This window comes from Monodelphis domestica, chromosome 6 (assembly GCF_027887165.1).
Source record: "Monodelphis domestica isolate mMonDom1 chromosome 6, mMonDom1.pri, whole genome shotgun sequence".
In the NCBI taxonomy this organism is placed as follows: domain Eukaryota; kingdom Metazoa; phylum Chordata; class Mammalia; order Didelphimorphia; family Didelphidae; genus Monodelphis; species Monodelphis domestica.
Genome location: NC_077232.1, coordinates 126,348,156 through 126,420,244, shown reverse-complemented (window position 1 = coordinate 126,420,244; position 72,089 = coordinate 126,348,156). Strand labels below are relative to the sequence as shown.

At 39.7% G+C, this 72,089-nt stretch overlaps 1 protein-coding gene across 5 annotated transcripts; it reads right to left on the bottom strand.

Moving 5' to 3' along the window:
* Positions 1-26,960: 26,960 nt before the first annotated feature.
* KLF3 (KLF transcription factor 3) lies at positions 26,961-67,918 on the bottom strand. 5 transcript variants are annotated; one of them, XM_056802532.1, is made up of 7 exons: positions 67,534-67,918; positions 67,308-67,399; positions 51,873-51,971; positions 38,824-39,316; positions 38,267-38,420; positions 32,717-32,877; positions 26,961-30,970 (listed from the first exon to the last, which is right to left on the bottom strand). In XM_056802532.1, the coding sequence occupies exons 3-7, from the start codon at positions 51,927-51,929 to the stop codon at positions 30,789-30,791; spliced, it is 1,047 nt and encodes a 348-aa protein (XP_056658510.1). In that variant the 5' UTR covers positions 51,930-51,971; positions 67,308-67,399; positions 67,534-67,918; the 3' UTR covers positions 26,961-30,788. The 5 variants fall into 5 exon arrangements, with proteins under 5 accessions (XP_056658510.1, XP_056658509.1, XP_007496631.1 ...); XM_056802531.1 differs by having other exon boundaries at positions 67,308-67,396; XM_007496569.2 differs by lacking the exon at positions 67,534-67,918 and having other exon boundaries at positions 67,308-67,475.
* Positions 67,919-72,089: the final 4,171 nt, after the last annotated feature.

Below are 72,089 nucleotides of genomic sequence, written 5' to 3'. Positions count from 1 at the left end.
TGTTCTGGCCAGTTCCAGACCCAACACTCTCTCCATTTTGTCAAACAGAATAAGATAGAGCATCCCCCAAATCATAGTGCATGTCAGAACTCTTATAACCTGTTGTTCAGTCACCTCCGACTCTATGTGACCCTAGGGACAGTCCCTGGGGTTTTCTCTGCTAAGACACTGAAGTAATTTGCCATTTCCTTCTCCAGTGTGTCCCCATTTTACAGGGGAGGAACTGAGGCATCCAGTTGACTTACCCAGGCTCACGGAGCTGAGGGCAGACTTGAACTTGGATCTTCCTGACTCCAGGCTCCGTTTGCTCTATCCACTGCACCACCCAGCTGCCCATTATAGCCTCCTGCATATCAATTAGGCAAATAGGTTAAGTGCAGTACTAGAATGTGGCAAATACTTCTGCTCAGGCAGGGAAGCGACAGAGACCATGAAAAAGAGCGTTTTCTGAGGACAGGGGCTGAAGAATGCTCCCATTGCTTGGAGCTTTCCTGAGGAGCAAAGCATTTTGTGCACTGCAAATCTATCCAGGCAAGCCAGGACCTCCTCGGAGAGAAGTCCACTGACAAGAAGTGCAGAATAAAGAGACGGGCCTCGTTCCAAGCACAAGAATGGTGTCAAATACCAGGCCTTAGCCTTTCCCCCAGACTCAAGATGGATCAAAGGACTATTTTGTCCCCATCTCTCACTGACCCAGGTAGTGGGGGGGGGGGGGAGGGGGCATCGCCTGGGGTGAAGGGGAGCAGCGATCACATGAGCCTGTGCACTAAAATGCCTTGTTCTGGAGCCAGAATATACTTGGCTTGAGTAACACCCACATTATTTTTCTGCTGCTTTAAAAGAATAGCTAGAAAATACAGTGAAAGTGAGAGGGCTGAGGGACAAGGAATCCTTCTTGGTGCCTAGTGAATGAGGCTAATAAAGAGAGAAATAGAACCATTTTTGGTGTGCTGTGTTGGGGGGGGGGGGGGGAAGCAAGCCCAACGTTTAAAAGCAAGTTAAACCAACAAATCATTCAGTGTGACTTCCAGTCTCCTTGTTCACTCCCCCTCCCCCTCTCTCTTCAACATCCAATCCCTTACCCACTTCCATTTTTTCTGAGCTCTAGTAGCAGGAAGCCAACCAGGAGGGAGCCTTGGGACATATTGTGGTACAATGGAAAGAATATTTGATTTTAGAGGTAGAAGGCTTGGGTTCAAATCCCAATGCTTTGTCCTTACTACCTGTCTGATCTTGGTCAAATCACTTAGCCTCAGTTTCTTCATCTCTAAAATAGATAATGATAGTGTCAACCTCTTAAAGTTGTTGAAAGAATAAGATGAAATAATAGTTATAAAGAGCTTTGCAAACCTTAAAATGTTATGTAAATACTATCTATAATTCTTACACTCTCTGGGTCTGTTTCCCCATCTATAAAATCTCTCCCAGCTCTAAATCTGTAATTGTATTATGCTTTTATGTTATAGAAGGATCAGGGTATGTAGAAGAAGGGGATATTTGTGTAAAAAAAAAAATAGCTTCCTTCTTTGGGTATATAATTGTTCACTTTTTAAGCCCAGGGTTAAAATTGGGTTTTATGTTCCATAAGATCCTAAAGTTCCACACAAGGTAAATAGGAGTTACATTAGAATCTTATGAATATAATAATATTTTCCCCTCTAGAATATCAAATTTGAAACTATGTAGGTATCAAAAAGTGCTGCTTTCAACAAATAGAAATTTTGTTTTCTATTCTATCCTAAAAAAAAGTAAAAATAGAACTAATTCCTCTGTTTTGCTGTGAATGTGGATGTGGATGTTCCTCAAGGCTCTGTTCTAAGCTCTTTCCTCTTCTCCTTATCAGATGTTCTTAACTTGGGTTCCACAGACCCTTTCAAGGTCTGTGGATAGATTTCATCAAGTTCATAAACTCAAACAGGAAAAATAAAATACTGATATATTTTCACTTAACTTTGGTTTCCTTTGAATTTTGTTTTCCTATGTATTTTGTTTTTTGCATTTAAAAAACATTCTGAAAAGGGATCTATGGACTTTACTAGAGCACCAAAGTTATCCATGATATAAAGGAAGGTTAAGAACCCCTGCTTTGTGTATTATCAGATATCTCAACTGCTCCCAGAAGTTCTTATCATCTCTGTGCAGTCCTATATTATAAGCCATCTGCTACTTATATACCCGAATATCCCATCAATATCTCAGACTCAATATGATAGAAATAGAATTCATTATCTCCTTTCTGAAAGGTGCTCATCATCTGTACATTCTTGTTTCTGTCAGACTATATGATTAAAAATCTGTTACCCTAAAAAAAACAAAACTACATTTCCCGGGAGCCCACTGACTTCCTATCATTATGTACTTCCTGTAGACAGAGTATATAACGTGAGGACAGGGAGAATCCCACCTCTTCTTGGGCTTGCAGCCAGCAGTTTCCACCTCTGCTGCTATTATTCCGTCCCTGCTGCTATTAGCTGTAACATATATTTCAACATATACACTATGTAGACAGACATATTTATGTTCATATATATATGTATATATAATTTTTTGTCATTCACTCATTTCAGTGGTTTCTGCCTCTTTGTGACCCTATTGGTGCTTTTCTTGGCACAGATGCTGGAGTGGTTTGGCATGTCCTTCAGCTCATTTTGCAGATGAGTAACTGAGGCAAACAGGGTTAAGTGAATTGCCCAAGAACATACAGTTAGTAAGTGTCTGAGCCTAGACTTGAATGGAGGAAGATGACTTCCTGATGTCAGACCTGCGTACTACCTATTAAGGCTCACACAATAAAGGGACTGTTCACACATGGGCAGGCTGAATCTGTTCAAGAAAAGAAAAAAGAACCTGGAGTTTAAGCAAAAGTAAATTGAAAAACAGTTTCTATTGAGTTGAAAAATAAAATTAACAAACATTTCCATTTTTTAGAATTAATGACAACTTAAAAATTAACTGGTTTTGAACCTAATAAAGATAGATTTTATTTAACTATTGGATCAGCAAAGAAGAAATTGGATTATGCCCATTTTGATTATGCTCATTATGACTATTATCAACTTGGGTTCTTTTTTTATTTTAATCATTCTCATCAAGGGCTCCCAGAATATTCAGCAATTATTTAAAAACAAGCTGTATTAGCCTTGTAAGCCAAAAAGCATAAATTATCATTTGTTGGGGTCAGCAACTATTTTCAATTACTAACAGCTCCAAATGAAGCCAACAACTATTAATTTAGTTAGCAAACAAGTAGCTTAAGAATAAATCATTGTACATTATCCAGCTGATGGACATTAACTGTAATTCAAATCAGGTGTGACTAGAAAGTAGCATGGCTGGTTTTTAAACAAACATACTAGAGTTTAGGCATCAAAACCAAATGTTGAACCCCTTCAAATGATTGTAGTCACCCCTTATTCAAACAAGACTGCTGTCCTCACAATAAAGGGGTGAAATGACTTCCCCGGTTTCATAGAGCTAATGAGAGACTCTTAATTTCCAATCAGGAACTTTGTCATTTCAGTCTCAGTACCTACCACTTTATTTTATTTTATTTTTTAATCCCTTACCTTCTGCCTTGGAACTATGTATTGGTTCCAAGGAAGAAGAGCAGAAAGGGCTAGGCAAAGGGGATCAAGTGACGTGCCCAGGGTCAGACAGCTAGGAAGTGTCTGAGGCTACATTTGAACCAGGGACCTCTTATCTCTAGATATGGCTCTCAATCCACTGAGCCATCCCACTGCCACCACCACCACTTTAGAACTTTTAAATGTCCTCGAGGGTGACAGATTTTCATCTTTCTAGATAAAATTGTTAGTCCTTCTGGAAGAGGCTATGGACATTTTTACCATGTCTTGAAGAGACATTTTGACAGGAAGGCGTTATCACTATCTTTGTGGAGGGTTAATAATAATGGTTGAAAAGAGATTATGTGAAGCCCTGAGAAAAAGTACTCAGAGAACTTCTTTCCTGATAAATCTAGATGAGTTAACTATCAAAGAAAAAAACTGAAGATGCTTGAGAGAGTTGATTCTTTTGATTTTGATTTTGCAGAGAAAGAATATCAACAATAATTTTTGAGACTTTGACTATTATTCTGAGACTGCTGAATAACGGGACTATGTTTCCAGAGTTTAAGAGAAGTTCGTAGGCATAGTTACTAGTTAGAGGTATTTATTATGTTATGTTATATTGTATCATATCATATCATATCATATTATATTATATTATTGTGTTATATTGTTATGTTATATTGAATTGTGTTATATTTATTATATTATGTCATATTATATTGAATTGAATTATATTATATTGAATTGTATTATATTTATTATATTATGTTATATTATATTGAATTGAATTATATTGTATTATATTATGTTATGTTATATTGTGTTATATTATATTGTGTTATTTTGTTATGTTATATTGTATTATATTGAATTGTATTATATTACATTATATTATGTTTGTTATGTTGTTATATTGAATTGTATTATATTGTATTTATTATATTATATTGTGTTGTGTTATATTATATTGTGTCATATTATATTGTGTTGTGTTATATTATATTTAATGGTATTATATTATATTGTATTTGTTATGTTATATTATATTGTTAAGAAACTATTTTACCAGTAACAATGATGTTTATTTGAACCTAGGGGTTCTAAGAAGAAGTTATGGGAAAGATTGAACAGGTAGCAGAGTCAAAAGAATTTTATTTGTTTGTTTGTTTTTAGGATAAGGGAGATCTGAATGAAAGCAAAGAGATAGGAGATGGAATGCTCAGTCTAGGTATCAGCTGATAGGCAGGTTTGGTTAGAATGTAAATGTGTGAAAGGGAGTGTTATTAAATGAGTCTGGAAATGTAGGTTAGAACCAGATTGTAGAGGCCTTTAAGTGTAAACAGAGAAGTTTATATTTTATTCTAGAGAGAACAGAGAACCAATGAAAAAAAAAATTAACAGATTAACGATCCATTCAGACCTATATCTTGGGAAGAATATTTTGGCAACTATATGGAGGGTGGGTTAGAGAAGAAAGAGACTGGATGTAGAGAAACCAGTTAGTAGGCTCTCAAAATGGTCCAGGTCTTGAGATGCTTATAGAGTTTATAATATAGTCTAGAAGTGATAAGTACCTCAATTAAGGTAGGATCATAGGATCACAGGCTTAGAGCTAGAGTAAACTTTAGAGGTCAGTCATTACCCTCCCCTCACTTTAAAGATGAGGAAATTAAAACCCAGGAGGGCTCAGTGGTTTTCTAAAGGTAGGAGAGCCAGAATATGAATCAAGTTTCTCTAATTCTGAATCCAGGGCTCTTTTCCTGGATGAGGCCACATCACATAAGTGAAGAAAAGGAGTCAAGAGGTATTGTAGGGATAAAAGTGGCAAGACTTGGCAACTGATTGGACACGATGAGGATAGATGTTGGGGGGTGGAACATGAGGGAGACTCGGGGATGAAGTTGCAAATCAAAGTTACTAGATGGGTGGTGGTGTTTTAAAAGCAGGAAAATTTGGAAGAGGATAAAGTTTAGAAACAATTACAATTTTTATGTATGTTTCCCTGGCCAAACGTATTATTTGTGTATGCCTTCACCACTTGTGATATGGTAACTTGTGCAGGTGTATTCCCTAAGTGTATTTGGGGGATGGCGGGTCTGGGAAGTTTGTTGAATAGAATATGTGTATTACCCTGTCTCTTTCAACATACCTATCTTTTTTAAAGTGTACATCTATCTGTCTTTCTTTTTAGACATACTCTGAATATGCATCTATTGTGTGTATTTTCTCCCTTCACCTCTCCCCACATCACCCCCTTCCTCCTCAACTCCACTAATTTCCAATAACTGGTATTAGAGAAATTGTTTTTAGCTTTTAAAATGAGTGGTTTTTTAAAAAATTAAGTTACTTTTTTTTTTTTACTTATGGGAATCTTGAATGATTTTTCTCTTCTGTGGATTAGTGACGGTTGATAGAAAAAAAATTCTACTGTTGAAATAAATGCACATGAACTGAAGAACTTATGTGGATAAAAGTCAAACTTGTCTTGGGGCCACATGATGATCAGTCTGGTGTTCAAAGTCAGCACTTTCCTAAGAATTGAGATTTAGTGTTTGAATAATAAATTATTAGCCTAGCTTCCTTATGTGGGGTAATACTTGGACACCACCCAATTCCACTGGGTCCAGTGCCAAATAAATGCACTAGCCACCAAAAGACTTATGAAGTCCTTCCTGGTCAGGAAACCAGTTTTTTGAAACCTTGAAGGAGAATCAATTCCAGAAAACATTATATCTTTTGCAAATAATGTCCCAAACTCTATATTCAATCTCTTTTTCCTAACTTTTTTTTTTAGCAGGGATACGGTATTAATCAAGGATCCTAGCAAGTCATTCATTTGTGGCTTATAAAAGCAATAAGAGACACACCCATTTCTCTGTGGGGACAATGCTTGGCATAGATTCTCATATATCCAATGAGTGGCAAACCTAGTCAGTGGGATTCAGACTTGCCTAAGCATGCAGTGGCTCTAGCCTATCCAGAAAGGGGACAACCACAGGGTTTTGCCTTGCTGTGTTTCAGTATCCCCTCCAGAATACATCAAAAAAGAAAGGGCTTTCTGACTCTCCATCTATTTTTAATCTTAGGGCAGGTCATATATTATTTCTGTTATCATTTTTAGAACTAGGATGCTTCTCTTTCTGAAAAATATCATTTTCAGGAAATCAATTTTGAGGAGCAACTCAGACAGGCCAAATCCTGAATTTTGCTAAGAAATAAGCAAGTAAGCCTATGGAGGCAATGGAATTCGATGACTATAACTTAGTTCCAAAGGATTTTCACTTTTAAGAAGGAGCACAGAAGACAGAGCAGTGGTTTCTTTATTCCAATTCTACCATTCCTCTGCGAATGACTTTCCATCATACTTTTATGATATTCAGAAAGTCCTGAATTACCCACGTCCATATTATGAGAATTGAATGAGCTCCTTTCGTCCTTCCCAGTCATTCTGAGCAACCCCATCCACCCCTTCTTACTCTTTCCTTGGTTCTATATGCCTCCTCTATTTCTGCTGAATACTCTGGCATGAGGAATACTGGAAACCCAATGGGAGAGATGGAAGGAGCCTGAAGGGTCACTTATTCCAACCTTCTGTCTCCAAATGAGGAAACTAAGGCTTTCAGGGAGGAAGTGATTTGTCTGAAGTTTCAAAAGTAGTTCATAAAACTTGGAGAACCTATGAGAAAAACCACTATCCACATTCAGAGGAAAAACTGTGGGAGTAGAAACACAGAAGAAAAACGACTGCTTGACTACATGGGTCGAGGGGATATGGTTGGGGATGGAGACTCTAAATGAACATCCTAGTGCAAACACCAACAACATGGAAATAGGTTCTGATCAAGGTCTCATGTAATACCCAATGAAATTGTGCATCAGCTATGGGAAGAGTGGGGGGAGTGGAGGGAGGGAAATAATGTGATTCTTGTAACCAAGGAATAATGTTCTAAAATGACTAAATAAATTATTTTTTTTTTAAAAGTAGTTCATAACCAAACATCTAGGTGAGATAGTAGATAAGGCAGCCCCAGAGTCGGCAAGACTCATCTTCCCATGTTCAAATCTGGTCTTAGAGTCTTAATAATGATATGACTGTGGAAAAGTCACTTAACCCCATTTGCTTCAGCTTTCTCATTGGGGAAAATAAAAGCTGCAGAAGGAAATGGCAAACTATACTAATATCTTTGCCAAGAAAACCTCAAATGGGGTCATGAAGAGTCTGACATGTCTGAAATAACTCAATAACAACAAAGGTAGTCTGTGTCAGAGCTCAACTTCCATTTCAGCTTTCTTTCTAGCACAACTGGATGAGGAGAGAGCAATAGAAAACCACACTAATGTCCAGGGCCATAGGAAGAATGGCTTAATTTCTGAGTTATCCTGAGAATGGATAGCATGATGCAGAAAAAGTATTATGGAATTCAACAAGCATTTAAGTGACCCTCCTTATGGGGCAGACGCTATGCTGGGTATTTGGGGATAATTAAATCTGGGGATTAAATATACTTAAAATAAAAAAAATCCTTATATTCTATTTTAGGATAGATTCTAAGACAGAAGAGCATTAAAGGCTAGGCAATGGGGCTTAAGTGACTTGCCCAGAGTTATACCACCAAGAAGTGTCAGAACCCAGATTTGAAGCCAAGATGTCCCATCTCTGGACCTGGCTCTCTGTCCCCTGAGCCACCTCGCTGCCCCCACAAATGTCCCTTTAATCCTTAACAATCTGCCTCTACATTTCTAGTCTTGATGGATATTATTAACCTTTACGAACTCAACATTCTTGTCAAACTGGCCCTATGTGCTCCCCCTCCTCCACAACACTCCATCTCTCATCTTCATGCCTTTGCAGAGTCTGCACCCCATGCCTGGAATGCACTCCCTTTTTACCTCCATCTTGTCCAATTTCTGCCTCAAAAAAACTGGAAAGACTTCTCTGAAGCAATGCAAAGTGAAGTGAGCAGAACCAGGAGGACACTGCATGCATTAACAATAATAAAGTAGGATGATCAACTGTAAATGACTTAGCTAGTCTCAACAAGGCAAGGAGCCAAGAGGAAAAAGAAGGAACAGATGGAGGCTGAATGCCCATGGAAGCTTCCCATTCTTCACTGCATTTTCTTCAGGAGTTTTTTTCCTATATAAGTGACAAACATCTTCTTTCACAGGATGAACACAGAAATATATATTATATGAGAGCATCTCTTTAATCTCTGTCATATACCTGATGTCTTGGGAAGGGGGAGATCATGGATCACAAAATGTCAGAAAACGATTGTTAAAAATTGTATCTACAATGACACATTTGACATGTGCTTTACCCAGTGGAATTTGTGTTAGCTATGGGAAGGGAGTGGGAAGAGGGGAAGGAAAGAACATGAATCATGGAACCATGGAAAAATATTCTAAATTAACTAATTAAATAAAATTTTCAAAAAAAAAAAGTATCTACATGTAATCTGGACAAGAAAAATAGAAGTAAAAGATTTTTTTTTAAGGAAAAAAAATCCCTAGCTCCTTTCAAAGTTTCTTTCTACTCGAAGTCCTGTCCTGCTCTCCCCCAGTTGTCAATGGCCTCCCTCCCTCCAAATAATTTTGCATTTATTTATCTCTTAACCTATTATTTCCTCCCAGTTGAATGTGAGCTCTGAAATCTGGGGCTGCTTTGTTTCTCTCTGTATCCCTGGCACCTAGTTCAGGGCCTGCCATGTAGCTGATGCTTGCCAAATGAATGTTAAATGAATATAGGACCCCTCAAAATCCTCGTGGAGACTAAATTCAGCTAGTCAGTAAGTCTAGCTAGTCAGTAACTGGCAACGTTTGCACTTCACTCTCAGTCTTCTGAGTCACCTGTAACAAGGGGCATCTTCACATCTCACCGTAGAACAGTGTGAGGATAAAAGGGCAATTCAGAGAAAAAGAAAATCGCCTTTTTTTTACATTTATTTTTACTTTTTTGAATGTAATATTTATTTGGTGAATTTACATGTGAGCTCATTTACAAAAGAAAAATTACAGATAAATGAAGCTTTCAGCGCCGTTTCAAATATTTTAAGAACAAGCCACAGTCCGTGAGGATTTGCAAATCGCCTTTTTTTAAACAGTTGTATCTGGTTGAAACACAGATATTCGGTGTGCCTCTCCCTTTCTTTTCTTTGGTATTTAATTCTGTGATTCACTGGTGGGGAAGGCGAGGTCAGCTGAAGTTCAGAAGTTCCTTCATTCTTCCTTCCCCACCACTTTTATTGTTTATTGATTTGTGGGCTCTTCCCCCCCCGGATGTGCTCCTCTCCGAGGTCTCTCAGGATATGTACACAATGGGGCAACAATGGGGCCCTTCTCTGTCTTGCTTACCTTTCCTGTAAAGCCAGGGTGTGGCAAGAATGCCTCCATGCGCAGAGACATTAGACGGGCACAGACGTGCGCAGGGACCAGGCGGCCGACGTTTCTCCTCATTCTGGCTGCTGAACCCCCAAACAGCCCAGTGCCCAAGGCAGAAAGGCCCTGGCCAGGAGAAGTGAAGGAGGCAGAGCTGCAAGAGACAAGTATGGACTTGGAATTAGCACCCCCAGCCAGCCCTGGCTTTGAATCCCAGGCTCTGCCACTCACTAGTACGGGGACCCTAGACAAGCCTGTAAAGGGCTTTTCTTCACCATCCAGGAAACAGAGGAAGAAATAGTCACGGAGGGAGCAGCTGGCTGGCTCAGCGGGCCGAGAGCCAGACTTGGAGATGGGAGGTCCTGGGTTCAAATTTTTTTAAGCCGGTATCTTCTGTCTTAGAATCAACATTCTTTTTTTTTTTAAATCAAAATTTCTCTATATTTCCAAGAAAGTCCAGCAGCAAAAGATGGAAAGAAAAATTCCATTTAAAAAGCTTTAGACAATATTAAATACCTGGGAGTTCACATTCCAAGAGAAACAAAGAATAGAATCAATATTCTATTGGCTCCAAGGCAGACGAGTGGTAAGGGCTAGACAATGGGGGTTAAGTGACTTGCCTAGGGTCACATAAGTAATTTCTGGGATAGGTTTTTAACTTAAGACTTCCTAATTAGTGCTTATCACTTTTATCCCTCTGGTTTTCAGCTTCTTTTTTTTCCTTTTCTTTTTTTTAACCCCAATCTTCTGTCTTAGAACCAATACTGTGTATTGTTTCCAAGGCAGAAGAGTGGTAAGGGCTAGGCAATGGGAGTTAAGTGACTTGCCCAGGGTTACACTGTTAGGAAGTGTCTGAGACCCAGGACCTCCCATCTCTATATCTGGCTCTCCATCCACTGAGCCAACCAGCTTGCACCTCTCCCTCCACCCCAGGGTTCAAATCTGGTCTCAGACACTTCTTAGCTATGTGATCCTGGGCAAGTCACTTAATCCTAATTGCCTAGCTACCCTGGAACCAATACACAGCGCTGATTCTAAGACAGTGGTAAAGGTTTTAAAAAAAAGTCACAGAATGCCTGTGCATAGTCTGAATTGAGGATAATAACATTATACTAACTATAATATTAAAATGTAACATTAGTGTTATGTTGTCAATCTGCAAAATGAGAATAATAATATTTCTATCACAAAGGGATCATGAGGATCAATGAGATAAAATTCATAAAATGAGTAAAGCATTATGTAGGCCTTGAGGGCAAAATACAAACACCATCTGGAAACGCCATAAATTAGCTTGAATTCTTTTAGCACGTAGAGTAAGACCTTGAGGACACAGATCAGTTTTTGTTGGAGGAGCGTGGAAGGAGGAAAGGAAAAAGGCAAAGATCCCAGGAGAGTGTAAGCTCCTCAGGAGCAGAAACTGGGCTTTAGCCATCTCTGTGCCTCCTTCTGTACCCCATCCCCTAGGACTTGTCAGAGTCCATCACAGGGAATAGGCATTTGAGAAATGTTTGTTTGATTAATGAATGATGAATGAATGAAGCCCACGTCCTGCTTAGGAGTAGGAACATCAATAATAACAATAATAATAATAATGTGTTTTTATATCCCTTTCACATTTGCAATGTGGTGTGTCATCTCCTATGACCCTTACTCTCATATGACCTTGGGAAGCAGATGTTATCCCCCATTTTATAGATGGGGAAACTGAGTCTGAGAGATGCTAAATGACTTGCCCATGGTCATACAGCTAGTAAGGTAGCACTGTGGAAGAGATGGAGGGATCCAAAAAAATTAAAATGCGCAGAGTAGGAAGGGGAATATGAAGCCAAGTTTTTCTTCCTTCTCAGTTCCTCCTAGGTTTATCAATGATTTCAAATTTGTCAAATGTGTGTCATCTCCTCTGTAAAATCTTGAAATTTCTCAGACTTGTGAATGTTAAAAATTTCCACATTGAGGAATACTCCATTGGAACAAATTCCCTACTGGGAAACATTCCCCATTTTGATGTGAGAACTCGCAAGGATCAGAAATGGGAGGACCTCTACTCCACCCGTACTTAAGACTGCTTTAAGGGAGAAAAATCCTTGCTATGGGAGGACCTCTACTCCACCCGTACTTAAGACTACTTTAGGGGAGAAAACTCCTTGCTAAACAATGAAAGTACTTGGACCCTTGCTTATAATAAGGCAAGGAGTTCTTTGAGCCATGCCTGTTTTTTAGAATTGATACAATGAGATGCTAGGTACCTAAAAGGGTCGGGCAAGTTTTCTCTTAATGAGATTAGTTGACTCAGCTGTGTTTTCATTGGTTCAGATTTACTGAGGAGATTGGTCAATTTAGCAGGAATTCAGATGGGCAGTCCTTTGGAAAGCGTCTGCAGTGATTGGTAGATGTAAGGACTTAGGGGAGGTGACATAGGAGAAAAACCCCTATATAAGAAAAAGCAGAATCTCTTGAGAAAAAAAAAAATCCTTTTGAAGGATCTCTGATGAGGATCGCTTGGGAAGAATCTCTTGAGAGAGGCTCTGGACAAGGGAAGCTCTTGGAGGACAATCTCTAAGGAGGTCTCGCTGGAGCTCCTCTGAGGGGACTCTGTCCCTCTGGAGGCTCTGGAGAGAGGCCCTTTGGAACAGTCTCTGGCTGGAAGGCTCTTTAAGGAGGATTCTGGCTGGAACTCTCTCTGGTGAAGTCAGCTGAGATGGAGCTGGCCTGGTGTCACTAGAATCCTTGCTTAGACAGACCTTGTGGTGAGTGTTAAAAGTCTGACTGACTGATCTCTCTCTCTTAAGACTCAGGTCTAGGTCATGTTGGCTTAAGGCCCTTTGTACTTATTTCATTTTTCTCTCTTTCTCTCTTTTCTTTAATTCCACATTTGTATTAATTAAAATCTCTATAAAACCCAGTTGACTTGGGTATTTGAATAATTGGGAATATTTCCCTGGCGACCACCTTATATTTGATTTAAAAACCAAGACACTGTAGTGAAACATATTTTCTGCGGTCAAATTTACTCACCCTCTCTTATATCTATCACAATTTATATCTTCCACCATTTTAACTCACTACAGTTTACAACATCACTCTTTTAACTGTTACAGTTTAAGGCCTTCAACCATTTTAAATCTAACACCTCCATTAGATTGTGAGTTCTTTGAGAGCAAGGACCAGCATTTACCTTTCTTTGAATCTCTGTGCTTAGCCCAGTGCCTGGAACAATGGTAGGAGTTCAGTATTTACTGACTGACTGGCTACCCTTCCTGCAGGATGGTTCCAAGGACAAAATGAGTATGAAAACACTTTGAAAAAGTTCAAAGAAAAACATAAACACAGGATATCATTATTCTCCCCATTCTGTTAGACTTTATAATAGGTTAAATGAGATAATATTTGCAAAGCACATTAGCACAGTGCCTGGCACATAGTAGGTGCTTAATAGATATTTATTATTTTCTCCTCCCTTCTTTTGTCAAAAAATTCCCCCTGGGATATCGGGTATTCTTTGCATGACTTCTCCTCATATTTGTCTTCCCCAAATGCCCATCTGAAAATATTCCTCCCTTTGATTCCACACTGAATTGATCCCCACTTCCTAGACTCTGGTGAATTCTAGAACCGAGGAGGGACTTTAGAGGTCATCTAGTACAACTCTCCTATTTTATGGATAGAGAAACTGAGACCCCAAGAGGAAAAGTGGCTTAGCTATCTTCAATTCCTTTAGGGATGAGCAAATGAGAATCCAGGTGTCCTGACTCCCAGCTTAGCACCCTTTCATCTGGGCAATGGATGCCTCAGAACTGTTTGGTCCTCTCCCACCCTGGACATAAAAGCCAGAAATCCCAGCTCCAGAGGGGAAGCCAACATGAAGGGGTGGGTGGATGTTCCTTTCTTCAAACAAAAGAATCTTTATAGGTTTTTGTGGGCACATTTGCAAAGATATACACAGACTAGGAGTTAATTTATCATGTATAATTATAACCAAAATACATAATAAAACATTTAAAGTTTGCAAATTGTTTTCCTTACATGAGGACAGTAGTGCAAGTATTATGATTTCCATTTTACAGATGAGGAATTGATACATAAGAGACACTACATGTGTCTTGTTCAAGGATACATAAGTATAAATCATTTAAAAAAAAGATATATAGGTATTTTAAAGAAGGATACATAATTAAGTGTCAGAGATGGGACTGGAAACCAGGTTCCTGTCTTTAACATCAGTGCTATAACCATTGCACCACACACATTGTTAGTCTGTTCTATAAATCTGATTGTTTTATAGTTTCTAGTTTAGATCATAAGATAACATATCCTACCAATTATCTACTTTTTTTGTTTGTTTATTTTTAAGGAAGCAGAATTAAGACATGGCATCTGTACAGGACCTGGGAGATAAGAGCTCCACCATATTTGGCCATGGGGAAGCCACATGTGGCGATTGTGTTCAGTTATGGGTAGCATATTCTAGGAAGAGCATCAATAAGCTGGAGAGAGTTTAGAAGATGGCCAACAAGGTGCTGAAGAGCACTGCACAGGCATGATTGAAAAAAATGAGAGAAGACCTAAGGGAAGGCAATATTGCTTCAAGTCTTGGAAGAGACATCAAATGGAAGAGAGATTAGACTCGTTCTACTTTGCCCTCCATATTGCTGAGTTAGCAGCAATGAGCAGAAGTTGGGAGGGTTCAGATTGAGGTCCAAAATCAGGGAAAACTTCCTAAAACTTGAGCCTTAGGAAGCAGTAGGCATTCCTTCCCTTGAGGTCTTCCATTGAAGGTTAGGTGACCATTTGTCAGTTATATTGTAGAGGAATTCCAATTCAGTCCTCTCATTCTAGCACATTGAACTAGATGATTTCTGAGAGCATGAGAGAAGAGACCTTTGAGCTCCCCTAATCCAATTCCTTCATTTTTCAGATGAGTAAACAAAGGTCCATGGGAGTTAGATGACTTGCCCAAGATCGTAGAGGTGATAAGAACCAGAGGTCATATTTGAACTGAGGTCTTTTGATTCTATACCCATGATCTTTCCATTGCACCAGGTTCTTCCATTTTTTTTTGAGACAGTGATTTTAGATATGTAATAAACGTCCATTGATAGATTCATTGATTTGGCAATAATGGGCCTGTTTCAGAGACCTGATTTTTCCTAAGCAGTTCCATGAAGGGTCCTGTGAATTGTATTTAATCTTTATTTTTGAAAATTCTTCCTCATCTCCCATGTTTTGGAATCTAAATGGCAAAGTTGACCTACCTTCTAGGGAAGAGGTAAATTCCTCGTGTGTCTGACCTTTGGTCACATTAGTAGCATTAGCCCAGAAAGCTGGCATAAAAATTAATAAATAAAATAACTCAGTTTCAAAAATAATTCCTACTTTGTTTGGATAAATTGGCTTTCCTTTCTTCTGCATGACTTCTAAAAATGGTAGGATGTATAGTGGCTGGGTTGAACAGAGAAGAGACAGGTGTTATGTTAAGGATTAGGGGTAAGGATCAGACTTCCAATTTCATTGATTTGGGGGTGATGTCAGGGCTTAAACCCTTACCTTCCATCTTAGAAACAATACTGTATATTGATTCCAAGGCAGAAGAGCGGCAAGGGCTAGGCAATGGGGGTTAAGTGACTTGCCCAGGATTACACAGTTAGGAAATGTCTGAGGCCAATTTTGAACCCAGGACCTTTCATTTCTAAGCTTGGATCTCCATTTACTGAGTCCCCTGACTGCCCCATAAGGCATTTTTTTTTAAAGAAAAGAATCCATCCTATTTAGAGAGCTTCTGAGATGCTCAAAGTGAGGTTCATTTAATCAATTATTTGTACCAAACTCTTGATGAGGAAGGTAAAGAATGATAAGGAACCAATTCACACATCTTATAGCCTTGAGAGATCACCCAAGGTTTTGTAACTAGTCAATGGCCAAGGGGACAAATCCTTTGGAGCTTCTAGCACCTTCCTCAGTGTTTGTTTTTCCCCATCATTATGAACAGACATGGGAATGAGGCCAACTCTCTTTGCCTTGAGGGCAGCTTTTTCAGGTGAAAGAGGCAGGGGAGCACTCTTTAACTTACTATACCAGGGCTATCCTTCCTGGGAGCCATGAAATGATAGAAGGATGGGGTAGGTGGTGCACTAGATAGTCAGGAATATCTGAATTTAAATACTGTCTCTGGCATTGTGTGACTGGTCACTTAATCTGTATGCCTTAGTATCCTCTTCTGTAAAAATAGAGTTAATCTATCTGTGCTCTTCCTTACAAACTTTCCCCCTTCCCACCCCAAGTCTTTCCAGATAATTAAAGCATTCCTTCTTTCCGCTTGATTATACTGTTTTTTTTTTTCTGAGACAATCTGTGACATTGTCTCCCCTCCTTCTTTCCTCTCTCCCTCCTTTCTCTTTCTACCATATGAAGTGCCTTCAAATATTTAGAAGATTGCACTATGTATTCTACAGACTTAAAATATCCCTTCCACTCTGGCTTGTATCACCATTGATTCCCTACTAGAAACCTGGACTCTACCTCCCTTCCCTGCCCCCACTAATGCCCTACTCATATTGACTCCCTGCTCTTGTTTATGTATTACCTTCTCCAGCTGGAATGTAAGCTCCTTGAAAGCAGGAACAATCTTGCTTATATTTGATTTCCCAGGAGTTGGAACATCATTTCAGCTGTCCAAAAAATCCATGAGATAGCTCACATTTCCTCCCATTAAATCACTGTCCATCATTTCTTGGTGAGCTCTACCATTGATCTCTAATTTATAGAATATACCCACACTTCTGACTCTGTTACAACTAACACTTAATAACAGGGTGTGAAGACTGATTTTCACTCTCCCCTGATTTTAACAATGAAGATACTTAGCTCTTCCTTTATTGGGAAGATAAAATTGTAATCTCCTGATTGTAACAATGAAGGTACTTAGCTCTTCCTTTATTGGGAAGATTGGATTGTAATCCAGTCTGCTTTTAGATTTTAATCTACAAAAAGATTATAACTCAGTATTTTAAGTACATCTACCCATTTTAACCACAAAAAAGTGTTAAGTAACTACAAAAGGTGAACTTACCAAAAAAGGTGTTAAGTAACCCAAAATATATATAGTCTAACCAAAGAAGGTGAGAACTAAAGAGTGGACAGTCCTGGAGAAAAGCCTCTGCTGTGAATAGTAGACCTGAAAATTTAGGGGAGGTGACACAAGAGAAAAAGATCTTTAAGAGGTCCAAAAGGGCAGAAGAAGCTATTTGAATTTTGAGTTGGATGAAGGATCAGCCTCTTGAGCTTGGATTCAGAAGAGTTCTCTTACTCAGAGGAGAGACTGGAAGACAGACCCTTGAGCAGTGATTAGAAGACAGACATCCAGACTTCTTTCCAGTTAGACTGTCACCATTGGTGAGTGAAAGGCTGACTTAGTGACCCTGCTTTTCTCTTCCCCTGGCTGGGGCTTAGAAATTCTAACTGATATCAGAAGAAGCCAGAGTTTTCTCTCTCTCTCTCATTCCTTAATATCTTCCTTCTATTGTAAATATTGTAAATAAAGTTCCATAAATTCCACTTACTTTATTAATTCATTTTGGGATTTAGAAATTAAATCCCTGGTGACTAAATATCCCTGGTGAATAAATATTCAGGGTCCAACCACAATTAATTTTAACATATTATTTGGCTGACCATGTCAGTTGTGACAAAATACCCTCAATCTTTTTAACTTCCCTAAAGTTTTCCTTTACTGTGACTATCCCTAAGTCAGCTTTTAATAGCTTATTTTGATCAGCTGTACAGGTAAGTTCAAATTTGTTTTTTTTCCCTCTCTTCTTAAATTAGATAGAATACAGCTGTTTTAATCTTAGCAACAGGGTCCCAAGGTCCTAGCTGGAAGAACTGTTTCTAAATCTCCCTTGCCTTAGGGAACAAACAACCCCAATTAGCCCATCATCACTGAAAATACTGACAGGAGTGCTCTTAAGTAGCTGTGAGAAAAACCTGGAGAAAGGAGCCCTACTAGAGAGAGTGTTTGTATGAAGTTTTAGCCTTGTCCCTCTATGACCTTTCATCTAGAAGACTTAATTGGATAAAAACTTTGAAAAGGGCCACACCCAAACACCTGAAAAATGTGGTTACAGTCAGCACACAACTTAATTGACAACTGGCTTTTCAGTAAAATAGCCAAAATTGGACAAACGTTGTTCTTTGTCTATTTCATAATCCCAGAGAATATATGGAAATGACTATACTCCACAATGCTCCTGGTTGGGATTTTAATTTCTCGAGCTATAATATTGTATCTATTTTTTTCTAAGAGAAAACTGGAAAATGCCATACATAAGCTAGAGAATCAGTCTCCCTGTGAAAAACCCATTTACCGGTCAAACCGACCAACTGTTGCTTTTACTACTCAACAAAATGTGGAACTAAATACTCAAATTGAGTTTATAGAGGAAAGTTTGGGGGAGCTCATAGCTTTTATGAAAAGCATTAAAAGGGATTCAATAATATCCCAGAATAGGAGTGACTTATCTCTCCATACTTCTTCATTATCAGAATCTCTGTCCCACCCTGCTCTAGACAATATGGCTCCTAGTTCACAAACCATCCCCTGCTACACCCAACTTACTACTACCCAACCCATTCCTCCCCCTCCAATATTGACTGCTCCATTCCCTCCACCCTAACTTTACATCCTGCCTATGCCTCCTACCCCACCCCCCCACCATAACTTCACACCCTGCCCATGCCTTCTGCCCCACCCCCTCCATCCTAACTTCACACCCTGCCAATTCCTCCTACCCCACCCACTCTGCATCCTTCCCCCCAGCTACTGCCCCTTTTTCCTTTGCCCCTCCTTCCCACCCTGCCCAATCCATTTCCCATAATGGTCCTACTTCTCTCATCATTCTGGCACTATGGAGCAACAACCCCTCCCCCTCAGCTTGCCCACCCCTTCCCTTTCTCATATCTAACCCATTGAAAATGGAACAAGAAGCATACAGACAGAAACACGAGAAAATTCAGATAAAAGTTTATTCCCTTTAAGGGAAATTCCAACTTTCAATAAAAATGGGAACTTGGTATCTATAAGACAACATATATCTTTCAGGCCTGAGGATTTAAATAAATTCAAGGACGACCTTCCCTCATTTGAGGAAGAGCCAATATTAATTATAAAAATATTGGAGAACACATTCAAAACTTTTGACCCCACTTGGATAGATGTTGAAAATTTATTAGAAAAATTTCTGACAGAGAGAAAAATAAAGTTATCTCTTTGGCTAATCAGAAGCGAGGTAAGAGAGGAAATTATTGGCCAACTGAAGATCCATATTGGAACTCCAATATTGAACCAGATTATACAAAACTAAACCAGGCCAGAGAAGCATTATTGATAGCCATGAGAGAGCATGCTCTGATAGACCAGATTCATCTTCTAAATTCGACAGCATCAAACAAGAAATAGATGAGATTCCATCTCAGTTTATGGATGGTCTTATTGATGTGGGGAACATATATATGGACTTTGATCTATCCAGGGAAAGAGACATTAGACAAATACATAGACAATTCATTAAGAATTGTTGTTCAGTGGTAAAAGAATATTTTAAGACTAGCTGCTGTGAATTTTAAAATCTCCATCTTGGTCTAGCACCCAAAAATTGTGCACACCCACACTACACAGGCATGTGCTAGTCAATGACAAATCAGAAATAACTAACTGCCCACCTGGGCTGTCCTAAGCCAAGCTTGAGCCACCATTGGCACGTGTGAGGCATAGGAAGTGTTGGAGAGAGCAGCCTCCGGAATTCACTCACTTCCTGTAGACAGGGCTAGACAGGAGTTCGTGTTAGAAGCTTGAATAGAGAGGAGGCCTGCAGACAGCTTCCCTTCAGATGGGTCACCTGAGTCAAGGACTGATTCCTTCCACCTTGGCCCTTTGGGCCTAAACTCCCTCTGCCTTGGTCAAAGGTTGAGTAACCCCTTTCCCTTTCCTCCTCTCTCCTTCTCTCCCTCTCCTTTTTCCTACTCCCATTGTGATTAAACCTCCATAAACTCCATTCTGACTTGAGTGTTTCATTTTAGGAATTTCATAAGTAAATTCTTTGGTGGCCATTGTTCAATATTATAATACTCTTAAAAGGTGAAAAATTTTCACCACAACAGTTGGCGTAACTTTTTTTTTTTTAATAGCTTTAATAGCTACTGCCTAGATAAAAAAAAGAAAAAGAAAACATCTTGATCAGCTCCTGCTGGCTATCTGCTCTTGGCCCTGCTTTAGTGCTTCGAAGGTTATCGAACCTCAATAAATTTCCTGAATATTCTTGCCTTTTCACCCCACTTCCTCCTCACTCAGTCAGTCCTTTTACCAGATACCTTGGCTTAAAGACACAGGTGCCAGAACAGGTAAGTATAAAACACCTTTTCTCTCTTCTCTTTTCTCCTTAATTTAAATTGGGGTCAACAGGTTTTTTTTTCTTTGTCTCATTTCCTCCTCCCTTTACTTTAAGGAGGTGGCTCAGTGGATTGAGAGGCAGGCCAGGCTTACCTAATAAACTGATTAGCAAGGAAGAACCTCTGGAGAAGGAGCTCTTAGGAGCTCCTAGCCCACAACAAAAACAGCTGAATACAGCTAGGGAGCTAACTTAAAACCCATTTTCCTGTTTTCCTGGCCTTTCTAGTCTTAAAAATTTAAGTGGGCTTTGCTCAAGGAAGGCAGCACATGGTCCTAGCAGTTTTACCCTGAGGGCTAAAGAAGATTGCTCGGACCCTCCCATATACACACTTTGTAAAAGAAGGAGTTTTAGCTCTACCCTTTGTTTACAGCCTATTCACTCCTAATCAGCCTTTTCATAGCCTCTGCCTCCCCACATGGCTTTTGTGACCCCTCCCAGAACCTTAATAAGGAGAATTTACAACAGAATAGGCCCTTAATCTGTATAGGGTTGTAGACTGTAAAGGGAGCCACCTACTGACAAAAAAAAAGTTACAGGCAACTTAGTAATTGATTAAATAAAAATGTGGTTTCAACCAGTGCATGACTTGCTTCGAAACTGGCTTATAAGTTCAATAACCAAGTCCATTGGATTTCTAGTAGGTGTTCCTGTAGGATGGTTTTTTTCAGAAACTATAAACCTCTTGGTGACCCTTACATTCATCTTCCTTGGGATTGTAATTGTTGTACTTGTAATAATATACCTAACCTCTAAGAGAGAACACTCACTTGTTCCTTCTATTACGAAACAAATTAAGGAACAAAATATTTTTATTGATCAAAAAATTAAAGAACTAAACACTTTTATTGATCAGCAAATTAAGGAACAAAATGTTTTTATTGCTCAATGAATTAAGGAACAAAATACTTTTATTGAACAACAAATTATGGAAAAAAATACTTTTATTAATCAACAATTGGTGGAACGGGATGAAGTTAGGGAGGAAAAATGGGGAGAGATAAAAACTTTCCTGGATGAAGTTAGGGAGGAAAAATGGGGAGAGATAAAAACTTTCCTGGATGAAATTATGGAGGAAAAATGGGGAGAGATAAAAACCTTCCTGCAAAACATTGAAAGGGAGTTAAAAACATCCCACAATAGGAGTGATTTATCTCTCCATTCCCCATCATTATCAGATTCCCTGACCCACCCTGCCCAAAACGATTTGGCTCAAATAGCAGCCCCTTCACAACAACCAGCTCCTCCCCATCCTGACCACCCAGCCCCTCCCCCTGCCATTCTTGTCCCTCCCACCCTGATTCCTCCCTCTATTCATGCCTCTTACCCTGCCCCTTCAGCCTCACCCCCTGTTCCTGTCCCGGCCCTTCCCCTGGCCCCTCCCCCTGCCTTCCCCCCGCCCATGCTCATGCTCTAGCCCCGCCCCCTATTCCTGTCCCAGCCCTTCCCCCTGCCCTCTCCCCCACTCATGCTCTAATCCCCAACCCCCATGCCCCAACAGCCAATAATCCTAACCTTTCCCCTTCTCTTACCTATCTCATTGAAAACAGAGCAAGTAGCCTAGAAACAGTAATACCAGATAATTTGGACAGAAGTTTATTTCCATTGAGGGAAGTACCCACCTTTAATAAAGAAGGGAACTTGGTGTCTGTAAGACATTATACACCTTTTAAACCTGATGATTTAGAAAAATTCAAACACAATATTCCATCATTTGAGGCAGAACCAATATTGGTTATAGAAAAATTAGAAAATATATTCAGAAACTTTGACCCTTCTTGGTTGGATGTGGAAAATTTGTTAGATGCATTTCTGACAAAGAGAGAGAAAAATAATGTCATCTCTCTAGCTAATAAGAAAATCGGTAGAGGAGCTCACCACTGGCCAATTGTAGAGCCACACTGGAACCCCAATATTACACAGGATCACACAAAACTAGTCCTGGCCAGAGAAGCATTATTAAAAGCCATGAGAGACTGCTCTGATAGCCCTGATGCATGGGAAAAATTTGAACAGTCCTGACAGGAAATTGATGAGACCCTCTCCTACTTTATGGACAGACTTATTGACGTAGGAAGTACATATATGGACCTTGATCTGACCAGAGAAAAGGACATTAAACATATATGCAGACAATTCGTTAGGAATTGTTGTTCAGCAGTAAAAGACTACTTTGAAACTAGCTGTCCCAACTGGGAGTTTATGGACCTCGAAGAACTGAGGAAAGTAGCAGCATATGCCTATAAGAATCGTACAAAAAAACCTGAGACACACAATACATCAGTGGCAGACTTAAAAAAAGAACTTGAAAGTATGATACAGGAACAATTGAAAAGTAAGGGAGAGACCATGGCCCCTTTGCAGGAATCCACAGATAGATCATTAACAAACCCCTTAATATGCCTCTTCTGTGGGAAGAGAGGCCATGCAATGATAGTCTGTAGGAGCAGGCTACGGGAAACAAGAAATAATAACACCTTTAGGAATAATAACTATAGGAATCACAATGCCAATCAAAATGACAGTGCTCAAAATACAGAAAATGATAATACCCCAAAAAATGCCCAACAACAATATATAAGAAATGGAGTTCGACCATGCTACACTCAGGGTGAACACCCCCAACAGCGTGGAGGGTCCCAAAAAACTGCCCAAGCATCTTTATGAAGGTGTGAAGGAGGGGTGAGGGCCTTGGAATCAAAGAATGAAACCTTTGATTTTCCAGACCCTGATATTTTAATGCCAATAATCCCTATATATCCCCTCCCCCCCCCCAAACAGTAAGGAACCTCATGTCACTTTAAAGGTAGGAAATTCATACTATGACTGTCTTTTAGACATTGGAGCATCAAGGTCAGTTCTAGTAAGCAAGCCAGATGAGAACAGTGATTCTATTGGCTCCCTAAATGTAGTAGGTGTTTCAGGAAAACCATTAAAGGTCCCAAAACTTTCTCCTCGCATGGTACGCGTGGGACCCCTAACTGTTGAACATTCTTTTCTTCTAATGCCTGGATCTCCCACAAATTTGCTGGGGAGAGATTTACTATGCAAATTACAAGCCACAATAATGTGCACCCCAGATGGCTCCTTCTCCTTAGAAGTGCCCGAGGAAACCTTAAATTTACTCCTTGTATTTCTCTCAGAGATCCAGGAGGCAAAGGAGCCTCCCACCTTTGAAATACCTACAGATATACCAGTCTCTTTGGGCCACATCTTCTACTGATGTAGGCTTAATTAAATCAGCTGCTCCTGTGCAAATAAAAACTAAATCCAGCCCACCTCCTTGCATTTCTCAGTATCCTCTCTCCAAGGAGGCAACAGAGGGCATTACCCCAATAATAAACTCATTAATTGACCAAGGAATAATTTTCCCTTGTAAATCTGAATACAACATGCCCATCCTCCCCGTTAAAAAACCAAAAAGGGGGCCCAATGGCAAACACCTCTATAGATTCGTACAGGATTTGAGGGCTGTGAACAATCACATTATAAAGAGACACTCTGTAGTTCCCAATATCAATACTATTATTTCTTCTATTCCTAGCACAGCTACATAATTTACAGTAGTAGACTTGTGCTCAGCCTTCTTTTCCATACCCATACATGAGAACTCGAGGCATATTTTTGCTTTCACCTGGAATGGCATCAAATATTCCTGGAGTCATTTGCCCCAGGGTTTTGTAGAAAGTCCAACCTTATTTGCACAAATTTTGGGACAAGATACAGACAAGTACCAAAGGTTGGCTACCATCCTGGCTCCCTCCATCCCTGAGTATGAAGGTAAAATCAGACGAGGAAATGACACTTCCCTAGATATAAAATAAAAATCTGGTCCTTTTTCTCTCCTATAGTATGGCAACTTCCTGTAGCCTTGGCTGCAAATGGGTAAGTGAAATTTGCTGCATTCTGTCCTACAGACTTTTGGGATTAGAAATTACTTAACTGGACCCTAATATAGGGGCCTGTGAGAAAATTTTATTCTTGCTTTCTCAAATTTTTGTATACATAGATTTTTTTTGATATTTTGATACTTATTTTGAATTCTTCTTTAATATAAATATATGTATATATAAAGGGTCTATATTTTTCCCTTAATTTTTTCCCTTTTTCTTCTTTTGATTTTGTTTTTTTAATTTTATTTTCATTTTGTTTTGTTTTCCTTTTGGATTAACTCCCACACCCCCACAACTAAAACTTGCATCCTCAGCTGGACTCAGTGTTTTTTCAACACTTTCTTCAGGGGGGATTGTATTTCATCAAATCCAAGATTTAAATTTTGTTCGAGACAAATCTTCAGAGAAGAAGATGCTACCTCTCTGAATCCAGAACTGAACTGTTGGAGAAGCCACCATGAAGAAGCCTCCAGACCACAAGTTGCACAAAATTGAACTTTGGGTATGGTTGATTGAACATTTATTTGTATGTATATTTTTATGCCAAAGGGGACTGCCCCCTAACTGACTTTCTGTCAATGCGTCCAATAATTATTGGTTTGGTTTTTTTTTATCCTCAAATTATTGTAATCTTTAAATTGATTATGTTTTTATGATCCTTTGGGGAAGGACTTCTTCCCAGAGGATCAAACGGAGAAATGTAAAAAATAGGCTCGAATACAGGACTACAATCCCCACAAGCCTTTGCTCCACTTCCCCAAAATGCTTTGTAATCTCACGGGAATTTTGAGGTGGGCCAAAATCGAGGAAGGATTTAAGCTGGTGGCAAAGGTTTTTGGCTCTCTTTTTTGGACTTCTGTTTTGGAGCAGAGGCATCTCTTCCATGATGTGAGGTTATTTTGTCTAGGCCTCTGGCCTAGGCACATGTTTCTTACTTGTATATTCTTTAATCCTTAATCCTTAATAAACCTTTAAAAAATATAATACTCCTTGCAGAGAGAAACTAATTTCTACCTGCCTCAGTCTCCCCATATTCCTACATTTTAATCTTTACACTGCCCGAACTAGGACTCTATGGACCTTGAAGAATTGAGGAGAGTATTTAACTATTGATTCTGATAAGACTTCCCTATTGATGGATCTGTACTATTTTATTGCATTTTATTTGTGCCATATAGTATTTTTTCCCTTTCTCTCATTTTTTGCATTTGAAACACATGTAATTGTATTAAAATTTTTTCTTTTAACTATTTGTGATTCTCTGACTTAGAGGAGAGACTGGAAGACCCTTGAGGAATGATTGGGAGACAGACACCCAGACTTTTTTCCATTTAGACTGTCACCCTTTGGTGAGTGAAAGGCTGATTTAGTGACCCTGCTTTTTTCTTCCCCTGGTTGGGGCTTAGAAATTCTAACTGATATCAGAAGAAGCCAGAGTTTTCTCTCTCTCATTCCTTAATACCTTCCTTCTATTGTAAATATTGTAAATAAACTTCCATAAATTCCATTTACTTTAGTAATTCATTTTGGGACTTAGAAATGAAATCCCTGGTGACCACCTATATAAATAATCAGAGTCCAACCACACACACACACACACACACACACACAAATTAACAAGGGAAAACTACATCCCTACCCAAGAAAAAAAATCTCCTCCCTCCAATGTAGGCAGTAATCCACACTACCCACTTTTTTCCCTCCCTTGCCCTTGTACAAAAGCAGATCTATGTGTGAAAGTCACTGTGTTCACCTGAGGACCAGGTAAATATGCCCTCACCTCATGCTTTCCCAATCTTTTTTCTCTAGATTCTAAACCATTTATTCTTACTTTTATGCCCCCCATCTACCTTTAATGTTTGGCTTGAGTGAAAATGTCAAGCAATGAGTTCACTTAAAAAAAAAAATCTTACTTCTGCTTCCAGAGATGTAGTTTCAAATGACGTTTAAGGAAGACTCAGAAAGGGAAAATATCTTAGATTCGGTGAAAAAGATGAAAAAATATTTATTTGAAAAACAAAATCACTCAGCTAAGGAGTAAGTCAGTTATCTGTCCAGGTTGCAATGTTATCTGATCTAAAATGGGTCTGTTTGGAAGTGGTAGAGTACACTGTGGATATAGTATTTTGAAGAATGTTTACTATCCAAACACAATCATAGCAGTTTAGCAAAAAAGAAATCAAAGTCCAGGGTGGCACAGGCTGTTACAAAAGTCATACAAGCAGTCAAATGGCACAGTGGGACTATGAACCCAGATCCTCTACCTGAAGGCAGCCAGGTGGAAGTGGTACACTGTGCCGAGTCTAAAATCACCAAAATCTGAACCAAGAGTCAGCCTCAGACACTTAAGTTGTGATCCTAGGCAAATCACTTAACCTGTTTGCCTCAGTTTCCTCAACCCTAAAATGGGAATGGCACCCTCCAGGATTGAGGATCAATTGAGAAATCTGTAGTTGCTACATCAATACCATGATTACTTCTAACAAAATTTATTACTGTATTAGTACTCACAAAACGCTTTTCTACTTTTCTCTTGGTTTTGTTGCCTTTCTCTTCTTATGTAACCAATTATGCTGACCAGGGAAGGTCTCTAGCAGTTGATATTATTCTTTCCCCTTCAGATGTATCTTTGATCCTTTCTGATCTTTTGGGTCTCATGTAATAAGCATGTGATCACATTTACTATTCAGATGGTTTTATTAACAAGTTTATAATACATATATTGCATATGGTATATAGTATGAGGACTGTACAGTACAAATTTATGTTCACAGTTTGACATGACAAAATGTCATTACTGAATTCCCATTGGACTACCAAAGTAGAAACAGTGAAGGAACATTAAACATTCACATCTTTAGTAAGAAAGATTACCAAAATGTTTCAGTATTTGCAAGTTATACTAATGCATGCTAAAAACCTTTACCCATTCAGTCTTATTAGCTTATAAAATATATTACACTTTATTAAAAATTTCTGCATAGTTTACACAAGTATTAAAGTACTGTAAATGTAATAATCCTGCAGTATTGGCAGGCATGGTTTAAGAGATGCTAAGCAGAAAGATTATTTTGACCCTCTAACTTTAAGTACATAAATAGCAAAAAAAAAAAAGTGCTAGTATTTGTAAAACATAATGTTGTAGCCCTCATTTAATGCATGTAAAATGGCTTTATTTTAGAAGGAATTTTCAGTCATTTTAGAAGTTGTTAAGCTTGACTGAGAGGAGAAAGAAGACAACATACTCAGACCAACTTTATGTACTCCAGGGATTAATCAAGAACTAGGGTATATTTTTCTCAACAAATCAAATCACTGCCAAACCTGCTTCCCTCGAAGAGATTGTCTTTCAAATAAATTGCTCCCAAATGACACAGACAGGGCTATACAGTATCAGCAAAATCACCTTCAGTTCCTTTATTAGTGCAATACTGATATGCAGATGAGTGTTTCATTTTTAAAAATATATATCTAGTTCTCCTTTGAATCTGTTTCAAGGTTCTAGAGAAATTCCTGCTAATTTAGCATCTCCTTAGTTGCATGTAGTAGCTATTCTGCTAATACATTCCCCAACTCAAAAGTCCATTAGAAAGTTAATGCCCATTTAAGATGTAGATTCACATTTTAAAACTCTAATATAAGCCAGATTTATTGTCAAACTTCCTGACTTCTTCCCCATGACACTAAGTAATTTGAGAAATCCTAGAGCAAATGGAATTTAAAAAAAAATCCGTGTACAAATAATTATTGTTGATTTAAGGATGTTGTCCCTAAAACTGCCATTGGGAATGACAGGGTTGACATTGTAAAAATACGTTCAAGGGCATTTCAAGATGATGCTTATTTGAGTCCTTCCACAATGAACAGAAAAATGGCTAAGAGACTAGAATTTTCACCTATAATAACAAAATACAATATTTATAAAGGAAAATTTGGTGAAGGGCCAAATAGTACACTAAAGAAAACAGAATAGCAAGGAAACACATAATCATGTCTCAGGGTTGCTTTTCTTTCAAAGTTGATTAATTGCCGATGGCTCTTTTATTACTCCAACAAATCCATATTAAACAAATTAAAAGCATAAACAAAAGTTTGGTTTCATTATTTCTAATTTCAATACACCAAATATGCAATTGGCAAATTTCAGTGCACCCCACCCCCCTTCTGTCACACAGACTCATACAGGTAACAAAAATCGTACAGGTCACTTTTTTTGAGGGCAGAACACCACAAATTGGGCTCATTTATCCAGATATGCCTTTTGTATTCCATGTTGGTTCTCGAGTTTGTGACTGACTGGTACGCTGGGTGGTGTGCCATGAATGTAGTATCTATCATATACATGACAGTAAACTTCTCCACAATATTCTGGGAGGGGGGATAGGTGAAGGAGTAATCAAATTGTGAAATTTTAAAATCCATAAACTGAACCAAATTTTGTCCTACTTAGGAAAAAAAAGTAAAACGATGAAGAACTGAGATAATGTATTCATTCCCCAAACATCTTATTGGCTAAAATGTGCACATTTTATTTTTTAAGGTGGGTCATTGATACTGGACAAAAAGGGCATTAGAGATTTGAAAAATACACCTCTATTCCACATTTGATTTCTTGGAAAATGATTAAGATTTCCTGAGTCTTCAGTGTATTGCCATGACAACTGGACATCCCACAAGTCATCCAGGATTCAAAAGGCGATGGGATCTTCAAGATGGCGAATTACAAGAGCCCTCTTTTAGTTGTTCATCCAGCCCATGACCATCTTTCTTTTTTAAACATTAAATAAGTTGAATGGTACCTAGGGATAAACTTTTCAAGTGTTTACTTGCTCCTCTCCTCTCCCTACTTCTGCCAAAGAACACGAGCCCATCTGATCAGCGGTGCCCACTTTTGTTCCTGGGTGTCCCTCTCTGCTAATTTATACCCCCAAATACTCCAGCATCTCGACAGTACTGCTCAAAAGCCAGCTTTTGAGGAAGAACTTCCTCCCAGGATGGGTGCTGCTTACTATGATCCCAATTCAAATAGGAGTCACGACTTTGGTATGTTCATCCCATCGCCAGGAGACCAAGGATGGATGGGATCTCGCCAATGGCAACCATCATCCTGTGGGGAACCTCTGGAAGATGCCACTCATCGCCAATGGGGAAAATTGCAAATCCCTCCATGGTGGTTGGCTAAGTGACTTGGAAATCTGTTACAGAAGTATGGCGGGTATGTGTGTGCTTCCTCTTCACTAGTTCTATTTACAAAGTGTCACTTAAGAGGTCTTCAATGGAACGAATCTACCAAAGCATTAACAGATGCTTATTTAGGATACTCGTTATAAACACAGACAAGAGCCAAGTTGGCACATTATAGCTCATGCAGAATCCGGTTTCTGCATAGAGTGTGTGTGTGTGTGTGTGTATGTGTGTGTAACCTAACTGGTTATGGGAATATTATTTTCAAAAATTTTCATTTGTTTAAAAGTTATGCGCCGATACGAGAAAGATGCCAATCCGGAACCCAAAAGATGACTAAGCTTTAGAATAAGGAAGGCAGGTTTTTTTTTTTTTTGAGATGTTACCCCAATTCACTCTTCAATGATTCATCCGCACGATTTGAGAACTTGGGTGATTTGTGCTTTATTTGGTACTGAGGTGCCCGGGCAGTGCCCAGAGGTGGGGGTGAGGGAGCAGGAGGGCATTTTCATTCCCCTTTGCCAGGAGAGGCCCAAGGACCAATGACAATGCCTTCCCCGGGGCCCGCCAGCCCCTGCGTGTCTGACATTCACTGAAGACCATCGAGTCAGTAACTGAGAGCCTCTGGTCTCCCCACCTCTGCCTCCCCCTCCTCCCGGGTGGGCAGCCACCCGAGGGAGCAGCAGGAACTCATCTGCCCAGTTTGAGACATTTTGTACTGGGCTGAATACTGTCAAAGAATAGAATTTAGATCGAGGCAATAAACCCAAATTCTGGCGAGTGGGATCTGCTGAGAACAGGGAAGAGGCGACGACGCTCGCGTCTCCCCTTGCCACGATTTAAGGGCATCCGGGGGGTGGGAAGGGTCCGTCCTTTCCCAGATTGTTGAGCAGATTCTAGGGCACAGAAGCATGAACATCTCTGGCAAGGACTAGCAGTCTGGATAGGATATTTCTAATACATTTACTGGTTTGTCAATATAGGATGACGGAATACATGGAGAAACCAACACATGGCTAGGTTAATTTACATTAATTCCCTTATTCGCAGTCCATTCAACAATGTCTGTGGGAAGGGTTTGCTTAGCATCCCCAGAAAGAAAAAAAAGTGTTCACATTCTTTAGGTCTGACCCGTGGTAAGGAGAAAGGAGGGTTAGATAACATCTATTACTGACCATATGGAAGTTTTTAATGGTATAAACTCAGTGATTCAGACCAGCTGAATCAAAATTAAAATGTACATGTAAAAAAATGAGTTAGAGAATGGGAAGGAGACGGAGAGAGGCAGGAGAGGAGGGACTTGATACAGGAGATGGAGGCATTCAGACTAGCATGTGGCGTTTCCTATGTAGGGCAAGGTGATCAGAGCGAGAGAAGCTGCGGTCACAGTCTGGGCACTGGAAAGGTTTAATTCCAGTATGTTTTCGAAAATGCCTTGTTAGTTCATCAGACCGAGCAAACTTCCACGTGCATCCCTCCCATGTGCATTTGTAGGGTTTTTCCCCTGTAAAAGAAAAAAAGGAAGCATAAATTTTTTTTTAGAAATTAAAAAAAAAAAACATATATATATAAAACTGACAACACAGCCAAAAACAGCCTCATGGTTTCACTAAGAATTTCAGTGAATACGGCTTCCATAGTTTTTAAAAACAATTCCTTAGAAGGATGGGCAAATAAATGGATTCATTCTCTAATGTTTAATGGAATCAGTGCCAAGAAATGGAATTTTAAGCATTATTGCTAAAGCGAAGGTCAGGACTGAACGGCTGCCCTGGGGGGCTATTACAAGCTCCAGCAAGTCCATCCTTTCCCAGGAAGTGTGAATATTTGCTACAATTGATAAATACACTCGATTTGGACTCTTAAGCTTATTTGAGGCCTGTGTGGTATGAGGGAAAGAGCGCTAGATTGAATATATGAAAAAATCAGGTTCAAATACATGTTTCCTAGTTCCTAGGTGACCTGTCTGATCATGGACAAAAGTCACCACCTGATGGGGCTTCAATTACCTTATCTGTAAAGATGAGGAGGTGGCCAGACTAAACAAATGTTCTCTAAGGTCCACATTCCATCACCCAAACTCTAAGACTAGAAGAGTCATGAATTACTCTCATTGTTTTGAGAAATTCCAATTAAAAGACTGGTGGACTTTCTAGGTCTGGATCGTTAGATAAATTATTCTGAGAATAATAATAATAATAATGAGTAAATCATAAGAAATTTCTCTTATCAATAATCAAAAATGCAACTATCTCTTGCTAATTTGTAAGTGATGTGTTTCATGCCTCTAATAGTGTTTAAATTTGAATTGAGAAAGTTCTAAAAGTATAAACATTAACTGCCAAAAGTAACTTTCAATGTTCCAAGTGATGGAGCTGGAAGAGACCCCAGAGCTCATCTGATTCCAGCCCCCCTTTCATTGGGCTATGAGTTCAGAAATTGTGTGCCAAGGTCAAGCAATGTGATAAAGCCAGTCCCATAATGGAGTTCCCCAATTCTCAATCCAACATGACTTCACAAAGCCTTCCCTATGGCCTTTGTTCATGTTCTTGAAAAGGCAAGCACCCCAAAAGGGTTCAAAGTGCTGCTCCCAGAATATTATGGGGAAGTAGTGTATACACTGTGCAAATTAAGACACCTCGACCCAGGTGCTAGGGATCCTGGAATGAATGCAGCCACTTTTAACACACGGACATCATTTTCCTGACTTTTCCCTCCTTAGAGTCCCAGTTCCATTAAACTGACAAAATTATTTCCTTCTTACACATATAAAATACAAACAAAAATCCTTTCCCCTTCATAGCTTTAAATTCAAACTTATTCACATCATCTTTGTTGCTCCATAGTATGGCAGATCAAGCTGTAGATTTGGATGTCATGAAGAGCCATGGTCCAATTCAGCCTTGGACACTGAGTAGCCATATGACTATGGGTCAAGTCACTTAATTTCTGCCTTGGTTTCCTCACAACTATAAAAATGGGGATATAATAACACTATTCTCCCAGGGCTGCTGAAATGAAGTAATATTTATAAAGTGCTTTGCAAACATTACAATGCTACATAAATACTTTTATTCTTCTTTAAAGGTCAAGAACAGTAAAGTCCAGAGTTTTAGTTTGACACAATACCTTTAGATTACTGTTATAACCGCTCTCCTCGCCAAGCTCAAACAGAAGCTAAAAACTATCTGGCTACTCTGGCCAAATCCTTCTTCATAGAAAAACAAAATGGCGCCATGTTCATTCATACCTGTATGTGTTCTTCTGTGGGCTTTCAAGTGAGAGCTTTTAGTGTATACTTTGTTGCATCCCTCATAATCGCATCTGTGTATCCTGCGTTTTCTTTGCGTATCTGGAGATTCCACTGGCAAAGGTCTCTTTCCGGGCTGCACTATGACTGAAGGGTGGTTCCTGTTAAAAGTTAATTTAAAAATCTTAAAATTCCAGACCAAAAAAGTCTAACTTTCTGTCCTCCTCTCAGAAACAATAACGACTTCTTTGCCAATTTGATTCATTTTACTACTAAGCACCAGCAATCATCACCTTAAAAAAAACCCACAACTCTAGAGTTTTAGAAGCAAAATGATTAGAGATACTTTTCATAAGCTGCCTTGAGTTTTGTTATTTGTAGGAAATAAAACCACAGGCCAATGTCCCAGGCAACTCTACTCTAAGATCCCTGCCTTAGGGAATGGAGTGGGGGGAGTGGTTTCTAATAAAAGAAATTTGCTTTTAGTTTTTAAATAGCAGCTTTTTTGTAACATCAAAGGGACCCTCTCCAAGCAGAGAGGAGAAGAGAATTTCTTGTTTGGTCTCCCCCCACCAGCTCTGTATCAACTCCACAAAGCAGAGTTTTGGCAGCCATCGCACCCACAGGATGTCTGCCCTTAGCTTTCCACCCTCAAACAGCCTACCCTGGTCTTTAACCCCACAGGTACCGACTGTGGACACCTTGGAAGGAACACCACTAAGAGGCACTCATTCTACTCACTGCTCAGAAGTTTTTTGGTTTTTTTTGCATCTCTAGCACTCTGCACACAATAGGTGCTTATACAGGTACTTCAATGCAATACTATGGGATGCAGCAAGGTGGCTTGGGGGATAAAGAGCTGGACCTAGACACAGGATGTCCTGGGTTCAAATCCAGCCTTGGACACTTCCTACTTGTGTAACCCCAGTATTTAACCCCCAATGCTTAGCCTTTCCTGCTTTTCTGCCTTGAAATGAAAACACTAATTTTTAGACATTAGTTGTGTTTTTTTTTAAAAGATCATTTTGTAAACTTTAGAACACCATATAAATAGCAGCTGCTATTATTCAACAGAAATATTAAGGCCAGTTTTCCTGCTGTGTAAAAAAAAATTGAAATCCTGCCTAGCGGCTTAGTAAAAAAAAATTTTGTATGTCTCTTTCTAAGGACCAATTAATCCAGAGTTCGGTAAACTTTATGCTTTTTAACCTTTTAATTAAAAGGTCACATGCTTTATGCACCACTTGGCTCCCATTTCAATGAAAAAATTTTTGTATTTTTAGGTCTGATGACATAGACACTGAAATGTCAACAAGTCCCAACTTGTCCCTGGTACAATTGCTTTTTACCTTGTAGGCATCTGGGTTTACAGAATGGAAAAAAAAATGGGTAGAAAAGAAAAAGGCAGAGAGAACGCCTGGTCTGGAGTTAGAAATCATCTTCTTGAGTTCAAATCCAGCTTTGGGCACTTGCTAAAAACTCTGTGACCCTGGGCGGGTCACTTAACGCTGTTTGCATCCATTTCATCTCTCATTGAGATGGAGAAGGACATGGAAATCACTGCGGTACCTTTGACAAGAAAGCCCCAAAAGGTGCCATCAAGAGTTAGACAGGATGGAAAACAACTGAAAAAAAAATCCCTCTGGGTGGACTCTTGAAGCATCTCTATCTTCATCCCACTTCATTGAGGTTTTGTATCTCATTTCTCCTACTAGACCACACAAGCTCCTTGGAGAGCAGGGACGGGATCTTATCGCTCTTCCTTGCTCCCTGTTGACCCAAGACAGAGCCTTATGTATAAATAAAGTAAGTGGGTGTTTAATGAATGTGTAAGACTGAATGAGGGACTCAGGAATAAAACTAGGAAGACAGGATATTCCATAGGGAAAAAAAATCAGTATGTATAGGAAAATGACCTAAGGAAAGAAGAAGGAAGAGGAAAGGAAACTGGATGAATTTCAAATAAAACTCCTCACTTGGGGTGAAAATGCAATTCCTGTTCATGCACAAAAGAGGAGAAATCAAGGTATAAAAAACTAGGAATATGTCTACTCCACTGGCCTAACTTTCCCTCTATGTTTATTTAGAACAAGACTTAAGAAGGGAAATTTTAAATTGTCATATCTCAAAAATTAATAACTAAGGGGGCAGCTGGGTGGCTCAGTGGATTGAGAGCCAGGTGTAGAGATGAGAGGTCCTGGGTTCAAATCTGACCTCAGACACTTCCCTGGGCAAGTCACTTAAGCCCCATTTATTCTGCCTTGGAGTCAATACTCCAAGGTAAGGTAAGGATTCAATACTCCAAAGGTAAGGATTTTAAATTAAAAAAAAAAAATTAATAGCTAGATGATGCTATTTTGGGACTAAATTACCCTCAAATCTTCCCCACTACTAGTGTTGAATGATGATAAAAATAATAAAAATAAACTATAATGGTAATAATAATAATAATAAACTATACTGTTAATAATAAATAATAATGACAGCTAACATTGATAAAGCTTTTACAATGTGCCAGGCACTGTGCTAAGTACTTTACAATGAGCATCTCATTGTTTGGTCCTCCAAACAACCCTGAGAAGCAGGTGCTATTATCACACCCATTTTACAAATGAAGAAAATTGAGGCAGCTGGGTTAAGAGACTTGCCTATGTTGCAAAGTTATTACAAGTATCTGAGGCCAAATTTGAACTCGAGTCTTCCTGACTCCAGACCCAGTGTGTTCTATCTACACCATTTCCAAGCTACCCTGCATTTGAGCAGTCTGATTCATCTTGAAATGCAAAAAGGCTTCTTAAAAAAAAAAAAAGCCTGTCTCACCTTTGTCCACATTTAAATTTCTGAATTTAAGTTATTTCAAGGAAAGCCTATAGATCCTATATTCATCTGCTTATGAAACCCACCCCAACAATTATAATTCGTGTTTGTGTATTATATTGGATTACGATCTTTTGGGGGAAAAAAAATTCTAAGACTGGAATCAGTAACATTTTGAGCAGTGGATAGATAATATGTGAACTAGTAAGGTGAGGAAGAAGAGGAGTTAAAGGACAAGGAGAAAACTCTTCAGGTTTCCTTCTTTTGAGGATTTGGGGTGGAATGGGGAATACTTTTCAACCTTAATGAGGTTTTAGAATTTAACACAACACTTTATTTTCCATTAAGACAAAAGAAAAGCCAAAAACTTTTTAGGAAAGAGAAATATTTCTTTAATTTCATGAACCAGTAGTTAAATATTTCATATCTATAAGCTAATTATTAACCTAAAAAAAAAAAGGCAAACAGGGTGAAGGTTGCCCAGGATCATAGAGCTAAGGACTGACTGTGAGGCAAGATAGGAATCCAGTTCCTCCAACTCCAGGCTTGGCACTTTCTCCACTGTGCCACTAGCTGCCCCATTATTAGCTCTTCTTAGTAGATTCATGAACTTCACATTCAATGATGACCCCTCACCCCTCTTTAGTAGCTAATTTTATTTTTGAGGGTAGCAGACTATTTCTACCTCTTTCTAAAGTTAATAGTCTCTTGCTAAATTAAAGTTTTAAAAAAAGTTTTAAGAACCAAAAACATGCAAAAGCCCTCTTGACGCTATCATAGAGAAGAGAAGCTATCTTAAACTTCAGGTGAGAATTCCTGGCTGAGTGACTGTTCATAAAGCTTTAAAAAAAACCCAAGAACAGGGACATCCTCAGCAGTGACAGGTTCCATCCCCAAGTCCCCCAAATCGACCAGAATCCAAACTTAAAAGGCGTTGGTGCTTTCACTTTTGACCCTAAGCTTCCTATTCTGAAGATGGTATTTTGGGATAGCTGTGGGAAAAAAGGAGCCACGTTTAAGCTCTGTTTCAGGATAAATTTCTTAACCGAGTTTCTCAAGTTGGTTTCACTTAAGTTTTGCTAGTTTTAAAAAAATTCAACTAAAATAAAAAGGTAAGCCATTCCATCCTCTGCAATTTTCCCTTCCAAATATGGATGCCTGTGTATAAAGATGACCTCTCATACAAAAAGCATCTTCCCATAGACTCAAGAATGGTTTTTAAAAAACCTGAAACATTCCTCTAAAGCACGCCAGGCTTCAAAAACTGAGTTTGAGTTTTCCAGTCTTATTCCATGCCTCCAGAGAAAGGAATACATAATGGAAATATCCCCAGAGCTGTCTGATGCAAGGATGCCCAGCTATAGGCTGAGGGTTACAAGTGATTCTTTCCTGGCTAGCTAATTTACAATGTGGGACACCACTGGGCAGGCTCCAAGACATGACTTCATCGCATCTGTGTGTGAACGACATTCCTCCAGGAGCACCCTGTCCAAGTGGAGGAAGCCTTATTTGTGAAGTTTTTGGTAGTGTATCACAGAGAATTAACCATTGCTCATTTATATATGCTTTAACCAGTGTTTGATCAATGAAAAAGTCATATAAAATTGAACAATCACTCCTTGATAGCACCGTATGGTCTGCAGATATTTTGTGAACGGGTCACTGAGGGCATTGGCTAAGGTTTTTTGTTACTACTGGTGACAATAATTAAAATGAGCATAGATGAGAGATTTTAAAGAACAGAAACAAAAGTTTCTTTGCAAGTTGTGATGTAGCAGAAAGCAGAAGAGGACTGGAAGAGGAGACCTAGTTTAGAATCCAGTTATGACACTTATGTCCTGAGGGATCAGTGATCTCATTTGAGACAACTGAATTTTCTGGCACTCCTTAAGAAAACGAGGAATTTTAACTAAAAGGCCTCTTAAGTCCCATCCAACTTTAAATAGGAAATCTTGAAAGGAAGGCTATTCTCAAAATATCCTTTTAAAATGAAGATCCATAATAATGAATATTTAGGGATATTGCTGTACTTGTTTTTAAAGCAAGGGTTCTTAACCTCTTTTTTTGTACCATGGAATCCGTTGACAGTTCAGTGAAACCTATGGACCTTTCTCAAAAAAAAAAAAAGTTTTGGCATAAAATACACAAAAAAATGTTCTCTCCTGATGAGAGCTCCTATTCATACAACCCAAATTAGAAAGACAAGATTCATCCAGTTTGTACTGAACAAAACACAACTTATTGTGAATATGACAAAAAACACAGTATCTACTAGGAAATACTTCTGAATCTGGAAAACTGGTGTTAAAAATAGGAAAGACTCTCCTTGCTCTGAATAAATAAACGGTTTACTTAAAAAAAAGAGAATGAAACTGAAAAGGCAATACAGGGAGTCAAAGATGGAAAGGTTAATGGAGACAGCAACTTTTGGTCCCCAAACTGAATTCTATCATCCCAGATGCCTCGAAGAGTGACTTATTAGAATGGGCTTCCAATGGCAGAAGATAGAAACATCTATAGTGGAAATCCATCCAGGTTCTTCAATGCATAAATATTATCACCATTTACTGGGCCTATTTACTGATTCCTTAAATTTGCAATCAGGCACAAAGCATCCCATCACCCACTGGCTATCACACACCAGGGCTGACCGGTCTTGCTGTTGCCACAGGCTCTGCCTGCTGAGGGCAAAAGGCATTTGTGGAAGTGATGAGTGGGTCGCATCATACTTACTCTTGCAACAATGGAACTTGTGGAGGGGAGACTGAGTTCATTAGTGGGGGCGACATTTCTTCAGGATAATAATCTGTCCTCTGTGGTTCAATCCCAGGCTCTACTTTTATTTTTTTCTGTAAAATAGGCTTCTCGTAGGATTCAATGACAGGTACTGGATGGGGAGAAAAGAGAAAGTGAAATCAATTTAAGGGCTTTTGTTGAAAAATGACACTCATTTTACCTATCCCCTGGTGAAAACACTTTCTGAAGAGACACCCTGTCTCTCACCAAAGATGTACCTACTTGCCTCTCACAAAAATGGCAGAAAGAATGAAGCAAGGCACAAAATCTCCCCAAAATTCTTATTTTTGTGGCTCCTATTTTGCCAGAAAGAAGTGTCTAAGAGTGGCCCTAACATGACTCTTCTTTGGTCTGGAAAATCTGGAAAACATCCCGTCCCTCTTCAAGCCTCCTGCCATTTCCCAGGTAGAGAATAGAGGCCCTCAGGGCTCCCCCTCGAAGCTCTGCGGGATGAGGAAGGCCGGAGCCACGGCACCCTCTGCCCCAGGTCTTACCTTGCATGCTACTGGCATTGTCCAACTCGTCCGCGAGAACAGTGGACACCATGATAGGCTGCTGAAGGTGACTGGCATACATGAAAGGGACGGGCTGCACAACAACCGGCTGGATGACTGGGAGGATCCCGGGGCTCCGGATCCCGTGTCTCGAGAGCGCGGCCATGACGGGAGGGATGGACAGCGGCACGCTGAAGGGCTGAACCCCCGGCGGAGGCGGGGTGAACTTTTTCATAGGCGGGCTGGGCGAAGGCAGAGTCAATCCCGGAGACGCTCGCCTATGGGAAGTCTGAAATTTCAGCGGGGAGGGAGAACTTCCGGCCGAAGGGGGAGAACTCCGCTTGTTCACTGTGAGATCCACCGGCTCCATCTGGATTCCATTGGAAAGGCCTTCCGGGGTTGGATAGAACTTATTGTGTAACATGTTCGGTGTAGAATAAATGACGCTATACTTGTTTGACTTCATTTGCTCGATGTAATTAGATGGATATGACTATTCAAGGAGAAAAAAGAATTGTGTAAGCAAAGGAAAATAGGCCTATTCGAGGTCTATTAGCAGAAAAACACTTTCAACTCTTGATTCTTTTCTTCCCTTCCTTTTTCTCTCTCTCCCCATCTCATCCTTTTTTCTCCCTCTGTTATCTCTCTTTCTCCCTCTCTGTCTCCCCCTTCCCGTCCTCACTCCCTTCATAAATCCTTCTCTTCCATCTTAGAATCAACACTAAATACGGGTTCCAAGGCAGAAGAGCGGCTGGGCGATGGGAGTGAAGTGACTTACCCAAGGGATCACCCAGCAAAGAAGTGTCTGAGGCCAGATCTGGACCCAGGACCTCCCATCTCCAGGCCTAGTTCTCTCTCTCCTGACCCATCTAAGTGCTCAAGTCAGATATTTTCTTAACAAGTGTGACAGCTTTAAATCTGGTACCACATCCCAAGGTTGCTAAGCTTTGACCCAGCCGGTCTTGTACCCCCAGAGTCCAAAGGAAGAGGAAAAAGCCCCCTTTAGAGTCACTGCTTATTGCAAGATCCCCCAAACGGGGGTACCAACCGATTGGAGAGGGGCTAAACAGATTGTGTCTATACATGTCGTCAAATATTATTTTGGCAAAGTAAGGATGGAACGAAGAGTTTCAGAAAGTGAGAAGACATCGAGGATCGCATGAGATGAAGCAAACAGAACGAGGAGAACAAATTTCACAACCGCATTATTGAGAAAAACAATTCTTAAAGACTTGAGAACGCCGATGAATATAATGATAAAGCGCGAGTCCAGAGGACTAAGGATGAATCGCACCACCCACCTCCAGGGACTTAAAATCCGGGATGAGCCAGGCCTATTTGGACCGGGCCAACACGGGAACTTGTTTTGCTAAACTATGCATATTTGCTTGTTTGTTTCTTATATTCACTGGGGTTGAGGGGAAAGTGGTGAGAGGGGCAGACAATAAACGCTCTTAAAAAACAACAGAAAAAAAGGTTAAGGGCTCTAGTTCCACAAATTAACTAGATAATACATACAATCCTAAGATATACTTTGTGAGAGAGGTCCACAAAAATGAAAAGGCCAAAGAAGTAGGGACAACATGATCATGAAAACATATGGAGAATTGAAATAAAACCCTCTGTAGATTCCCCGACTTCAGATGGAGTTGAGCAAGGTGGTGGTGAAGAAGATGCCAGACGGCACCGTGGATAGAGCCCTGAGCCTAGAAAGAAGATCTGAGTTCAAATCTAGATTTGGGTACTTAAGAGAGGAGGAAGAAGAATAATGTGATTCTGGGCAAGTCCTTTAACCCTTCTTTGCCTCAGTTTCCTAATCTATAAAATAACAGCATCTACCCCTAGGGTTGCCGTGAGGATCAAATGAGATTAAATATACATATAAAACAAAAAATAAACATGCAAAATTATATTTATATATTAAATATAGTAAATATTATAATATGTATATGCGTATATGTACATGCTTTTATACAATATACAACACATACTTGTATCAAAATATTATTTACTATATTTATATTTAACATTAATAATAACAGCAACATATGACACTCAGTACCATTCGGCACAGAATAGGTGTTATGGGTTTGCTAGTGTGATTACTCCTCCCAGGTGATATTCTAAACTATATCATTCAGCATACAGTTTGTGACTTTTTAGAAAGCACCTAGCAGGCACAGTAGACAGAGCAGCAGACCTGGAATTTGGAAGACCTGGGTTCAAATCTGGAATTAGCCACATACAACCTGTAGGATCTCTTAATTCCACAGCCTTGCCCTTCTGTCTTAGATATCACTAAGACAGAAAGAAAGGGAAGGAAGGAAGGAAGGAAGGAAGGAAGGAAGGAAGGAAGGAAGGAAGGAAGGAAGGAAGGAAGGAAGGAAGGAAGGAAGGAAGGAAGGAAGGAAGGAAGGAAGGAATGGTTCCTCAGGAGTTGTCTGAAGAGCAGCAGTCGTCCAAACTAAGCTCCTGTCCTTTGAAGGGGACGCCTGAAGCACCGGAGGAGCCTCTGGATGTGCTAGTTATCCTGAACCAGCGAGATTCAACATTTGATCCAGACAGAGAAGAACTACTTATTACATACGTAAATGACACAAAATTAGACACGACAACACCACCTGATGCAAAGCCTGATGCAACTATGTAAAAAGAAAAAAGTGAATGCCATCCCGGGCTAGAAGGATACCCAAACCTGGGGAGGTAGAGTGACATCCACATCGCTGCAGTTCACTTTGGATGCTACACTTTAAGGAACACTGACAAATCGGAATGCATCTAGGAAGGTGGCAAACAGGACGGCGAGCGGCTTTTAATCCATGCTAGGGGAAGAAGGATAGAAGGAAGAAAGGAAAGGAAATAAGCGTGGATAAGTGGAATACCACAATGTAGCAGGCACTGCACCAAGTGCTTTAGAATGATAACCTAGTTGGATGTTCACAACAATGCCAGGAGGCAGGAATGATGATCATCTCCATTTTCCATTTGGGGAAACCGAGGCAGACCCAGGTTAAGAGACTTGCCCAGGCTTTCCTTAGTCCCTGGAATGCCCTCTTTGTTTCACTACCATATTGGATCCTTCTCTTCCTTTAAGATGACACTCAAACCCAATCTTTTATAGTTAAGTCTTTCTCAATTGTCCTAGCCTTTAATGTACTTTCTCTCAAATTATTTTATTTTCAGTCTTATTTATGTATATTTTTATTTTTTATTTTACATTTCTGCTCTATTATTATTTATATATTTATTATTATATATAACATATTTATATACTATAATTATTATCTATAACTGATGTTTGTATATACATAGGCATATACATGTTTGTATGTATATGTAATGTTTTTGTCTTTTCCAATAGAATATAAATTCCTTGTAAAAAAAAAAAAGGAGAAAGATATATCTTGTTCCAAAGAACAGATATACAAAATAGCCAGGCAGATCTTGTTTCAATATCAATTAAGAACATTTTCATGTCTCATGAAACACCAGCGCTGGAACAGACCCTAAAAGCAAAGCCTTTGGGTGATAACTCAAGCTCTTACAACTCATGATTCTTTGCCCAACATCAAATCACCTCCCTGTCACTGAAAATAGTCATCAAGTGAGTATGTACGCAGAACACATCCATGCACATTATCCATTCCATAATAACTGGTACTTAGGAATACCACCGCACTGGCCTTAATCATGGCCCTTAATAACAACAGCGAGCCTCTTTAAGCTTTGCAACAAAGTGTTATTTCATTTGATGTCTGATGGCTGTTTCTAAAGAGCGTGTATATAAGGACAGGTATGTACACATGATATAATTACTTGCCAGTGGCATATTATTGGTGTGGACTTTTCATTCAAAATACACAAGCAACTTCCCCATAAAACTCACCTATGAATTCACCGTCCCCATCTAACCATGTCCCCTAGATGGATGTGAATTCTTCCTTTCTGTGGCATTCTTCCCGGTCCAGAGGATCTGCCTTTCACTGCAGACTTTGGAGGGCCGTCTAACCTCAGCCCCAGAGCTTTCACACCGGACATGCACAAAATATGGGGGTTTTGTGGTGATGATACTTCACTAGACAGATCCAAATGCAGCCCAGAATGAAGTGTAATGTCCTGTCATCGAATGAGCAGCACTCATAGGAGGGAGAAGGTTTAAAGAACATCCAGGAATGGAATGCAAAAAGAATTTCTACTGGGTCTTAGAATGCAAGTCAAATCTATCCTTCCCCTGTGTGGTGCGGGCTTGGCCCCACAGAGTGGAAGGTCTAGTTTCAGGTGGCGAGGAAACCCAGGTCCTGGCAGATATGATCTATAATCACAGATTAGTTATCTGTTCCTAGAAAAGAGTGTTGAACAAATGACTCCAGCTCCATATAATGCTAGAAGTCAGCTCTTCCAGCCTAAAGCAGCTACCACACCCACAGCACAGCCAAGGTCCTTAATTATAGACCCAGTTCTGAAGAGTTTCAGAGTAATCTAATTTTAATGTAGATTAGATTCATTTTTTTTTTTTGCGAAGACCCGTATTCCACAGGTTTAGGTGTACCCTGTGAGAATCAGAGAATTGGGGGATTTGAATCCCTCCTCTTCAGTTTACTATATGGGTGACCTGAGACAAGTTGGGCCTCAATCTCCTCATCTGTAACAATGAGGGTTCTGGGCTAGGTGATCTCTCTGGTCCCTTTCCGTGAAATAAAGTCCTCCACAGACTTAGAATGATCCAGAAATTCTCACTGCAGTGCCGTTGGATATTCTAATGAGAGGGGAAAAATAAGCTTCTCTACACAGAATTAAAAGCTTGGAAAAACAACACTGCCTTGTGGATTTAAACCATTTCCAATTCAAAACAAGGAAGTGGCACAGTGAAGCCAGCCTCAAAGCCAAGGCTACCTGGGCAAGTCTTTGACTTCTCAAGGGTCTGTGTGATTCTCCAAGTTGCAGAGAAGGGGCTGAGGGAGTTTTCTTATTTGGGAAGTCACAGGTCCAGGTCCTACCCCAATAATGGACACTATTCCTACTTAAAAAAAAACAACAACGACAAAAAAAACCAGGGAAGTAATAGACAAAATCAACATTAAGATGTAGTAAATTGCTGGTTTTAAAAATGGTGACACCGGATTTAAATACTTCAAGGATCTGTGATTTTGTAGGGGTGTATATTCTCTCCACCTTGTAAGAGCTCTGCCACTGGGCAGGTAGTTTCTAAGAAAATCTTAGTTGGTCTTTGGCTAGACTGGTCCTTGAAGAGCAGGAACATGGCACCCACCACTGGCACAGGCCTAAGTCTTTCCATCCTGGCAAACTTTGAGAACACAGGGTCACCTCCAGGCCCCAAGGAGGCATGAGAGCAGGACTTCTATTGAGGCAGCTAGGATTTATCCATAAAACACACACACATGCCCGCCCTAAATCCCAAAGATATTCCACGACCAAGGGCTTAGCACCACAATAGAAGGCAGAAAGCCAAAAATGGCACCAGGTTCACTGCAAAGTCAACAAAAGAATATAATAAGGAATGTACAGTGAGGGATTAGTTTATGACATTGCAATTAAACAGAGCACAATGGGAACTAAAAAAAAAAAGGTTTCCATCAATCTGAGGTCTCCCTAAAGACAAAAGGTCTTGCTTATATCATCCACTTATACAAAAATGAAGAATTTTCCATTGTTTTGATTCGGCAAAGAGCAGCTTTCCTCACCTATCTCCACCCCCCTTCTCTTTATCCCTTATAAAACTGCAAGTATCTAGAACCTTAAGTGGAATTTCTTGCTCTTTATCTTGCCTTAAGGAAAAGCAAGAAACCAAATTATAAACAAAAATCTCAAACCCCTAAATTCAGCAATCACTTTGAGAGCCTTTCCTGAAGTCAGAACACAAAGACTCATCTTTCATATTCTTATAGTTACCTTTTATACCTAGAAAGACCATCAATAAAGACTGCCAGGAAGATGGGCCTCCACACCACCTGTCCCAGTATTAGATCCCATTTGGTCTTTTTGCTTAAATGTATCACACTACTTACTAGTCCCAGAATCCTACATTTGAGGAAGATTTTTTAATAAAAAGTTGAGATGTTTGAAACCCTCCATAAAGGCAGGAATTAAAGCCATCCTGATCATCTCATTCCTGGAGTATTTTAGTCAACCCAACTATGGAGATAGCCTTACAAAGGATGCCAAGTTCTGCAACATCTTAAGATTTAGAACCCAAATAATCTTTAAATAAAGGACCTTCCTAATTTAAGTTCCCTCATTTTATAGATTATGGAAACCCTGTCTCAAAGAGTGATTTGCCAAAATCCTAGAAGGAATAAGCTGCCAGCCAGACCAAAAACTTATGTTTCTCCTGAGGAACTTCTGCACTTTTGGTCCTGTTCAGAGAACCAGGATCCCACAGTAGGGACAGGTCAAAGGCAAGGGTTGAACCAGGGTCTAGAAGCAGAGGAACAGATGAGCTGGGCAGCATCCTCTGCCCATGGACTTCCTTATCCTGGCAGGCAAATAGGACATACTTTTGGTTGGTGCAATTGTTGGTTTGCACTATCCATTGTGGCCAGTTTCAGGGAACTAGGAATTTAAACTGGGGAGGATTTTCAAATTTAATAACATTCTTGAGTTTTTAGAACCATAAACTAAGGGAGGGGGGAGAAAGCCACAAATAAGACTAAGCTTCATAAACATTATGTGCATTTTTGGCTTATACCTTTGGTTTCAAAGGAATCCCTTCTTCTCCCTAGATAAGGATTCATTCTCTCCCTTGAATCCTGGAAACCATTTAGGGCCACAAGAGTTTACAAGAACAAATCACTGAGTTTAAGGCCTCGATATTATTTCATATCAGATTTTGTTAGCGACATGGGCCTGTGAACATGACTAATTAGATCATGTCTCATTGCACCACCAAAGAAGGCATGCAATTGTCATGAATAAAACCTTCTTGCTAAAGAATTCTGCTGAGATGTTTACCTGGACCTTATAAAAGATATTTATTTCAATTATTTAGGTGGAGCTAATAAGCAATTATAATTAGCCTCGTTTTACACCACCTCTTAGTATTATCTTCATTTGGTAGAGAATCCCTGGTGCAATACAATTCTCTCTCCAGTAGGACTGATAAAAGGTTCATAGAGGGTGTGTGCCTTGGGTGTGTGCCCTGATCACCTGAGAAGCATAGTTATAGCTCATTACCTGGCCTCCTTGAAACACTGCCCTTAGAACAAAGTCATGCAAATTATTAGGAGGGCATGGCTCAGAAAGAAATCAAATCAAAGGCAGGAATATTACTACACACATACAGAGAAAGAAGGAGTAATTCACCCAGGCTGCTAGGGATGGTAGATCATATTTGAATATGGAGGGGGGGAAAAGTTAGTAGGTCTTTTAAAAAAAAGGTCATTTGCTCAAATATTGTTTGTTAAGGAAAATACAAAGGAACCTCCTCTTCTCAGGCCATCCACATACTAAATAAGATGCATCAGAAACAAAAAAGAATTGATATTAAGAAAAAAAAATTTAGTTACAATGTGCATCCAAATATTGGTTTTAGGTTTATCTGTTTTTAAAAAATTATTAAGGTTGAAAGTCTGTTTATTTTATACACACACACACACACACACACACACACACACACACACACACACACACACATTCTATATTTAAACCCTATGTATGTCTAAAAAATACTTTTAAAAGGCATAAAGGGACAGATGATTTAAAAATATGTTTGGATATTCTTCTGAGGATTCTAGCCAAAGTTTTAAGCAGTATCATAGTAAAATGAGGATTTTCTATACTTCCTTTTTTTTTCAGGACTAGTTTAGGAATCTACCTTACATACTGTTGCCAGAATTACATTTTTTTAAGGAATAGATGGTGTTTGTCAGGTCACAAAGGCTGAAGAGGCTGACAAAGAAGAACTCCTTCATCTTGAGGTTCAGGAATTCCACAACCTGGCACCTCTCCTGATAGCTTTCCAGTCTTTTTCTCCTATCATTCAATATAGTCCTCTAGGATCCAGCCAAAAGGAATTCTTCTTTGTCTCCCCCAAAGCCCCCATACTCCCAGGGAACCATACCCGTCTCACACTATTTCCCAGTAAGTGCTTCATCAATGGTTGTTGTCATTGATTAAAGTCATTTTTTAAATGACCTTATTTCCATCTCTCCCTGATACAGATTTCAGGATACCCAATATTTGCTGTATTTAAATATAATAAAAAAATAGCTTAATATTGGCTGTATTGTATTTTATAACTATGTTCTGGGACTGGTGAGGTGGGGTTCAGTTTCTTTTAAGCCAATCCTAGAGGTGAGATCTTGAGGGTTCAAATCTGACCTCAGACACATCCTTGATGTATGAATCTGGGCAAATCACTTTGCTCCAATAATCTAGCCCTCACCACTCTTCTGCCTTGGAAGGAGACAGAGAGAGAGAAAACCAGGAAAAAACTGATCCAAGTTAATCATTAGTAACAGAGATAGAAAAAAATGACAAACAGGATGTGTACCAAGTTTTATTTATTTGAATCAGTAAAAATTGACATTAAAAAAAAAAAAGCTATCAATAGAACTCTGCCTCAGGTTGCCTCTCCAGGTCTCAGTTTCAAAGTATGGAAGCCACAGGATAGAGCTGCTGTTATGGTCCAGAAGAAGTAAGGGAGAAGGGCAGGTGGCAAAATGCAGTGGAGGAACTTGAAATCTCAGTGTGGGGAAGAGTTCTGCAGCCCAGAGGGTTAAAAAAAAAACTTGAAGTCTCTCACTTTGTGGATGAAGAAAATGACTATTAAGAGAACCTAGATGACTTAGCCCAAGATATTTTAAAATTTGTATTTAAATTAAAAATACTTAAAATATACTTTTAAAGTCTGTATTTAAGATATATTTAAGAGCTTTTAAATTAAAAATTCTTAAATGTTTTAATTTTGTATTTAAATATATTAAGTTTTTAAATTAAATTATATTTTAAAACATATATTTTTAAAAGCTGTACTTAAACATATTTTAAAGATTTGAACTTAAATATACATATTTTTAAATGCATTTAAGAGTTTTTAAATTAAATTTAAAATATATTTTTAAAATTTATATTTAAATAAGTGTGTGATCCTCAAGTTAAGAACTGCTGATGAACCCCCCCCCCCACATATTGCAGGTAAAGAAACTGAGTTTAAATGAATTGCTGAAAGTTTTACAGATGCCAAGATTCAAACCCAAATTCTCTACTGCTTTTCTTGCTCCACTCTACCAAGGAGAGGACTTCACTCACTCCTTCAGGCAGATGTCCACTAAGGAATGGGGTCGATGTAGGAAAGAACAGAGTTCTATATAATCTTTTGCAAATGAGAAACGTAAAGAAGCATTGATTACCTCCTAACAGACTCTAAATATGTTCTAACAGGTTCTAGACCACTTCCATTCTTTTTACATATATCTGAGAGAAATACTTAGCCCAGAAGAACCGAAATCATGAGACCGCTTCTAACAGCCTTCACAGGGGCTCTGCCAAAGGAATTTTCACTGTTTGCTTTAAAAACAAAAACAAAAACAAAAAACCAGCCAGCAGAACCTGAAATTTCATAGTAAATGCCATTCCCCTTCCTCCATTTTTTACTAATAAAAGTGCACTTTCTAAGTGAAGGACTAAGGACTTCTATCCTGGGACAGGACTGTAACTAATCAAAGGAATCTCCAAGGCCAGGGTGGAGTTCCAATACCAGGAAGGTGTGGTTTATTTATAAACAAACAGTATGTAGGAAGAACAAATGACACACCCTTCCATGCAAACACAAAGCTAGAGAAAGGTCCCTTTCTACCAGACTCACCAACTTCATATAAAATGTCCCTGTTAGAAAAGAGGAGAGAAAATCAGTAAATAGAACCCCAGCTCTAGAAAGGAGCTTGTTACGGAAGGAGGATTTTTTTTAAGAATCATAAAAGAAACACAACTTCAGATGTCATCTCCAAGAGAACTTTATAAAGAGAACTTATTTACTACTTTTTTTCCCCCCACTTTCCTCCTCCTCCAATTTCAGGAACATTCCTTCAGGGCTTTATTTTAGTTGCAATGGAACCCCAGGGGTGCCCGTTCCACTCTCCATTTGGCAGGTTTTATAGAATCCTTTAACCCCAACCCAGCTCAGAGAGCTCAGGGGTGGCATAAAAGGATAGTGGTATTCTATTATAAAATCAGAAAATTTATTTTTCTCTCCTAACTCTGAGGTTGAAATGACCTAAAAAAAAAAAACAAACCTCAGTTAACCCAAGTGGAGTCAACAAGCATTTATTTAGGCAGGGACTAAGAATCAGGCACTGTTTTGTAAGAGCTGGACCAGTTTTTTTTTTTTAAATGTTTCATTCTGCTCTTAAGGCAAGAGTCAAAAATTACTACAAACATGAATTAATTCAGAAATAGGTTTAATATGGGTATAACTCACGTTATTGAATTGCTTGTCAGCTCTGGGAGGGGGAAAGGAAGAGAAAATGAATCCTGTAACCATGGAAAAGTATTTAAAAATTAAAAAAAAAATTTTTTTTTCAATTAAAAAAAAAAAAGTCAAACCAGGAGATGGCAAGCTTCTATTTGAGTCAGGGGATAACAAAGACTTTCTAGGTCTATATTGGGGAACCAGCTTCAGCACCAACTTCCTAAATTCCTATTTCTGCAGAACAAGAGTTTGCATTCAGAATGATGATCCTGAGCACACTGTAAGGTCCTAGAAATCAAAGTTAAACTCACTGTCTTCTGCCTCTAAAGAGAACACACCTCATTTTAGAAAATGTTCAACTAGAAAAGTTTCCATTCCCTTCTGAATTCTAATAGGCTGAAATGTTTATTGTATCTAAACTGAGTTTCCCTGAAATTTTAAGGATTCCAATCTATTGCTGGGGAAACAAACAGACATATGGAAAGGGATCATGAGTTGCAAAGGGACACAGAATACAGGTATTGATGATTTCATGTAGGAGCACAAGTTAGGATGTTACAGAAACCAGTAAAAACTTAATTCATTTTATTTTTAATTTTTGCAGTGAGGTGAATATTCTTGCTCTCAATGATCATATTAACTTAGCAATACAGGTCTTTTTTTTTTTTGCTCTAAATTAAGACTTCTGAAACCTAGTTTCACACTTGATTCTAAACCCTGGAAGCACAGTGGATAAAATGCATCATTTACAAAATTAATCCCATTTTCTGGTGCTGAAAAGTTATTTGTATCTTAGTGCACTACCTCATATTTAGCAATATTAGTGTGTCTGGGGAAATCTTATACCTTGATTTTCTTTCATATTATATATTCAAAAGCTGTGAGAGAAGATCCTTCAAGAATTGGGGGGGGGGGGGGGAAGAAAAATGGAAGTTTTAAATTATTCTTATTAATACCAAACAACACTATGAGTCTTCATTTAAATATTAACTCATTCAGATTCATTTAAATATTAATTCTTTCATTGTTAGTTTCCCCGAACCTGTTCAAATATATAATTACTCTGTGCTCAATAACAATGTATGACATATTTCCTGTAAAGACAATTATTGCTTTCTGCTTAATTGTAGGCAATTGTATTGAATTTCACTGGGCTACTTTATGAAGGTTTTCTACCAAAAATTACAAATAGTCATATCCATGGCAACTCAGTTTCTGCAGCCTCAGAGTGACCCCTGTGTGTCTTGTATAATAAACACTTTTGGCAGAACAGCCATGGCCAATACATGAAGATGATCTAATTTTAAAAGCTTCTCATTACCAGCCTTTGGTCCAAGTTTTTCCCCTTGTGAATATTTTCCAAGCACATGGAAATAAAGGAAGAAGAAAACAAGAAAGAGTAAGATTTGTTATTTAATATTGACTAAGCTGGATCCTCCCAAAGCTCCACTTACTCCCCCTCCTTCTTTGAAGTCTGGGTCCTTTGCTTTAGTTATTAACTCATTCAGGTTACTCTAAGACCAAATAACTCACCACACTAATGACTGGGAACCAAAGTGACCTGAAACAATTCTAAAGGTGCTAAATGACAATAAGGGATAACTTAGCCAATGGGCCAACCAGAGACAACCGATGTGAATTTTGTTTTAAGTGCTATAAAGAACAAATGAACAATAACAACACTTTATTGGATTGATAAAACACGTCATGGTTAACCAAGAACTTTTTTTCACAACAAACCTGTGCAAGTATCAACAACATCCCAATTTTACAGATGATAAAACTGAGGCAAAGCCTCAGTTATTTGCCCAAGGTCATATAGCTAGGTAATAATCCCAGCCCTGTTCCAAGAGTAACCTAGAAAAGCAAAGCTTAAACCCATTTAAAAAGCCACCGTGTCCTGGCTTGTCTCTCTTTTAACAGTTATAGTGGCATAGATCTAAGTAATTGTTTTAAGCAAGGCATTTTATACCTAACACATTTCACATTGAATGGAGAAACAAAAGCAGGAACATTCGTTGTTGCAAACATTATAATGCTATACTCAGTCTTTCTCCTATTTTCCCACTACTTAAGTGATGGAGTATTTAAAAAGAAAAATAGAAGTTTTAAGTTATTCTCTTAATGCTAAACAACACTAAGAATCTTCATTTAAATATTAATTCATTCAGATTCATTTAAAATCCTTTCCGGCCACATGTAGGGTGCAAAAGAAGTTCATCACCTATTTTTCATTATCAGCGGTAAGGATAGGAGACACAGATATCTCTAGCCTTGAAATCAAAAAAAGGACCTACCTCCGACCCATACTGACTGCCTAACCTTGGATAAGTCACTTACATTTCTCAGGTCTCTAGGAAACAAACTATGAATTACAGAGAAAGTGACTGCCTGCATCAGTGGAGGGGCTTTCTTCACCTGGAAGTTCTTACTACCAATAAAGTCACAGTCCTATAATGAGTTGCTTTAGCATTTATCTCTGAGTTATCACTGGGGGCTTTGGGAAACCTTTTGCTCATAAAAATTCTTCAGGTCACTACCAATAATTTTAAGCAAGAACATCACATTAAGAGCCCTTTTGTAAGAGAATTAGGAAAGTCTTTTTCATCTTTGAAGACCTTACCACTGAGACAGGATCCATTGCCTCTTGCTTAACAGGGACAGGGTCAAACATCAGCATTCTTTTAGTTAAGTCCTCTAAGATGCTCTTCTGGTGTTTTGTCTAGAAAACAAAAAAAGAAAGGTAGACAGATGAAACCAAAATGAAATCAAACACAAATTGGTGTACCCAAATTAAAATGAAAATTCTCTCTCTCCTTCTCCCCCCCTTCTTTCTCTCTCCCTCTCTCACTCCAGTAGGAATGTCTGGAATTTGCTTCCTTTACTTAAGAAAGATGCCATTTTATGTAATCAAAACCAGACCTATGGTCACCACCAGAGGATAAGTCAACCAGCATCTCCTCCAGGAAAACGTCCAACTCTTCCTCCTCTCCTTCCCATTCCAGTTCTGAACGTGAGATGTAGCCACTGGCCTGGCTTTCTCTTCTTACAATAAAGACCTAATCTTAAAGCATTTTATGCCGAGATTCCTAGCCAGGGCCTCTATGAAAATAGGAAATCCATGAGCTATCTGGTGCATGCTATCACATCTGTCCTTCCTGCCTAGATACTCAGAACTACTAGAGAATTGGAGTTATCTGGAATGTTTGCGTAGGCAAAGGTGTACTCTGTCCTCAGGCTCACATCCAGTCTTCTTACGTACACATGTGAACTAGATGGGCCGCCTTATGGACTTCTTCCAACAGATCTCAGCCCCAGAAGGAAGCGCTCCCAGCTCAGAAACCCAAAGACCCACGGAGGAGCCCAGCCTGGCTTCTGGGGGACCTCACTGGGAAGAGAGTGCTCACCTGTAAAATGAGGGTGGGCCTCGTCTTACTTGTCTCACAGCGTTGTTGGTAAGGATTAAATCAGAGAATGGGTATGAGAATACTAAAATCAGCCCCCAAATAGAGGGGAATGGCTCCCAAAATTTACTTTAATACTAAAGTTATTAGCTAGTTAATTAGGACCCAGGGAGCATTCAATGCCAGTCATTTCGGATCAAAACAGGCACTTAAGAGGTAGGCAAAGGGGGCAGCTCGGTGGATTGAGCCAGGCCTAGAGACAGGAGGTCCTGGGCTCAAATCTGGCCCCAGCCACTTCCCAGCCACGTAACCCTGGGCAAGTCACTTGACCCCCATTGCCTAGCCCTTACCACTCTTCTGCTTTGGAGCCAATACACAGTATTGACTCCAAGACAGAAGGTAAGAGTTTAAAAAAAAAAAAAAGAGAGTTAGGCAATATGGAATAGTGCTGAAAACTCTGATCAAACCCTGCTTTTCCCATTTACTGCACTCTGAAGGACCTTGGACAAGTCAATAAACCTCCCTGGGCCTCAGTTTTCTCATCTGTAAAATAAGGGTATGGATAAGAAGGTCTCTCAGGTCTCTTCTACATCAGGAACCTACGATCCAAAGGAATCTAAATAAAAAAGGCACTTCCTTCAGCCCATCCTGTTCCCTTCTATCACATCTTATTTCCAACACTGTGGACATCTTTCTATCTACTCACACAAAATGCCAACAGAATAAACATCATGGCTTGCTTTTCTAGATCCTCCATCCTCTGTCCAGCCAGCCTTATCTCCATTACTCACCTTTCAGAACCCCCCACTCCAGCCAAACAAGTTTAACCATCTCTCCCTAAAACATGTCTTGTCTTTCCTCCCCTCTGCTCTTTTGTCCATATTGTTCTCCTCTCCAGAAACCTCCTCCTTTTCAATCCTACCACTCCTTCAAATAAACCCCAGGTCGGAATTCATCTCCTCTAGAAAAGTATCTGAACTTCACCACCCTAAAGCGATCACTCTTCTCTCTTTGTTCCTTGAGAAATGACTCTCCGAGGAAATCATGTATTAATGTAATCATGCCTGATCCCCAAATTTCTCATTTTACTGTACTACATTTAAACCTGTTTTTCTTTCTGTCTTGTCTTCACAACTAGAAGGTAGAATTTACTAAATACTTCTATCTTTGTGCCCTAGACTTAATAAGCAATTGCTACTTGAGCTGATGATTTAATGATTTTCTAATCTATAGTTAGACCATCTTTCTTACCTTAGTACTGTATTAATATTAAAACTCCATGGCACAAATTAACTCCCCTTAGAAATAAATGCACAATAAAGGACGGTGTCTTCATGACACTGGTTATCACAAGGGGGAAAAAAAGTCCAGCAAAAAGCACTAGGTCTATACCATCACAACTAAATACCCTATATTGGGAAGGCTGATGTTGAGCTCCTGCTGAAGCACTGTCATGGTCCATGTCTAAAGGGTTACCCCATTTAAACAGAAGACCCCAGCGTGTTTGTTACAGGGCTTACCCCATCTATAATCCTAGTAACATATCATTAAAAAAATCAGTTTCTTCTGTAAAAGGAATATTATACTTTGAGGAGACTGCAACAAGATATAAATATAGAAAGACATTTACTGACAAAGTAATAAAAAAAAGACTAAGGAACTGGGGAAAGGTCAAGGGATGATGTTCAAGCAGAAACATCCTGAGCTCTCATAAATAAAAACAAATAATATAAAATTATTAACATTTTAAAAAAAGACAGAACACTGCATTGCACTCAAATCTCTATCTCAGTTTAGAACTTTTAGAAACATTATCAGTCCTTTAACTGTTTTTCTCTGGGCCTAAAAGAGCTGATGGAGTCTCCTCCAACTGTCTAACCTGTATCTCAGAAATAATTTCGGTATCGGCAGAGTCTGGATTGTTTATGTGACGTGGTTTTAAATAAGGCGTGTGTGGTGTCCAGCTCTAGGGTTGTTGTTGTTGTATTCAATGGAATGTTGCTCCAGAACCTATTCTTCCTACAGAAGACCTCATACTAGGTTGCCTTTCTGCTTCTTTCCGGTAGATGGCAGGCTAAATCCATCTATCCACTAAAAGCTCTCTATCAAATAGGTTTGATTTATGTAGGGGAATTTTAAATCACTTAACTTTAGTGGTTACAGACGCTACTAAAGAGGTCCACAGGTCTATGTAATATGTCCCTGTGGATATAATGCTGTTTCCCATCCCCTTATAAAAGCTTCCTAATCAGCAATACTCCTATGTTTTAACTTTAATTTTTAATTAATGTATCCACAACCAAACTACAAAGTCTGAAGTATTAAAAAGTTAGGGGAAAAATTTCCCAAGTGTGTAAGGATTATTAAAGTTGAATATAAATTACACTTTAAACTTTCAAGGAGAAGAGTTTAAAAGTGAAAATTAGGCCAAGCAACACTAAGGTACCATGAAAAGAGAAACAAATGTTTCCTTGTTAATCTGAGGAAGCATGGGGATGGGGTGAAAGAGGTTAAGGGGGAGGGGGGAAATCAATGAATCCTAGTTTTTTCCCTCAAAAGGAGGAAAGGTAGCATTGGAATCGCCTTTTATCACGTTCTTATCTTTCAAAGTTGTCACAGCAAAGGCCAGTGTTTGGCTAAAAAGTTTGTAAAATGTTTGTGTTACCTACTCAGTGAACTTTTAGAAATGGTTCCATTCCTATTATCTAGGCTCCCAAAAGGCTGGAGAAGTTCAAAGCGTAAGGCAGCCCCCATTCTATGAAAGGATTGTGCTCCAAAGGTTTAGAAGTCACCTTTGGGGGAGTCAAAATGGCACTTTCCAAAGAAAAATGCTATAAAGTGCCCAGGTTAGCCCTGGAAAGCCTGCTTAACCCAGAACTGTACTGGCACCTTCCTAAGCCAGTGTTCTGGGAGCAGGGGGTCATCTGGTAAAGAAGTGAGAGTGTTTTGTTGTCATTATTGTTGTTTTTTGCATTTTTCTGCTTCCTGGGGTCTTGCCTTCCTCTCCAGGCCCCCAGTGCCCTCCAGCTGCCCCAGCTCTTAAAGTCCTCTCCCTAACAGTAGAATCCCACGGCGACAGGCCCTGCCCCCCTCCACGTGCCTGTAGGCTCCTAAGTGATTTCGCCTTTCTAGTTAAAACCTATTCTTCCCTCAAGTACAGCTGCTCTTAACTGCATATTAGGAAGAAAACAATTCAAATGAATATATAAATGGATAAGTAGCCTTTAACCTTCCTAGTATTATTATAATTTTAAAAGAGGATATTCATATAGCAAAAAAAGTTAGGATAACAAAAACAAAACAAGTTCTGGCAACATAGGGGAAGGCTTTCTTGGAGCAAGAGAATCCCCAATGAAGCTGGCTGGTATCCTCCTAGGCCCTCTCTCCCCTACCCCAAAGCCCCCCCCCCCCCATTTACCCAAATACTAAAGATTATCTAAAAGTTTCCTAATGTTAGTTCCCAGGACAGTAGGATTCCCTCATCCTTAGGCCCCGTTTTACCAATATTACAATGGAAAAAAGAACTTACAGAGTTACTTGGAAATTAATTTTACTTCTGTGACTTATCTTCAGAAACCACAAGCTGGGCCTGTTTGCATGAAACTTAAAGACCATATGGAACATCTTTGGAGTCTTTGCTCCTCATAAATTAAAACTAGTTCTTTTTGCATTAAAATGCCTTAAATAACCATAATAGTTAATGATTTCATTTCAGATTAAATACAATGATCCACTAAGCAAACTTTCCCATCCTGTCTCCTCTCGGTTGCCCTCTCTTCTCCTTTCGAACAAGCCACCCAATTTTACTTTCCGGGATCCCACCCATTTTGCTACACCCAATGGATCTGGGCCAAAGCAGTCCAACTTGTCCAAACAGGACATGGCTTTTGATAAGACTCTGCCCACACCCTGTACTTCAGAAAGACAAGTGAAGCAATTGATTTTGCATGTAAATAAGGACAGGTGCAAAAGGTAAAGTCCAAGCAAAATCCCTCCCTATTTCTAGCCCCAAGTCTCAGAAATGGAAAGAAAAATCCACACACACAGAAATCCTTTATCAAAGGTCAACTCTCAAATTCAATGCCACCTTGTTGCCAGCAATCCACACCTTCTTCAAGAAAGGTTAGCAGCCACTAATCATTTTCCCTCCTAAGGTTACATACTGGTTTTCTTTAAATTGTTGAACAATTTCCCCTTTTGAGGTTCCCGGGAAGGGAAGATTAGCTACCTATCACTGGGAGCCTGCTGTATATAAATGCTTTCTGACTGTATCTCCCAGGACCTACAGTGAGAGTTAATTATTCTCTTCTGTAAAGTATTATATAATCAATTCTAGAAGGCTCACAGCAGCCCTTGGGCAGACCACATCTTTCCTCATCCTTCCCTGGTGTATTTAATTTCTCATCTTTGCCTACCACATCTCACCCGAACTGAGTCCCACCCTGCTCCGCCCTGGAGGGGACCCCACCCATGGTCCCACCCTGCTGGGAGTGGGAGGATGGGAGGGCCTAATTGGCTTCAGTCAGTAGCCAGTTCCTGGAAATTCCGGCCTGAACAGGGATAGCTGGCAACTTTGTAAATAACCAAAATGTATCATCTGTGACTGTGGTAATTTATTGAAGGCTCCTGGAAAAAAAAATTTTTTTTTCAAACATTTAATGGACAAAGTTTATGATATTTAGGACCCCAAAACAAGGGTAGAGTTTTATATTAATTGCTTTCATCCTCTAAGAAACATCAGAAAGCTTAAAACAAGACCATCTGATATAAAAACAAAAAATAAAATAAAATTCAATGTCTATAAATGAGCCCTCTTAACTCTTCCCCCCTCCTTCCCATTCCAAACCCCATAACCAGCTTTTCCTCTCTTTAGCTTCTTTATTTCTTTATCAACAGCTCCCAATTCTTCCAGTTCCTCAGGCTGGAAACCCTGGGGTCATCCTTAACTCCTCCCTTTTGGTTCTTTCCTTCCCTTCTCTTTCCTTTCAGCCAAACAGAACCAATCGGGTCTTCAGGTCTTCAATTCTTCCTTTGTCTTTCCTTTCCTTTCTACTTCCAAAGCCAAAAACGTATTCCAGGACCAAAGACCTCAAACTGAGATCAAGGCAGTAACCAGACTCTACTTCTCCCATCTGCAGCCATCTTGCCTTAATCATATGCCATATAACCCGATCAAAGTTCATCATGTTCAAAAATCTTTTATTAATTTACTTCTCCCTTCCTCCCACAAACATTAATAAGCACCTTGAGTGTGTATAATAGCAATGCACAATGAGTTTCTGATATTAGGCAAAGCTAGAAATATTGGAATATTTGGAAAAAAATGAATTTTTAAGCACAGGAAGGATAAGACCAGATCTATATACACAGCAGTGATAATGAGATAACAGAGCTGAAAAGGAACCTCATTCATTCTCTCCACCATCCATCTCTTTTCCAGACATGGAGCCACAAACCTTCGAACTCCATGTGCTTATGGAGAATGGAAAAATTCAACAAAAAAGTGCAAAGAACTAATATTAAATTCTTGTGAGATATGTAGGCTATGTAGTATATTTGTCCTTATTTTTTTATATAACCAACAAGTCAGGCAACCAGCATTTATTAAACCAAGTGTGGCTTAAGAGAATAGCTCTGAGGCTCCAAGTATCTCTAGTCCAACCTCCTCCTAAGAAACTGATCGAGTGAGTCCTGAACCCAGGGAAAGAGAACAGAAGAGACAAGATCTATTGTGAAGAAAGTGGATTACAAACTTCAGAGATCATAAAACGTGAATCATTATTTGGAAATTATAATACTTAGTATGTATTTACTATAGACATGAAGGCTGGGTACCTGAGATGCGATGACAACTGCCCCTGTCTTGGAAGGAGCTCCTTCCAAGGATGTACCCCAGGTAAGTATTTAAGCTAAGAAAATTTAGGTGAAACAGTAACACTCCCTGCAGCCCTTGTAGAGTTTACATACAGCCCACTGGACTCAGGAGCTCCTCTTCAGGAAATTCAAGTCCTATTCCCTTTCCTCTCCAATAATGTAAAGTATCCTCTTGATTATCTCCTCTTAAATTGTTAATTCCATAAAGTTCTTCAAACATGTAATACTTTTTGTATTTAAACAATGTGATCATATTTTGTTGCCCAACAAAAACCTAGTACATTTCCGGCAATGTCTCTGGTTCAGTCCTAGGCACAGACTCTCTGCTGAGTTAATTTCACTTATCCCATCCTACATCTAGTGGGAACTTGGCAATCAAAAAGTTCTTGGTAGAAAGTTATTACTAACTTTAGCCTACCTCCTTTTTGTTAAAATTCCCCTCCACCCAGGAAATTTAAAGCCATCCTCTAAGGATATAAGGCTCTAAAAGGAGAAAATGTGAGAAAATTGACAGGAAAAAAAAAAGGGCAAACTGATATAAGGCTAATCTATTGAGGAAGGAAAGGCAGGAACAGTGACTTCTAGAGGTTCTTTGGTCAATGTTATCTTCTTAAGTAGTAAGAACTGAATGGGTACATTGCTCTTCTCCAAGGAAGTGGAATGGTCCTTTCTGAAAAATGTTTGTAATCAGATGTTAGACAAGGTACCCTTTCAGTACTAATATTCACAGCTACTAGGTCTTAGGACCTATCTAAGAACACGGAAGAATTTAATATTAATTGACGCTAAAAAAATTCCAGGAAACACACACATATAAAGGTTGAAGGGAGAAAAGATGGATGGATGACTTCTAGCTCAAGCCCCAAATAGGGCAGTGCCCTAAATGCCTCCCCTCCCCCAGAGTAATTAATTATAGCCCCAGTCCCACCATCCTTGGATTAATGAAAAACAATCTAGGCACCCAAACTTAAAGTTATTTATTCTGCCTCTCTGACACACCTGTACTTTTGTCCATAAAATCCACAGGAAAAATTGGCAGCTTTATCTAAGTCAATACGGAAATCCTCACTGTAATTCTATGAAGTTGGAAGGGTCAGGCACTTTCATCCCCATTTTAGAAATGAGGAAATAAGAGGGACAGAGGTGGAAAGACTTGCCTAGGATCAAACAGCTTGTCTGAATTGTAGCCAGGACTAGAAATAGGCCTAATTATTTCAGATCCTTCTATGTAATGAGGACCTTGCACAGCCCATGCTGTGGCCTTGTCTTTTGGGTGAAATCACCCTGTAAGGGGCTTTTTTTTTGGCAGTTCAGTAATGACACCTCACTGGATGGGGTCCAAGAAAAACTTGCCTTCTTCTGAACTCTATTCTTTATCAGTATCATAGCAAAGTTCCAGGACAAGAAATCATATAGTAAGTGCTTTTTTTTCAGGTTTGGTCCCTGAAGAACTTCACATAGCTCAACCTTACAAATAATAGGGGTATAAGAGATCACTACTGAATGAAACGAACCTCAAAATACTCCCCCCCCCAAATCTGGTTAACATTAACCCCACATTCCTGTCACAATTAAAAAAGCTTTCTAGTATGTTCATTTGTAGTTACAGTATATACTCTCATAATCTACAATGATTAAAATGAAAATGTCATTTAACTAATAAATTATTTCTATTACTAAAAATTATCCTAAGCGATTCACAGGAACAAAGTTAAGAGAAAAATTGATTTTCTAGATTGAATAATGGATAGCCTTAACTTTTAAGAGTACATACTACTAAGTAATATTGGAAAGAGGATCTTTAGTGAGTATCAGGATGCAAAATACTGAAATAGATAAGGGAATCCAGTCAGGTGATTAAGCTCCAAGAACTGTAATTGGGAAAGAGAAGAAAGAATAGGAGCAGGAAGAGGGAAAAAAAACCCTTTATTTACAAGCAGCCCTTTTTGTGTAGAATGTATTGAGTTAATGACTATTTGACTCATGGATGTTCTGAGTTCTGAGGTCAGTCTGGTTCTGGCTAAATTCCTAACATTTAGGTCTAGACTGACCCCAAGTCATCCCTAGGGATGTCAGGCCTGCCAAAGACTGACACCAAACTCAAAGGTGTCCCAGAACCAACCTAGGTGCCTCAAGAAGTCAATTCACATTCCCTTCTCTCTTAATTCTGGACTAGACCCAGGGATTTGGCTGGAATGGGGCAGACTCAAGCATGTAATCAGTTTAATGCTCAACTAATTTATTACATTTTACTACTGTCTGTCTTTCATCCTTTTTCTGTAGAGGTGATAGATGATAGTAAAAGGGGGCAAGAAGAAAAAAAATGGGAGAATGATACAGTACTTTGCTTGAGTATGGAATAGGAGGAAAAAGCTCCTTCACCTTGTTTTGTGTTTTTAAATATGAGTTTGTCTATTTTTTAATATATATTTTTAAATATCAGTAAGTCTAAAAAATTCACCCAAGTATACAGATAACTCCAAAACTGCCTAGAAATGCATCACATTTTCTAGAGTTTATGTAAAACTGGCTAAAAAAATCAATATATTCTTAATACTAAAGTATATATAGCTCACCCACTTTTGATGAAAACAGGAAATCAGAAACAGGAGATTTGTATAGCACTGTGTCTCCTTTATTTTAATAACCACTAGACTCCAAGGAAGGAGGAGAATGGGGGGGGGGGGGGCACAGTGGCTACCTCCCTTAGACAATACTCTGCCTTATCAGGGCAGACTGCTGTCTGGTTTCCTGTCTCTGCACTGGAGAGGAGAAACAAAGTCTAGTAAAGTGAATTGATCTATTCTGACTTCTGAAAACAAGTATGCTGAAAAGTGTAATAATCCTCTCTTGCACATGACTTTAAAATTAATTTGGTATGGAATCACATAGATAAATAAACCAGGCCTTAAGTTTTAAAGAAGAAATCTGGGGGGGGGGGGTGCTCAATGTTGGGGTCAATTTCATCTCTTAAAAGAAAAATGCCAAAATTTCCTAGTTTTTAAGGATGCATTTGCCTTTTTTTTTTTAAACTTGCTCAAACAAAACTGGGTCACCCATGAATAGATCTGACAACAGGGTATGAAGTTAGCATCTAGGAAAGCTGAAGAATAAACAATTCAGCTTGTTAATTTTATAGAAAGATGAGGATTTAGAGATCGAAAGGAAGTGGGAGATAAGTATCCAAAGGGATTTCACTGGGAGAAGAGTAAAGATAAATGGGAAAATGATTAAATAAATGTGGATTTTTCTTAAGAGATGAGAGGCTGTCTTTCTCCAGCATACCAATGTTTGTTAGTAATTAGAATGACAGTGCCCCAGACATCACTAAATCCCACCCCCATTATTTTTGAGTTTACTATTTAGAAGTTTGCTCAAGTTTTATCTTGCTTTTTTTTTATGCTCCCTCTGAAGCCAAGGATCATTATTAGAGTCCCCAAAGGGAAACAATTAGGGAAACTTTTTCAGGAAGGGTTAAACTTCTGTCTGAAACCATGTCTGCCAAATACCATAGTTTGGACTGGAAGCAAGTTGCTTTAGAATGAAAACACAAAAGCTTCAATTTGGGTTATGTAAAAGTTTTGATTTTAAGGGCCTATTACCCCAGGGATGCTGGCTTTTCCTCTCCCAAAAAGAAAGCACCATTTTAGTAAGGAAAGCTTACTTCTTACATATTAAGTATATTAAACTAGTTCCCTAACATCTTTCTTGCCATTTAAGTCACAGAGTAAAGATAAAGTGGGAACTGTGCTCTCAAAAAGCAGACTCCTAGATTGTAACAGGTATTATATTAATGAGATTTTTTCTGATACAGAATATAAATCATGGAAGCTGATTTTCTATAAAACTTTATGGATGAATAATACTACACAGATGGATCTAATCTCATACTATAATTCTCTCCTACTGAAAGAAAACTTAAAACCCACTAATGGTTAAACACAAAGTCATAAAAACTTACCAAAAATTAAATTATTTCTCTTCAAACCAAAATCTTTCCTTAAAATTTAGTTTCTATAGAGGTAAAAGGAAAATAATTTATAAATGTATGTAAAAAACCTAAACTGAATTGAACTGCAAATGTATAGAAAAAAACAACTTATGCTAAGCTATGGTTACATAAAAGTGGCCAATGCTTGAAATAAAATTTTCTCCTTATAAAGTTCTTAGGACCCCAAAGTTCCCAAAGCATCATGAATAAGTTTCCCTATTTCCAGTCCTCTCTTCTCATTTTTCATCCTTCTCTGAAATCAGACTCCAAAATAATAAAAAATCTTGATGTTCCCTTTCCTTTTAAAAAAATTATCTTGGTTTTTCTTCAGCCATGCAATGCAATTTTAAAAAACATTCTTAAAAATGAAAGCAGAGAATTCAAGATGGCCAAGAGCACTTGAATCCTCCATTTAAAAAAAGTCATAACCACCTCTGTCTGAAAATTGTTATAATAAAATTGAACAAAGTAGACCCATCTCTTTTATGAGTCTTCTTTCCCTCCATCATCTGCACAGAACTGTACACAGGGTTCATCTCAATCCAAAAGTGGTGTGCATCTTCAGGTCAGAATACATTTCTCAAAACAAAAGAGAAAATAAAACCCTCTTCGAATCCTCCCCAAAGAGTGCCTATGTATTAAAAAAATAATAATAACAAAAATGGAAAAATGTATTCCCCCATATAAAGACACTCAAGGTAAAGGGTGTGTGTAAAAAGGTTAACTGACTTCTCATTATGACATAACACAGGCATCTTAAGCAATCCCGAGTGTGTGGAGACATGATAACTCCCTGGGTGGGGATTGGGAGTTAAGGGGCAGGGACAAGGGGCCTGGTCTGGGCTACTGATCTACCAGAAAACAGCCTGAAACAGGAAAGAGCACACATATGCCACTAGGAATGTATGACGCAAACCCCAGCCTTGAAACAAAGAACAGGAAACAGCTCTGCTGGCTGTGCTGGAGAGAAAGCACAGAGAAACATTTAGCCGGCCCTCCCTGACCCTATATTCATGAGCAGCTGGAGTTTTTAAAACAACAACAGGGGGTGGAGGTGTTTGTTCGATGGGTGTGAATAACACCACCAGCCTATACATGGGAGCGATCCTATTTACAAATATAAGCAGCCACATACAGTAAACATCAGAAGTGAACATCCAGACAGGAGAGACAGTCCTCCGAAGGAGCACCAGCCTTCCCAGCTATTTCTTTTGTCCCTTTCTCCTTCCTCTCCAAGGCTAGTACCAGGGGGGGCACAGGGGCTCAGTCAGGTTGCCCTGTGACTTGCTCAAAATATTTGTTGGGGGGGGGGGAAAGGGGGAAAGAAGGGAAGGAGATGATGACTGAACAAATCAAGGAAGAACACAGATTAGAGATCCATTCCCAGCATCTGAGCACAATGGGATCATACATAGTTACTAAAATACTCACCAAATCAGACTCATTCATTCATTCATTCATGGTTCTAAATTGCCAAAGCAAAAAAAAAAAGGTGGGAAGCTCAGAATAACTTAGATTTCACTAAATTGGTGAAGTCACATCCACACTAAGCTCACTTACGCATACATAGCTGGGATTTCATGATATGGCAGATGATAATAGTAAATTTGTTCATGGAAAAATGGGGATAAAAATAAAAAGTATTCTTTTAACTACTGCATGATCCTTCCCCCTTTCCTCCCCCCCCCTCATTACTTTACTTAAATTATTCCTTTTTTTGCCTATTAGAAATATCTGGCTGCCTTGGTTGGTTAGTTAGGAAGTCATGTGTAGAGAAATAATGAAAAGTAAAAAAAAAGGCATCTCTGTGACCATAGTAACCAAAAACATTGATCTAGATTTGGAGACTTTCCAGATTACAAATACATTTCTATAGTCATATTATTATTTTCCTATTTGCCCTAATGTCTTTGGATTATGTCATTATCATACTATGGATTTTTAATACTTGTTTTTCTTTATTCAAAATCAAATATATACAAGATTTAGATTATACAGTAAGTACATCCCTTCATGGACCACATTACAGAAGAACACAATTGATGTACAAATAGCTTTGAAAGTATGTAAACTTGGGACCCAAACAAGTTAGGGAACAACAACAAAAAAATCTCTTTTCAAGTTCTTTACAACCGCTAAAGTCAAGAAGAATTCATTTGTATTTTAAATAGTCACCCTAGAACTTGCTCCTCCCATCCCAAACAACAACTTAACTGAACTCTTCATTACTTTTGGGATATGCTAATGCTTTCAGACTAAAAACTCCCCCACCTTCAAATCTTCCTTAGAGGTGGGCAGGTTTATCAAATCCAGATGTTACTCAGCAATACTAAAATACTGACATGTCATAGCCATTTTGTGGAAAAACCTGTTAGGAACCACAATTCTATTCATTTGATAATGCAGAATAATTACAGCAACTCAATCTTAAATGCAATCACAGTGCCTCTTTATATTTTTCACTAAGCTTTAAAAAAAAAAGAGGTACAGAATGGTATAAAGAAAATCCTTTCGGCAAATAATGACTATACAAGGAGAGCTGGAGTAAAAATCTGAACTCTCAAGAAATTGCATTCAAAGGGGCCAGTTTGGACTAAGGCATGGGAAAGCCTGCCTGCTGCTCCAATCAATATCCAAGATCTCTTTTCCAGTTTACCCTGAAGTGAGCTACTTCTTCAAAACCTGACTCTCATTTTCCCCAATTTAGAGTAAAGGAAACACACATATTAAGAAACAAAGTTGGTAGGATTTAAAGAGAAATGCTATTTTCCCTGTCCCGAATAAGTCAAGGAAGGGAGAACAATCTACATAATGTATACATTTATAGCACATTCTGCAAGCTTATAGTTTCCTATCGATGGTCACACAAATGCAATTCACAAAAGCTACTTTAGTCCCTGCGAATACTCGGAAATTCTAGGTGGTACTTGCTAGGAGGAATAACCAAGTTCCCCCAGCAGCACCAAGATGAGTGTCCAAAAAGCACACGATGCAAAGGCAGGGACTGCGGCAGCTTCTCCATGCTTCGGAAGATAATCCGAAGAACATCAAAGTCTTTCCCGCCATCCCCCCCCCCCAAGGAGTGTCTGGGTTTCGAGAAACGGGGCAGGCGCCTGCCAATTCCAACATCCCTCCTCCCTCTAGCCCCCCAGGTTCCGTCTCCCGGAAAAGTGCTCAGGAGTCCCCCACCAAGTTCCTTCTCCTTCTCTTGCTCCGAGCAGCAGCAAAGCCCCGAGGAAAACTTCCGACACAGTTCGAGCGAGCCAACCCGGCGGGGGAGGCAGGGAGAAGGGAGGAGGGGGGTGAAGGAGAGAGATTGGGGGGAGGTGAGGGGGAGGAGCAGGAGGGAGAAGCGGGTGGGGGGAGGGTGCCGGGGAGGGAGTTCGCGTCCGTGTGTATGTCCAATCTACCTTCCTTGAAACAAGGTTGCAATACACCAAGCACACAGATTTCTGCTGGGGAGGGAGGAAGAAAGGAGGAAGGCAGGGCCAGGATGGGGAGGGAGGGGGGAGGCAGAGAAGGAGGGAGTTAAAGACCACACAGGTGTAACATCTTGGATTCTTTCCTCCCGTCTCTTTCTAAATGCGCCCCCAACTCTCCACCTAAAGCCTGGTCCTTCATATCAACTCAAGCAACACCTCTTCTTTCTGCCCCTCGCTTTTTCCTTCCCACCCCAACCCCCCCCCACACACACACCACCGGCTCCACCGCAATGGGGTAAACCCCCGGATTTGCACGGTCTCTCTCACCAATCCCACACTTTCGACCACGAAACCTGGGGCCCCATTCTCCCCTTCCAATGCAATTAGCTGTTGCACTTTCTACGGGGGCTAAAAAAAAAAGAAAAAAGAAAAAATTGCCCCCCCTCCAAATATACACAGTTCCTCAATCCCGACACGTCCACGGAAGGGGGGATGCACGAAGAGCGACCGGTGCGCAGCTCCAAGGGTCGGTCTAGGTGTATATTGTCTCTCTGCGATTACATATATAATATTCATACATACAATATATATGTACATATGTATGTATGTATGTATATGTCAAGGAAAACTTACTTTGAGCGCCGTGGTGCTGAGCGCAGCAGGCAGGAAATAAAAGCCCAGGATCAGGGTTTCCTTTAATCCCCCAAATGCAACAGTGTCAGCGGAAAAGTCCTGCGACCATGCACGGCCGCCAAGGATGGGGAGGAGGAGGACGAGGAGGAGGGAAGAGAACGGGGTCAGGAAGGAGGGCGCAGGGGGCGGCGGGCCCCGTCTCCGCTGCGGATGGATGTGGATGCCTTCCTGCCTTCCTGTCTCCCCAGCTGCCCAGCTCCGGCTCCCGGCTCCCGGCTCCCGGCTCCCGGCTCGGCGCGCTGTGTGCAGGGCGCTCGCTGCTCTCGCTCTCGCTCTCCCTCTCCCCGCCGCGTTCAGTCTCCCTGGCTCCTGGCACCAAGTCCGGGGCCGTCACATGACGCCGGCGCCGCTCGCTCTGCGAGCCTCCCAGGGCTGGCCGGGTAAGTAGAGGCTGGGACCTCGGGTGGGAGGGTCAGGGAGGGGGAGAGAGGGAGCCGCCGCCGCAACCCGGGCAGGGCGGGGCAGGGTCCCCACCCACTAGGGTGGAGGCAGCGGCGGCGGCGGCGGCAGCCGAGAGGGGTCGGACGAGTCACTCACACAAACACGCACGGACTCCCTCCGCCCCTCCCTGCCACCCCGCCCTTCCCTCCTCCTCCTCTTCCCCTCCCCCTCCTCCTCCCTGCCACCCCGCCCTCTCCTCCTCCCCCTTCCCAGTCACCCAGGGACAGACTTACAGACAGTCATTATTATCCGGAGCCGGGTTCCGCCCCAGATGCCAAACTTGCCCTACCCTCCGCGGCCGCTGCTGCTGCTGCTGCTGTAGCTGCTGGGGGCCTCGGGGCATTAGGCGTGCGTCCGGCACCGTGCTCCCAACGATCCCCCTCCCTCCTTTACCTCCACTCCAAGCACACACCCACACCCCCACCCAGCCTTCCCCTCACCCCACCCCGCCTCCCAAACCTGCTGCTGCAACACCGCCCAGGGCCCAAGGGGAAGGAAGGGCGGTGCTGCCCGTTCCGAGGCGTAATGGGGCTGCTGCTGCTGCTGCTGCTGCATGGCTTCCAAAAAACACAGAGGTTGTGGGACACGGGGCTGTCTAGGAGTATAAATCATCAGTTGTCCGATGGGAGGGGTGACCCGGGCGGGGTGAAAAGGGCCGAGCCCTGTGGCTCCTGCGGACCCCTCTTTGGAAGGGTAAAGAAATGTAAAACAAAAAAAAACCTATAAAAAGAGCCCGGAGCGGGGCGGGGAGGGGGGAGAGGGTTACGCAAGTGGATAGAGGAAAATTCATCTGGAAGAGAAGGTTGGGGTGAAGGTGGTAGGGAGGAGCGGGAATGGGATTTGACCTAACCAAATCTAAGGAAACTCAAGAGTTTCAGGTTAATACAACATCCTGTTTGCAAGCTGCCTTCTTTGTGCACTGGGGCTCTGGGAAAACTGCTCGGTCCCAGTGAATGAGGAAGGGGTGGGGGAGGGGGAGGACGGGTGACCGCCTGGCCCTCGAGGCCCCAGTTTTGCTGCTTTCTTTCTCCCTTCCCCCACCCACTATCTCCCGGGGTTTCTCTTTCAAGAGCATTGGCGACCCTGAGGCAAAGCATCCTCGAGTCGGGCTCTGGAGTCGAAGATAAAAAGTCCTCTGTGATAACTAATCTGTACGTTTTCCCTCCTGCTCCATATTTGCCTGAAAACTTTCCCCAAAGTGGGTTCGGGTTAACTAACCTCCCAGAAAACGCGAACCCCAGGGAGTTGGGTAGGTTGGAGTGTGGAGCACGGAGTGGGGGATGGGAATGGGGGGAGGTTAGCCTCGGGAGCATTTCAGCTCATGCCATTCCAGGGGGAAGAGCCCATGCCGGGCCATGTACTTTACTCAGCTTGCTTCTCCATGTGTGTTCCAAGGATGGCTGCAGATAGTGCTCTATTTTATTTGGAGTCAGGGCCTGGAGAGTAGCTTGCTTGTATATTTAATGCCTTTTGATTTTCTTTTTAAACAGTATTAGTGTAATAAAGAATGCAATAAAAAGAACAAAGGACAAATTGGTTCAATTGTTTTAGTACTGTGTAATATTTGAAAGCACCCCTGCTTCCATCTATGCCTACTTATTGATTCAAGATGTTTTTATGTAGTACTAGGCTAGAGGAAGGAGCAAAATAAGGGTAAACTACATAATACAAAGCAATAGATTATGAACTTAATGAAATGTTATATGTGTTGTAATTAAAATAAATAAAATAAAATAAAATGTAATTAAAAATTTCACCCAAAGACACAAAAACAACTGAGTCACAGTGTAGTAGAGATTTCTACACATACCTTACATATCTTTGAAATAGGTCTATAATTTATGTATAATCAGAAACATTTAAAACCTAAATTATGAGTAGTTTAGTTGGGTGAAAGACAAATCCAAAGTAAAAACTAAGTGCCCACAAAAATGAATGGGATTTTTTGCAAACTTGTAAACTTGACTCAGAAAAGTTGGGGTCTAGTCATTAACTTATTTGGGGCAAGTCAATTAATTACCTTTCCTAAGCTCAAATTTCTTTATCCATAAAATGAGGATAATAACATTTGCCCTACTACCTAACTTACAGGATTAAAAGAAAACCACATTATAAAATGTGAAGTTGGAAATGTGAGCAATAAATATTATTTAAATACTAGGCATTATTATTATTATTATTAACTGAAGTCCCTTGAATATTGGCGACTATGTTAGACTGATGGAATTTATTTGCATTATGTATTTACTCATGGGATTAATTCAAGGTAGGTTTAGAGCTGGAAACTCTTGTCTATTAACAAAAATCTTTTATATTGTTCCTGTAGGTGAGCAGGCTAGAACCAATCAATAAGCATTTAGTAATTAAAGTTTTTTTAAAAAAACCATTCCTATGTGCCAGACTCTGTACTGAGTGTGGACCTCTGAATAGAGTGTGTCCAGATCCAGGAAAAGAAAGGAGAAGAAATTCAAATGGAAAAGAGGAAGAATTTGGGAGCCCAACTCTGGAAAAGAGTTAATGATTCATCAATGAATATTTATAATTAGCACCTACTCCACCCAGAGTAGTATGGAAATAAAAGCAATACAAGTCCCATTTCCTACCTTCCAGATGCTTACTATGCAGTCCAAAAAGACAACTACCCTATAGGATCTTGGAAGTGTAAATCTATTATGACCTATGTACAAGGCAGTATATAAATAGTACAAATGAATGATGAGGATAATAAATGTTAAAAGAGTTCTAAAAGGGGAAAGATCCCCAGGGGCTTGGATGGATTGGGAAGTCTTCATGAAGAAGACTAGAGAAAGACCTTGAAGGTTAGAGAGAACTTGGACAAGCAGAGAGAATTGAGAAAAGGAGTGGGTTTGGGGCACCCTGAGCTAGCTAATCTAAGGTGGTAGAGGAGTAAGTAAAAAATTATAGTTAGGAAAAAAGGTTTAAAAAAAAATTGCCTAACCTAACCAGAGCAGAGGGTTCCACTGGGGGGAAAGTGGCCATAGGTTGAGGCCAAATTATTTTGCATTTACTTCTCTTGGTAACTTGTATCTTCTAAGTAGAAAGTAAACTCCTTTAAAAAGTTTCTGTATTTTGCTTTGGTATCCCCAGGGCTTAAGGATGCATTGCTTTGCACTTGTTAATAATTTAATTAACAAATGTATTGCTTGATTTGAATTAAAAGTTTATGGTGTTCCCATGGAAGGGTGAAGTTATGGAGAAGTAATTTGCACAATCCTTGCCTTCTAGAACCTTATCAACTTTTTGAAGAGACTAGACGTGAACAAGTGAATAAAATAGCTTATATTAAAGTGCTAAATTAAATGTAATCTAGGTTTGTAACCTCACTGTCCATGGCACATTTATGATCATGCTAGTGAGGGGTGGCCCACTATCCTCCCATTCGGTCATCCAATAGGTGTTACAAGCATCTGGACTTTTGTCCTAGGGTGCCCAAGATCACACTCTGGCCCGAAGGCATGCTAGAGAGGGACAAAGAAATCTATAAATGCACAAAGGTGGCAGCAGCCACACCTTCTTTTTCCCTCCTTTCTCACCTCTGACCTCTGCCCTCCCCTGCCCTCTTCTTGGAGGGAGGGAGTTGAATGAAAGGCTTCTTTGGAAGCTGACTTCACTGCCCACAGAAATAATAAATACTGCCACATTTTGCAAAATGCCTTTTTATTTTCCCTATACCTTCAGAAACCTCCTAAACAGGTACCCTGGGAAGGGGAGGGGGGCAGCACACACTGCCTTTGAACCTGGGTTCCTCTACTTTCAGTAAATAAAAATGTTTAAGGTCCTCTTAAGAAAAGAAAAAAACAAGGAAAAATGCAAACCACTGGAGACAAAGCTTCAGTTCCTTCTTCTCAAGAAACAGAAAGGCACTTCCTTGTGTGATATCAAGATCCATTTCTGCCCCTTTGGCCTTTCCCCTGGTTCTGTTGATTACATGTAATAGACCAAGTGAGAAATTTGCCCCCAGCAGTTATAGCCAGCATCTAGGAAGCCTTCTGAGGTGTTAAGGTCCTTCCTGCTTTAAAACTTTTGAATTGAGGATGTTTTTATTTGTCAGATCTTCTCAGTGTGTTTTGTTCCTCACAGTGATCTTCATTATAATTTGCTTTATTTAGGGATCCAATATTGCAAAAATCATGATGTAATCCACCTTTTATTCAGTGATCCATCTAAATATCTTTTAATGCGTACTCCTTATAGATGCATGTTTTTGTTTCCAGTCTTGTGTCTGTCTAATAGATGTTTAGCAGCTTCCTGGTGCAGATGATCGGAAAGCAGGAAGTTCAGATCCTGCCTTAGACACAAGCCTTATGACCTAAGACACATCACTTGACCTCTCATCGTAAAATGGAAATAAATGATAGTACTCCCCTAAAATGTTGTGGAGAAGATTAAGTGAGATCATAGATGCAAAGCATTTTACAAACCTTAATGCACCATCAAAATAATTTGCTAGATATTGTTGGGCTAGAGATAAAATTGCTGGAAAATTTGAAACTATGGAAATAAGCTTTTTTTTTTCCTCTTGGGGTAAAAACAGAAACCTGAGCCTCACCTTCCGTAGTCACATCCTACATTCTGGGGAAAAAAAGGCATTTCCCAATCCTTCTGGATGCTAGTGCTCTCCCTCCTCTAGTACTATCTTCCAATTAATCAGGATATATCTTACGTGAATGTTCTTGTTTGCATGTTGAATCCTACCTTAGAATGTGAGCTCCTTGAAAGTAGGGCCTGCCTTTGACTTTCTTTGTATTCCTAGAGCTTAGAAACATTAGAAAGCACTTAATAAAGGACTGAAGACTCTTAATGGAGCTGATTAGCTTTTTTTGTCTGTAATATAACACTGCTGACTCATTTTGAGTAGTCCACAATCCACCACACTGCAGATCTTTTTCAAACTGATGTCTAACAAACAATATTTCTTTTATCTTGTATGTGTAAAAGTGATTTTTAAAAAACTCATGTGAGATTCTGTACTTATTGCTATTGTATTTCTTGTT

Bases quoted from the DNA above. Each gene is read 5' to 3' on its own strand.
- KLF3 (XM_056802532.1), bottom strand. From the start codon at position 51,929: ATGCTGATGTTTGACCCTGTCCCTGTTAAGCAAGAGGCAATGGATCCT. The intron at 38,421-38,823 runs GTAAGACCTGGG...CTCCCCATCCAG, and splicing joins CAATGCCAGTAGCATGCAAG to TACCTGTCATTGAATCCTAC. The intron at 30,971-32,716 runs GTATGAATGAAC...TTTCTTTTACAG, and splicing joins CCACAGAAGAACACATACAG to GGGAAAAACCCTACAAATGC.